Below are 72089 nucleotides of genomic sequence, written 5' to 3'. Positions count from 1 at the left end.
TATAGCATTCATTAATTTCAACTAAATTGCTTATCGTTAAAGGAGAGTATGCGCTGATCAATCGTCCCAACCACTGCAACGTAGATAAACATCCATTACGTACTCAATGGGGACGAAACCACCCGGATTCCCTCACTGGATAATAAAAATGAGGGTCAATACGGGTTATTGTATTCAGTGCTCCAAGTCACATCTGCTATCAGGTCGCGAAATGGCGACCTAGAAATATTTCTGGTCGCCATTTTCAAATTTCTAGTCGCCATGTTCAAAATTTCTACTCGCCATGGTAAAAGATTTTGTAAATAAGACCTACAAGTTTGTTTGTTTGTTTTTTAATTTGAATATCTTTCAAGTAAAAAATCTTCACCCATGAATGCGTTTTGTTTGTTTTATTTTTAAACTGAATAGAAATGTGCTGTGAAACATGCTGAAGCTAACAAGTCAAGTACAGTGTATTTATAAAATTTAAACAATCGATAAAGGTGATGTTTTTGAACCATATCGGATAGTACCCGACTCGGATGCATGGACTTTTTCATGATTAGTGAACACATGTTGTTTATTGAACACGAGTTTTACTGGCCAATACTGTTTGGAGTAAGAAGTGTAAAAGGTTTGTTTGGACACTATTCGTTTAAGGAAAACACTTTAGTTTTGACAAAATTTACCCTTCTGCCATGCCACGACTCAGCGAAAACCAATGTAATCTGCTGTTGGGATGCTTCAAGCTGGAATCGCACAAAATATCCTAGCAAGACACTTTGGAGTTCATGGGAACACCATCCAGTCATTATGGAGACGTTTCCAACAATCTGGTAACACTCGGGATCGACCTCGTTCTGGGCATCCTCTTGTGACGTCGCGTCGACAGGACAACCACAGTAGACTTGTGCACCTGAGAAAGCGTTTCCAGACAGCAAGTTTGATTGCTCGTAGCATTCCTGGACTTCGACCAATCAGTCCAAGAACTGTGCGTAATCGTCTGCGCGAGCACAACACCAGACCAAGACGTCCAGCGGTGCACCCAATACTGCTTCAACGTCATCGTATCGCTAGACTAGCGTGGTGCAGACGACATCTGCGATTCAGAATACAGGACTGGGCCAATATTCTGTTCACTGATGAATCCAGATTTCATTTGGATAGCAGTGACGGCCGTTTTAGAGTGTATCGTCGCGTTGGGGAGCGGTACCAGAATGCTTGTGTTGTGCAACGTCGACAATTCGGTGGAGGTAGCATTATGGTGTGGGGTGGAATAATAGCACGTGGAAGGACCCCTCTGCAAATTGTCAATGGAAATCTCACCGACGTACGCTATTGAGACGAAATTATTCAGCGCCATGTGATACCCTTCATACAGAGACAGCAAAATCACATCACTCTGCAGCAAGACAACGTAAGGCCACATGTTGCCGCATATTTTCTATCTTTACATAAGTAACCAATATATGCCTACTTTATTGATGCATAGTGAATTAAACACATTCTATAATTGGATTTGACCATTTGCATTAGTAAATAAATTATGATAATGTTAACATTTACATGTATTTCAAAGCACTAAAATTTAATGTACGTGTTCAGTGTATTTGCCTGTGGTTACATTGTGCATATATATGAACCCTAGAAATAAATATACAAAACTGTGTACCGTATGCACTAAAACAAATAATGAAGCACTTTATGAAACTATAAGTAAATAAATCATTAGTATCTAACATAATCATTTAAACTTCAAACATTTCATCACACTTTTACTTCTTAAAGAGGCCGGTAATTTCCATCTGTCACGATTCACGGGTTCGGCGATCTGTTAAAACAATCTTAATCGTTCAAAGTTGATATAAGAATTTCGTGATTATTATGTCAGTTGACAACATTCTTTAACCAAAATTCAATCTGTCAGAGTTTATATTTCTTATGCTATAATTATCCAAGACTGTATAAACAATAAATATAGAAACATTATACTAAATTTTATAATGCACAGTTTCTTTTTTCCACTACAAATATACTCCGTTTACCTGATCAAGATTCGGTGGGTGTGACCGGTCGACAGGGGATGCTTACTCCTCCTAGGCACCTGATCCCACCTCTGGGGTGTCCAGGATCCGTGTTTGCCCAACTCTCTATTTTGTATTGCTTATAGGACTTATGAGATTGATCACTATTCGTTATCTTCACCTTCCACAAAAGAAAACTAGTGTCCATGTTTTACTGGAGAGCGCCATGTATCCACCATTCTGTTTTATGAATGTGCCACGTGTCCACCACCCTGTTCTATGTATGCACTACGTGTCCACCACTTGGGTTATCAACCTCCACCAGGTTACCTCCGCCAGACCTTCGCTACACATCCATGTATGCACTACGTGTCCACCACTTGGATAACCAACCTCCACCAGGTTACCACCGCCAGACCTTCGCTACACATCCATGTATGCACTACGTGTCCACCACTAGGATAACCAACCTCCACCAGGTTACCTCCGCCAGACCTTCGCTACACATCCATGTATGCACTACGTGTCCACCACTAGGATAACCAACCTCCACCAGGTTACCACCGCCAGACCTTCGCTACACATCCATGTATGCACTACGTGTCCACCACTTGGGTTATCAACCTCCACCAGGTTACCTCCGCCAGACCTTCGCTACACATCCATGTATGCACTACGTGTCCACCACTTGGATAACCAACCTCCACCAGGTTACCACCGCCAGACCTTCGCTGCACATCCATGTATGCACTACGTGTCCACCACTAGGATAACCAACCTCCACCAGGTTACCTCCGCCAGACCTTCGCTACACATCCATGTATGCACTACGTGTCCACCACTAGGATAACCAACCTCCACCAGGTTACCACCGCCAGACCTTCGCTACACATCCATGTATGCACTACGTGTCCACCACTTGGGTTATCAACCTCCACCAGGTTACCTCCGCCAGACCTTCGCTACACATCCATGTATGCACTACGTGTCCACCACTTGGATAACCAACCTCCACCAGGTTACCACCGCCAGACCTTCGCTGCACATCCATGTATGCACTACGTGTCCACCACTAGGATAACCAACCTCCACCAGGTTACCTCCGCCAGACCTTCGCTACACATCCATGTATGCACTACGTGTCCACCACTAGGATAACCAACCTCCACCAGGTTACCACCGCCAGACCTTCGCTACACATCCATGCAGCCACATAGGGAAACCTTCAACAATTATGTTGAAACATAATGCAAAACACCCAACTGGGCTGCTGTAGAATACATATGTATACGAACGAACAAAAAGTAATAATACTAATGTTTAACTGTTATACGTTGTTTCATACAGTGCACGTGGCAAAACTACCGTATACAGTAGGAACATACTATTACAGAGCGGTGTTTCTAAGTGACGTGAAACAGAGCAAGCTAAATATTTACAAATTTTAAAGCTGACATGAATTAATAGATATAATAGAATTATCCGTGTCCGCCATATTTCTCTGCTTATCCGCCATATTGGATGAATGTTCTATTGTTATACGTATCGGGGTTCGCATGGTATATTAGGCGACGAGTTTTGCTACGCTTCATTTCACATCAGTGTTTTCGATTTACCTGTACGGGTAGCTTCGACAGGTAACACGTACATCTCCGATACTAATTTATAGGACATAAAAACAAATGAAATCACGGTTCAGAACACCATGCATTGCTCAAAATTATAATAAAATATCGTGCAGTAGTAAATCATTCTAAAAGCTTTGGATAGCTTTTAGAATGGCTTTTCTTTATATGCATGAACGTACAGTTGCAGTAAACATGTCAAAACTATACAAAAACGCGGAGAAATATGTTATCTATTATCTATTAATAGATTGGAATAAGCAAAGGGCATACAATGTATATAATTCACACTCACTTCAATCAAAATGCAAATACACAAATACTACAGTAACTTTATTTCTGCATATGACATGTATGGTAGCCACGAAAGCGCTTCAAATGCGGACAGCTATTTACCTAGGTCTACTCGTAATATCTGTAAAGGACCGCAGATGTACGTGTACACTTGTCGAATATATTCTATGTAGTAGTAAAATTCCCTTTATTTGCATAATCCATGAAAGAAAATTATTGATAAATGATTAATTCCGTTCGAATTCCTACAGTAAACACCGTTGTACAGACTGCGACACACTTAGCCCATGGCGATCAGCTATCTTCAATCAGGGGAAGTATCAGAGTAGAATATTTACCTTGTATTGTACATGAATCCTTATACCGTATGCTTCACTGGTCAGAGTGTTGCAGATTTGTAAATCGGGAAATCATTTAGGTACATAAATGCTATGGTCATGCATGTGTAATTTGCATATACAGCACAGTACGAGTGCATGGGATTGGAGAGAAAGAGGGGAGAGATTCAAACGGTGATCTTGTAATAGTTACGCTTTTATTATAAGACAAAGGATATCGTTAATTTAAAGAAAGAGAATAGTAACTCAATGTTGCTCTCATTAATTGATAGTGCAGATTTATTTGATTCATTTAAAGCACGCAATGATTAAAAATTGAACATATTAAATAGTGTAATCTTCGATTACTTCTTTTTATGCTAATTTGGCGCCCAATAGATCTTATACATGTATATCCACGCCATTTTGCGCTATTACATTTTGCGTTGAACTCGACCCAAATTGTACTAATTAATGCAAAATGAAATAATTGAGTTTATCATATTATGCGTTGTTATCAGGCACATAGAATCAAGGGGAGGGGACAAGGGGATCTGTCCCCCACCTTTAATAACAATATCCATTAGTTGTTATTTTGTAATGCAAATAAAAGACAAAGGCAAGGGTATATAAACATTTTCTTTTTTGATTAATAGTATCAATATCTATATAGTGACGAAAAAATTATATAATCTATATCCGGATTCATATACTGATTTAGATATCAATTATAAAAACAATTGGGGGGGGGGGGTAATGAGTCTGATGAAATTAAAAGAAAGAAACCCACATTTCTATTCAAACTAGATGTACTTCAAAATGAATTCATTTATTCTCTGACTGGAAGCACGTTTCTAAATTTTCGGGAACGAATCTTACAAACAAAATAATTAATAGGGCAACTCATAAATTCGAACTCCTTTGTGGGTTTAATGAAATGTATATATCCACCTTTCTTTCAACACGAATTGAACTTGTGTAAATGTTATATCAGGCACGTGTACAGAGGGTTGGGTTGGGCTAGTCTGCCCTCCCCACTTTTTTTAACAATTCACTTTTTACGTTATTCTAACAAGTTAGTATTTTCTACCTGCAAAGTTGAAACTAATATTATAGGGTTATTGAACTTATATCGGTGAATATTGGCACGAGTTGGCTGTGAAAATGCACGAGCTTGCGAGTGCATTTTGACAGCCAACGAGTGCCAATATTCACCTATATAAGTTCAATAACCCTTTTATTATATAGCTAAAGTATTTGGTTGTTAAGTTATATCCATTTTCACTCAAACTACTCCAAAATAGACGAGAATTCATCAATATTGCCAGTGTGCAATAACAGCATGCATTTCTTAACTGTTCAATATTTAACCCGTCATTAATGCATGAAGCAAACTGATTTTGTAAATTGGGACATCATTATTTATGTACAGTAAAACATAATGCTTAAGTAAATATCAAATACCGGCTCTGTCAAATTCGGAGGACCGTCGTCTGCCATTTTTGCTTCTTTACGTCGTTACGGTAACGTCAATATTGAACGCTCATACTCGGAATGTTTCGGGCACATACAATTTACGCAATATAAAGTTAGCGTTCAATAAATTCTCAGGATATTGAACGCTAACATTCTCTAGATTTTACGCAGATTTTATATTAGACTATTTATTAGCTATATAATAATATAGGGTTATTGAACTTATATTGGTGAATATTGGCACGAGTTTGCTGTGAAAATGCACGAGCTTGTGAGTGCATTTTGACAGCCAACCTGACTAGTGCCAATATTCACCAATATAAGTTCAATAACCCTTTTATTATATAGCTAAAGTATTTAGTTGTTGAATTATATCCCTTTTCACTCAAAATACTCCAAAATAGACGAGAATTCATCAATATTGGCATCTAAGGTGAAGGTGTGCAATATCAGCATGCATTTCTTAACTGCTCAATATTAAACCCGTCATTAATGCATAAAGCAAACTGATTTTGTGAATGGGTCATCATAATTTATGTACAGTAAAACATTTTGTTTAAATAAATGAATATGATATCAAATACCGGCTCTGTCAGATTTGGATGACCGGATGATCGTCTGTCATTTTGGCTTGTTTACGTCATTACGGTGACGTCAATATTAAACGATCTTACTCGGAATGTTTCGGGCGCACACAATTTACGCAATGCAAAGTTAGCGTTCAATAAATTCTCAGGATATTGAACGCTAACATTCTCTAGATTTTACGCAGATATTATAATAGACTATTCATTAGCTATAAAATAATTTGTTTTATTTCTCATGATGATTTCAGTTACAAGCACCAACTCCTCTAAGTTTCCAATATATTGTCAATCACAAATTTTAAAATACTTAAAAATAGCTGGAAATATCAGTGATCAATCTCCTTTCCCCTGAAATTATATTGTGCATCTCTCTCTCTCTCTCTCTCTCTCTCTCTCTCTCTCTCTCGTTCAATCAATATGTGCATGCAATGACTGTAAATAATTATGTGATTCCCAAAGAGACAATAATTTATAATAGTTTCGTTTATATATTTCCTTTTACATGTATATATGTATTCGTGTAATCAACTGTTTATATTGGGTTGTGAATATGATATCCGTATTTTCACACAGATGTATATTTCCGATCATTATTCCTTTATTTACATATCTAAGTTTGTATGTGATCATCGATAAATTTTGAATTCTGCACGCAATATATCCAACAAGATGTTCAGTGCATATGTACGTGCATGATTAGATTCTTGACTTCTATAAACTACAAAACCCCTGACCAGACAAGTATCTGATACAGGAAAAATATTCGACTCTGATATCTCCCCTGATTGGAGACATCCTGACTGGCACGCGTTGTAAAGTTCTGTCGGGATACATATGGAGTTTTATCATTTTGTTTCGTGTATTTATCAGAATAAAGAGAATCTAACATTTTCGGTAAGCGCACATTTCCTGTTGAATAGATGTCCGCATTTTATACGTTTTTCGGGGTTTTTTTTACTTTTCTTTTTTCTTTTGGCGAGTATGCCATGTGCATTACATATGCATGATTAGATTCTTGACTTCTATAAACTACAAAACCCCTGACCAGACAAGTATCTGATACAGGAAAAATTTTCGACTCTGATATCTCCCCTGATTGGAGACATCCTGACTGGCACGCGTTGTAAAGTTCTGTCGGGATACATATGGAGTTTTATCATTTTGTTTCGTGTATTTATCAGAATAAAGAGAATCTAACATTTTCGGTAGGCGCACATTTCCTGTTGAATAGATGTCCGCATTTTATACGTTTTTCGGGGTTTTTTTTAGTTTTCTTTTTTCTTTTGGCGAGTATGCCATGTGCATTACATATGCATATAGCATACACCTGTATTTTGCAAGAATTGATACGAATAATGTATATTTTATGCTCTTTGCTTATTCCATTCATTCAGTATGTAATTGGCAAGTGATTTATCCACATTTATTTCATAAGAAACTGCAAATACTTGTATAAAACTTGTCTAAAACTTTCAGAATGTTTCACTAATATACAATAAATATTTTGTAATTTTGTGCAAAACGAGATGTTTTAAAACGTGATTTTATTTATTTCTCATTCCCTATATATTACTATGGGATATATGCACTAGTCGAGTCCACCTAGAAAAATCACCCAGGCATGATGATCACATTTGGTTATATACGGGTAGAGTAAATTAGGCTACCTGAGAGAAATATGGCGGATAAGATAAGAAATGTGTACGTATTTCTTATACGTTTTATTTCATGTCACCTTAAATAAAAAAATTTATAGCAAAATATGTAATGTAGTTTCACTTACCCTGACTTGAGATTCAATTATCACGGAAACTTAATCTACTCCTTCGTATCACTGTGAAACAACACCGGGTGCAGGAAAAACGTGCGCTCCCCGAGTAAAACTGAACATTGCTTTATATAGCAACTCGCTATTAAAACCAAATCAACCCTGACCATGAAATTGAGATGCTTCATGGGATATTAAAATTAAGGTCAATATGGGTTATCGTATTGAAACAAAATAACCTCAATCAAAGTACTGATAGTACTGAAAGACGGTGGCGTGGGTTGCGAAAAGCTTAACTCAGGTGAACTTAAAACAGTACAGAGATAGCAATTGCCTAAATGAGGATTCACTAATGGTTATTCATTTACAATGTAGTAGTAATCATTCAAAAATGGTAAAACGGGGTATAAGAGTCCATAGATAGTTTATCAAATCCAAAAGAAGCATGTTCATGTGGTTTAAACATGTAGTTTCCAAAATTGAATTAGGATCATGCCTTTTAAATGAGCAAATTTGTTTTCTCAAGAGAATAGAGGAACATGAAACCCATATCCATGCACTGATTTCCTCTTGAGCTTATAGGGAATATTTCAGAACTTTGAAAATGATCACCTTGTAAAATGGAGAGTGGCATCCATTAGAGTCTGTTGTTTTTCCATTTCGAAACAGTTTTTCCCAAAATCAATGAGGGGCATCCAATCTCTGTTGAAGTGTTCCTCTTTATAAATTTTGTGGGAAATGAAGTCTCAAAGAAGTTGTTTGACTGGATAATCACATTTGATACCCTTGATTTCATATACTCAGGCACGTTAAACCAGAAAGGGGGCATTTCTAATTTTTATAAAATTGATTTTCTGTGATTTTTACTTGCAAAGTTATTTTCACATACAAACTAAGGTATATTGGATGACATCCCTCCACTACATGTACATTGTAGTAAATAATGAATTAAAGGACTAAGCCCCCACCCCCTCCCTTAGGCTGTTAGTTTAGAATAGAAAACATATTTTATGGGGGTGGGGGCCTCCCCCTTTTTTTGCTAGATTGTCAAGAATTTTATACGACTTCTCCTCTGCCTCCCCCCACCCACCCCACCCACCCCACCCCCTTTTTTCAGAAAAACCACGCTATGTGTCTGATAGTCTTTGTCATTCTTTGTGCAACAAAAATTAAATTCAGTTAAATTTCTGACAACTTCCTTACATATTGTTACATATTATAATGAAAAAACATATATACTTATTTTGATTTAATTGAAGATTGCAGCCAATGATAGTTACTTTGTCTGCCTTTTCATTATGTTATTGAATTATCTTTCAGCCCCTTGTGAAAATTGAAAACACCAAATTGTACTTAACATAAATTTATTAGGCAATGACATCATAAAAATATAACACACACAATGTTGGATGATACTGGCCGCAAAATTTAGTAGGAGTCAAGGGAGACAACTAGGATACCATAAACCAAAGGGCAAACTAGTGGCCTCGCTTAGATGTGAGTGCCATGGAACCCCATGCCTGACACGCATGGTGGCTAGGCCCACAAGCTCCACAGCTTTTACACGCTGTCTCTGGCTTGTTACTTGGTTTAGAACTTTAACACCAACCAGCCTGTAGCCTTTCCTCCTTTTATAGAGGTAGAGGGGGTCTGAGCACTGAAATGCTACAGACGCCAAACAGTTTCCAGTTATTCCAAACATTTGCTCAATGGCATTTAACTTCTATGTTAATATAAACAGCCATGAGACATCCCTCATGCTTTGATGCAGATGGACAGAGACAACAGGTTAAGCTTGTACAGGAATGATGTCTAACTCGACCCCACCACAAACATCGATATGATGTTCCCCACCAAAATTGCTTAGATAATATCTATCTACTAAATTAATGACAGGTTATAGGAACCAACCAGAAATGACAAGATCCTGCAAACTATTGAGGAGGGAAAATTTTGCCCTTTCCCCCCAAAAAATAAATTCCAAACCACCCTGTATATAATTTAAGTAGGCCTCGTTTCCATTTTCAGCTAATTGAGTTCCATCATATCTAAATAAACTGGTTTGATGAACATGAATGATATTTTGTCATGAACAATGCAAGCTAATTAACTTCAGACGTAACAAATTTTGTAATAGCCTTATTAACCTTGCCTTAGCAATATTGGGTAACAGCAGATGTGCTGCTCTCACCTGAAAATTGTTTAGTATTACGAAATGAGTTTAACTTTGAAATGAACTTTGGCCGGTCACATATAGTAGCCAAAATTCCTGACTGATAATACCCCAGGAGGATTCAGGATTGCTAGCTTTGCGGAGACGGTATTGCTCGTCGTATTTGTAACAGCCTTGGGATCTAGTGGCAGCTAATCTGATGTCTCGCATGTATTTCAAAAACTCCTGGGCCCGAGCTCTGTATTTTTCCAACATAACACTCATGTAAATCATGAAGGCATTAGTCCAATTTTCAATTGTCAGGTGTGAACCCACATTAGACCTGACAATGCAGAGTTTTCCATCCCTAATTTTAATTTCACCTTGCCCCCCCCCCCCAAACTATTGTCAATCTCTTTGCTGATTTCAACAGCAATCCTAAATCAATAAATTGCCCATCCCAAATGTTTTGCTTAAGTTTCAAAGAGATGTGTTGACCTACATTATCAAAATAGCTAACTTCTGGTACAGGAGTGAAGTCAGAAAAATCTGAATCTTTAGAAAAATCTGAGTTATCAATATTACCACAGTTGGCAGGCCCAAACTCCCCCAAATCTGGTGCAGCCTCGCTCCCCGGCACGCTCTCTGAGGATTCCTGGGCCTGGAAAGGGGGATGGTTATCTCTTGCTTCAACTCCAAGCTTTCGCTGCCTGGTGTTATGGCGAGACCATTTTTGTCCTCTGCCCCGGGCTGGAGAAACCATTCCCCCATCTCTTTTCCTCTTTGGTGGCATTGGATTGGCCTTGATTGTTAACGTGCTGTTATTGCTTCCACTTGAGTGGGATGTAAAGAGGAAGAGGAAGTTGCAATACTAGTTAACTCCTCCTGATGCTGACTTTCTTAAAATAAGTTAGCTTGTACCAAGTTGAGTCCTATTGTATAATGCTATTCACTCAATTAAATGAGATTATCTCATATCCATGTCAATAATCTATATTATTTTTTAAAATTAGACCTAGATATGATCGAAGAAAAAAATAGCATACCAATATAATGTGTAATTTCAAGTCCAGTTGTACCTTGTAAAATTTGTAATGTAATTAGATATGTAAGGTATTTTATATCTAATAGACATGACTTTATTATGTTTAATTTTTCGAATTTTTAGAATACGTTAACAATTATTCCAGAAATATATTGTTTATTTTTCAATGTCATGTACGGGTTTTCATTTTATTATTATTATTTATTTGCTTCATGCTTAATAGTTTGAATGTCGTTTTCATTTCAAAATTTCAGTGCAACAACATCACAAATGACGTCCATTTCTAGATATGAACAACAAAATATGACTTCTTTTGACGAATGTTGCTGGGGTGAACATTTTGTCATGTAATTTGATCCCCAGTAAATAAATTAGACCACATAATATTAATAGATATTTATCATAAAACACTAAAATCTGTTTTCCACAAACCATAAAGAACTTTTTTTTTTTTAAATTTCCTTGACTATTCTTTATGAAACATTGCTGAATCCAATAAACATGTACTTGTGCATGCGCAAGATACCTCCTTTGCTTTGTGTCACATGATACCCTGTAAGGTTCCAGTCCATGAATAAAGGTCGCGTCATCAAACTTCGCAATCGTAACTACTCGGCTATTTCCGCGAGCATCGGAACATCGCTCTGTCTTTTCCGTCTAGTCGAGAAGAAAAACCGTGTGATGTTCCGATTGGCTCCAGTGAAAACGAAAATGCGCATGCTGACTTTTCCCTTTAGTATCCGGTTAAACCTCTTTTAGTTCATATCTTGATAGCAGAAATCAATGTGTAAAAATTGGATCATACGTTTCCGATATCTTACCTGCCACAGCAGAAGTCCCACAAGGTTCTATTTTAGGTCCTCTTTTATTTTTATTATGCATAAATGACCTTCCGTTGCATGTACATAAATCAAATGTTTTCCGATGATGTTACTTTATACTCCGAGATGTTTAGAGAATATACTCAATTCAGATATTTGTGACATTGAGAACTGGTGCTCTCAGAATAAGTGGCGATAAATGTAAATAAAACAAAATGTATGCTTATGGGCACACAGCAAAAACAAAATCAAAATTAGAAGACCGAAATTTAAAACCTGTTGCTAGAAATAATTCAATTGAAAATGTTCAGACTGAGAAGCTTCTTGGTGTACACATTGATGATAAATTACTTTACATCAATCATATTCACTCAGTATGCAAAAACGTAAACTACAAATTATTTATACCACGCAAGATAAAAACGTATCTACCCCTACATACCAGAAAGCTCTATCACAGTGCCGTCTATCAACTACTGCTTCACTATTTGGGATAATACATCCAAATTTGGTATGGAAAGAATATTCAAGTTATATAAAGGAGCAGCAAGGATAATTCTGGATGCAAGTCCAGATTCCTCTTCTAAACCATTGTTTGAGAAACTTGGTTAACTGACTAGTTGATTTACACAAATATATTTTAATATTCAAAAAAATTTCGCGGTTTAGCTTCCGAATATCTTGGTGAGTTTTGAATTTCAATTCTCTGCTTTTTATCGTCTACGTTCTGAATCAAATCACGATCTTCGATTACCAAAGACCTCTTTACAATACCGTGGAACAAACTACCTCAACATATAAGGCTCTCTCAGTCTCAACATTTTTTAAAAGATAATGTAGAGAAATACATTATCAGCTGCCGTGCCACTATTTAAGCATGCTTTTTTCTTCTCATATATAAATTCTATGCATTTGTCTTTTAATCGCAATCTGGAATATTAAATTTTATGATTGTTTATTACTGATATTCAATTATATTAAGTGATATAGACTGAATCTTGTTACATAACCTTGTGTTCATGTTTTTGAGACTGTTTTAAGTGATTATTTTTGTATATAATTGTTTATTATACCTCAGAATGTTTTTGCTATATAAATGTTAGGTGGATAAATTTGCTATTTCTTCTGGATAACGCTAGCCGTGAAATAGTTTCTGAACTATCTGCCCTAGGGAAATAGTCTCGAAACTATTTACTATTTACTTTGGTATGTCTAACACAATTAAAGTCTACTTTGGTATAATAAAATACCTATTTACTGACTATTCGGACAATAGCATGTTTATTGTCCCCTAAGACAGCAACTATTTCCCGAGGCTGTGCCTCGGGAAATAGTTGCTGTCTTAGGGGACCATAAACTTGCTATTGTCCTCATAGCCAGTAAATAGGTGTATAATATATCAAGTGGAATGCCCTAGGGAAGAATATAGTGCGTGCAGGCCACCTTTTTGAAATAAATGAAGTATTATATAAAAACTTTTTATATACGCAAAATGGATTTTAGCAGTGAATCAGGTTTCGTTAATTTGAAAGCAATGATTATTGACTATAATTCAATTTCAGAAATTGAAATGAAGTTTACATTATCCTTTGTGGCTATTGTGTTAATGATCAGTCTTGTACTGGCTCAGCGACCGAGGACCACTTCTAGAAAGCAGAGCTCATCTGGGATGTCAGGTCTGTTGCAAAGTGCACTCTTTCAAAATCAATTAGAATGTTTGCTACCATTATACTGTTTTCTTTGCGCTCGGCAAAGCGACAATAAGGATTGATTTGGCCGTCGGTGTCTGTCCCCTATCATACCCTAGATATTTAACATGTATATTCCTTGGTCAAAGTCACAAAATATCCTCTAATTGGGCTATTAGTAATAACATCGTATAATAATAGCATCATACTATTTATTTATGTGAAATCATATTTCTTGCAGAAAACATGATGAACATGATGATGCTGAAATCATGTAAGTACATGGATACACCTTCACTTGATATTAAGAAGGTGATAATGATAACACAGTAACTTCACATTGTGCGTGTGTGTTTAATGAGCTTCCATTCTATTCGCATTCTTTATCAGCGAACAGCACAGTCAAGTTCCTAATGTTAATTTCTTTGTAAATCATTTTGAAATTCGGATGTCTTGAATTAACGTTTAAAGTAGAATATCAACCAAATTAAGTATGCATTGGTCATTCTTTTCGTACATTTCCTTAACAATACTAAATTTTGTAGAATATTTTTTTTATAAGACGAGAAATTTAAGTGAACTTTATTCATATCGTCCCCTTTTCGGTTAATTTCAATACTTCAACGTAAAGGTCCAGAGTGCCACTTCATAATCCTTACTTCCGAATAAGTCACAATGAGTAAATCTTTGGGGATTTTTTGTGACACAAGTAAACCTTGAGACTTCGTACTGAAACGCCAGTATGAAGTGATTATTTCAAGAATACGTATCGGTCGTTTTAAAATGACACATTCAATGGGATAAGAAGGTCGCAAATATGGCAGAAAAATGTTTAGCCCATGTTAGGGATGATCTTTTTGTTGTTGTTGATGAACAGATTTTTTCCTGCAATGTTTACGGCTTTCGTCTCCCGTTTAACAAACCATAAGAAAGACATTTAATTGCATGTATTTATATTTTTTCTGTATCATTTTTTTAAAAATATGAATACATAGGTACTTTCAAGTACGTATTTAAACGTAACAGCTGAAAATCACCTGACCTTGACTTGTCTCCATATTTCACCTGACCTTGACTTGTCTCCATATTTCACCTGACCTTGACTTGTCTCCATATTTCACCTGACCTTGACTTGTCTACATATTTGTTAATGATTTCCATATTTGAATAATGGTAAAGGGAAATAGTTTAAGAAGGACAAACTCTAAACTCAGAAAATAAAACATCGCATAATATCTTTATTATTCTAAATTCAAATAAAATACAAAATAAACCAGAAAAAATTCCAATAATTTCAACAATGTGAAATGAATAACGGAGTTCGTGGAATTGTGCTATCCTGTCTGAAAAAAGAATTGTGTGTGTAGTCACACATGGACAGACGTCTTTAAAACTGGATCTAATTACACTGAAACAAAGCTTGTCTTCATAATCGAAAATGACAAGTAATGGATTTCAATAGAAACTAGTTGTATTTGTAAGATGTTCCCCAAACGACCCCATTTACAAAGTGGTCGCATTTTGTTTGTTAAAGCATCATCCAATCAAAATCAACTGAATACGCATAGCGTGCACTTGCTGGTGAGTACAATGTAATTATGACCATAACAATCTGTTAAGCGTCTCAATAGATACCTACAGAATACTTTTCTGCCTCGGCCTTTATGGAGCGCCACATTAACATAAACTCAAATAATTGAAGATATCTTCAATTATTTGAAGATATCATCAATTCATTTGATGAGCGCAACAATTTAATTAAAGATCTCTTCAAATAATGAATGATATCTTCAATTCTGAATTATTGCGCGCATTGATGATAGCATTACTTCTTCAGCTGAATTGACGCGAGCTTTAATTGAATTAATGATCTCTTCAAATGAATTAATGATATCAACAATTGAATTGATGCGCGCTACAATTCAATTGAAGAGAGCAATAATTGATATAATGCGCGCATTAAATCAATTGATGAGAGCAATAATTGAATTGATGCGCGTATTAATTCATTTGATGAGAGCAACAATTGATTTAATGCGCGCATTGATTCAATTATTGCTCTCTTCAATTGAATTAATGATATCTTTAATTCATTTGAAGAGATGAATAATTCTTTTAGAGAGAGCAACTATATAATTAAAGATATCTTCAATTCAATATATCCACAATTGAATTAATGATCTCTTTAATTGAATTGTTGCTCTCTTTAAAATAATTGATGCGCGCATTAATTCATTATACAAAAGCATTGTGAATGATTAAAGATATCTTCAATAGAATTAAAGAGATCATCAAATTATTTATACCGAGCTCTAAATTAATTATTGGGAGCAATATTTCTACGAAATTGATGCTCTCATCACTTGAATTGAAGAGAGCAATAGGGCCTAATTGAATTAATGCGCACATTAAATCAATTATTGCTCTCATTAATTCAATTGATGTGCGCATTAATTCAATTGATGAGAGCAATAATTGAATTGATACGCGCATTAATTCATTTGATGAGAGCAATAATTGATTTAATGCGAGCATTTATTCAATTATTGCTCTCATCAATTGAATAGATGATATCTTCAAATAAGTGAAGATATCTTCAATTATTTGAGTTTATGTTAATTTGGCGCTCCATAGGCCTTTGTATTTCAAAACAACGTTTCTCAACCGAGATTATGTCCTGCAACATCCAAGAAAACGCGTACTTCATTTCTTAATTGAATAATGGAAGACCCCAACAGTAACCAATACAGGAATCTACTTGTATTTTCAGAAAAACAAACACAAGGTAATATCAGTAAGAAAATTCATAGGCGCTTGGGTCAAGGATATAGGGGCTGTAAGCTCTCAAACGAGATGACGCGAGATTTGAGTACTTCCGGTGACAAACAAACCTTTACGGTTTGCATAAAATTATACAAGTTGGAAATATTCTGCAGTTTGAATCCATTCAGGAATGAAAATATCGAAAGTATAATTCTGTTAATGTTATGTGTCCATTCAGAGTCCTTTATGATCCCGGATAAATCTGCAGTCAGTTGTTGTCCAAATAATCAAGTTGCAGCAGTAAAATTCTATCACTTTGCAATGTTCTTTGTCCACTAAGAGTCCTTGATGATCCGGATAATTTTGCATGCAGTCGGCTGTAGTCCAAACAATCGAAACAATAATTCATACTGCACAAAAGCTGGCCCTGTAGCAGATGATAGTAATGGTGGCTGGACTTGAGGGAGAAAATACTGTATTCTAAATGTAAGAAAAAGTTTATATATAATGTACAGTGAAGACTAGAAATAGAGAATCCACGATAAACAGGCGTTAATAATACAGAATATACACATTCTACAAATTCTCTACCACATTATTGGATTATTGAAAGGAGCAACCACTGCAATTACTCTCTCCGGCGTTTGCCTCCTGATATCTTTAGACAAAAAGTCCCCCCCCCCTTCCCGCCCTGTAATTTCTTGCTAAATATATACAAACTTAATCAAGCCATAGATAATCAAGTTATCTTAATATTACCAATTTCTCCAAATTGCTTAAATAATGATAATTTAAAAAACCCAGTGAAGTAATAACCATAACACCCCCCCCCCCCTCAATTTTAGCCACATCACAAAATTATCTAGGCCTACTTGAGTTACATAAGTCATTGTATATTTGTATGTCTAATTATTAACAATAATAGACCTAGTTGTTTGAACTAAAAGAGAAGAAGTAAGATGAAAAGTATAGATAATTCATGACGTTGAAGATGAACGTATCCTCACAGTTACCTGGTTACTTTATACAACTTGTTCTCCATGGACACTTGAACCACTGCATTGACAATGTACTTGAAGTTGTTAAACAGGGACATAATAAATGGTTGTGGTACACACCGTTCTCTGATTTACGCATAAGGGTTGGTTTTTCAGACGTGTAGTTGGCCCAATTCTATACTTGTAATACTGAATCGGATTTGTTTGTCACCGGAAACGCTTCACCGGAAGTGACGAGAAACGAGACTTACAGTCCCTATTGCACTATATGTAAACAATGGAGGAAATTCGAACCACAAATAAATATTTCTTTCCCATCTATAGTGTCTCTTTTTACACTTTTCATGTTTCGGGAAGTCTAACTACATGTGTCATTACCACGGAAGACTAATTTATCGAAGTTTTAAAATATGTCTTATCCCACTGATTCATAATATATAACAAGGCTTGCAACCAATCGGAACTCCTCGAATGTCTCGCGCACTCGACATAGATCTCAGATGTAATATGATGGCATCCACGAGTGAATTTGATGCATTTCCAACTGGCAAAATTGTCGTCCCCCTTGCTGCAACTACTTGGAAACATAATTTATGTACACAATGGCCCTGTTTGTTAACTCCTTCTCCTCTCCTCGTCTTTCTTCTTCTTCTTCTGTGGTCCAACTATGACCACAAAAGGTTTTCTGGACCTTACAAGCAAGACATTTTAATCTTCTGTTTGTTCTTTTAAAAGATTTATTATGATCACAGTATTTGTTATTGTTGTTTTGGTTGGTAGTGGTTTTGTTACTGTTGAAATAATTGCATTTGTTGTTGTTGGTGGTGGTGGTGTCATTGTTGTCTATATGATTTTTTTTTCGTCCAGACCTACAGAGAGAGAGAAAGAGAGGGGGATGTGTCCGACAATAAATCGTTTTGCCTTTTGTTGTAGGGTCATTCTGCTGATCATGGGGTTAATAGGTCTTGTGCACCGCAGATTTGTTAGTGACCTCAGATTATGTTAGATTGCGCCTGTTAGTCGCTGTTTGGACACTCTCCCGCCGTTTGGATACTCGTGAAAACCTCGAGAAACACCCACCCTTCCTCTTCTTTTTCAATATTTTTGTTTGTTTAACTCGTTGCTCTCTCTCTCTCTCTCTCTCTCTCTCTCTCTCACAAGAATAGATATGGGTTACCCCATATCCAAGAAATTCGACTTTTAATTTACTCGTAGCTAATACTGTGACCAGTCTTTCTTCACTAGCAAACAGTGCGCACACCTGTCCTTGACCTTTCAACCTTGATAAAAAATGTACAATTACATGAACAATACTAAAGAAGGATAATTTAAAATCTTGTCTTTATATTAGCCGAAAAATACATATAAAGAGTAATGTAAAAACCAAGAAGGTGAAAATCACTTTGTAGATATTTACTATGATATCCCCCTCCCCATCTAATTTTATTTCCTAGAAAATAAATTGCCCAATTGGATTATTTCTTTTTTAATTGAAAAAAAAATGCCCACCCCAGAATCAAATGTGAGTCCCCTTTCTTGATAAAAAAAAAAATAGTAGAAATATCTCATTTCCAAACCTTTAATCCATCCCTCCTATTTTTTAAAATTTTCTCTGTTTTGGTTATATTTGTATTTTCTTATCCATATGAATTCATAAATTTTGTACATGAGGATCACAACCTATGCACTTATTCAACAAGAAATGTATACATTGCCTTAATAAATTTTATTTATATATTGGGGGAAAAAAACCATGAGAATCATTTGAATTGCAGGGAATTTCGTAAACGAGAGACTTAAATAAACTTTTCTGCGTAAACTTTTTTTTCATGCAAAAGTACCACCTGCATGCCCACAAGCAAATGAAATGAATTCCATTGTTAAAAATATTGTCAAATTAAAAATAGACTTTTACTCTTTTTTGTGTTAAGATAAAAGATGTTTTAAAACTGATGTAAGATGATTTCCGGTAATTTAGAAGCATGAAATCATTGTCCTTAACTTACAAAATGATTATCATAATTCAATATACTGCAGTTGAGTCTTGTTTAACATTTTTTTTTTAAAGTGTTATATCAATTAAATAAACCAAATTAAGTTGAAGTACTAATAGTTTTTAAAGTTATATGTATTTCTGTAACGTTTTAAAAATGTTTTATCAACATTGTAAGGCAATGTTATATTTGTGTTGGCTGGCAACATTTTAATATTATGTAATTTTAAAAAAAATCATTTTCAAAAGAATATATTTAAAACACTACTTTGATTTGGGTCACTTTTTGAAAAACATAGTATATTAAGTATGTTTTTAAAATCATTATTAAAACGTTTTGAAAACGTATTTTCAAATGTTTAAAAGAAAGATGATCCTAACATTTTCAATAATGTTTTTATAATGTTTTCCGATAACATCCTTACAACAGGAATACAATGTTATGAAAACGTTTTGTGCTACCTGGGTAGTTCCTCATCTACGCAATACCGAGCTGTCTTGCAGTGAATATTGCAGATGTAATTTTTTTTACACGTGTTTCTTTACTTTGTTCACTGACAACAAGCAGAAATCACATAAATTGCAATATAAATATTGATAAGTTGAGTACCTTTAAAAAAGAAAAACAAAACCTCGTCACTCGTACATTTCTTACATGTGTTATATTTTTAGAAGTTGTAAAACCCCACATATATGTATTACTTTAATAAAATGATAGCCTTTTGTCTTTCAAAACTACCGTTACCAGTGGTAACATGTTTTCCTTTAGATATCACATTTATTCTCTTTTCTGTCCATTTGTTTTCCTCTGCTCTGATTACATATATTTAATACCAGCGTCTATGAAGCCGTGTTGACAAAGCGTCATGCTTGTTTATAACGGTCGATAACTCGTAGTCGTACGTATTGTATAAGACAAAAGCCGATGTCGAAATCATCGGCATTTACCAGAAGTGCTCTGTTATACATAGAAATTCTTATAAAAAAGAAAACACACACACACAAAAATTAATGATTAACATTCTCTTTCAGAAGAAATTGTATGATAATTAACGAACAATAATCATGAAAGGAATATAATTGTCAATCGAAGAATGACCTATATATTTTCGTGAAATACACTGAGGAGGTAGCTAGCGTAGGAATATGAATACTTCTTATTTACATTTCTGGTGAAAACGTGATTTTCTTAAAATCATTTGACGTTAATTTTGTTTTCTTCTACGTATTACATACACATCGATATTCTAAACATTTGCTGTAATGTTGTATCTGCTGATCATGAATGGAACTATATTTTTTCAGAGCAATTGTGTGAAGAGTACCTGAATCCAGTAATAAATCTTGAATAGATAGTATGCACTGATCGAATTTATTAAAAATAAGTAAATGAACAAACAAACAAACAAATAAATGGAACCTATGTGCTTAGTCCCATATAACCTACATACAGCGAACAATTTTACAAACAAAAAGGCGCTATCCGTTTATACATTTTTTTAAAACGTCGATGAATTAGTGTTCTACACATGTAATTAAGCTTCCTGAAACATGGGAAAACGTCAAAAGAGACACCATAGACCGAAAAGAAATATATATTCGTGGTTCGAATTTCCTCTATTGTTTACATATAGGTTGAACATGTAGTGCAATATCCTTGAACAAAGCGACTATGATAAAATTGACAATGATTGTTTTCTGCAGTGATGGGACCAGGAAGCGGAATGCTTGGTGGAAATAATTTACTAGGATTGATGATGTTGGGTGGTGGGGAGATGATGGCAATGGATGACTTAATGCAGATGATGATGATGAGAAAGATGTTTCAAGGCAATATGTCGCCTTCAAGAAGCGCTAATAAAGTACAAGGCTAAACTGAATCTTCAATAAGACACTAAATGTTTTGATTATATTCATCAAAATTGTGTGATTAGATACAGATACGTTTGAAATGTTGTTTTAAACATTGCTAAAACATAATTAGTATGAAATAAAATAATGATAGATTTGTTGATTTATGGTCTTTTGAGATTCATTTTCAGTACTACTCAGGATTACTTAACCTTGATTTGTACTACGTGTAGCAATGCCAAATAATTTTCATCACATCGCACAACTAGTTGCGAAGAGAATATAGCATTGCTAATGTGTGTATGTCCGTCTGTGTGTAAGTTTGTGGGGGAGGATTCAAAGAAAACTATACAACTGAAGATGATCACAGTTTGCATACTTTTTTGGTATTGAATGAGGAAGAACCTTATTGATGATGAAATATTTCTCAGAACTCATACGATAATAATTACGACTGAATTTATGTGCGAGTTAACAATACGATAATGCTGTGTTATACAGGTAATTAGTTCCTATGAAAAATAATCAAATGCGTGTCAAATAATTTAGCAAGAAATGTTATGTGTTACCTGTCTCGTCTGCCAACACCAGAAAAATGATACCCTACGCCGCATTTTCTCAATTTTTTTGTCCCTAAACAGGACTACCCTCAAATCCACGTGTTTTCCATGTACATGTAAACAACCTGTGTGTGCCTCAGTAAGTCGTTTTATCAACCAACAGCAAATAGTTCCTTTGTAAACAAGTGATTATTTCTACAAATTACATAAAATGTCCTAATCAATGGTACAAAATTTAAGAAAAACAAATAAGGAGAAATGAAAAAACATCGCGTTCGGAAAAATATTTCTTTTAAATGTATGTTCCAATGTTTTACAATTTCATTTCGATTGGTCAATTACCGGTGTGATACCTACAGGTTTTCCCTGGGTGCTCTTCTATTACTGCCATGACTTGTTGGACTTCCTGACAACAGATAGACTCGTCCACAGATGACATTGAAGGGCAATGACCGCAGGTGCACCTGGTCTAATCAAATATTGGAATTTCCATTTAGTGACAAACTGTGATGCCATTTATTTCATAAATATCAGTTTCTTTTAAAATATGTTGGAAGCTCAATTCTCTAGAATTGAGGGCTTCATAGGCATACTAGCAGGACGTCGTGATTGGGTGTCATTTGTTTAAAAAAAAAAAATCATATTTAACATGTTTATTAAGGTCTTCCGTAACAACGGAAGACCCTCTACTGATTGTGCTGGTTAAGATTATTCTTATTATTCTTTTTTTTTTTTTTCTTCTTTTTTTTCCTAGACGCTAACTTTGAAGCTTCATATCTCGCTCATTTCTGTATGGATTTTGCTCAAATTTTCAGGGTTTATAAACTTTACAGAACAATTTTAAAATCATGTACTACATTTCAGAAATTCCCTTCTGTTCACGAGTTATTCCCCTTTGAATAAAATTTTAGGGGCTTTGGTTTCCAGACAAAGGCTCCGAGACTGTATATAAGCTTGAGCAGAAAATGCATTGAAAATGAAAAGTAGGAGCATTATAGTTGTGCACATCGTTTTTTGTTTTTTTTATTACAGCGTTCGAAATGGTGGTTGACAGGGTTAAAAAAATTAGGACGCCTAAAGGAGCAAAAAATTACCCATATTTTCCTTTGTATCTTTTAAACTAAAAATATTTTGTTAAGACGTGTAGAACAAAAGTTGTGCAAAATGTTAAGAGCTTTCTTTTGATATCCCTAAAAAGGGGCTGGTCCCTTAAATTAGGGATCTGGGGATCTTCAAAGTTTTCGCTTTATAACTCAAAAACAGTAAATATTTCGATATGGCTTTCGCTGGAAAAGTTATTCTTTAACATCTTATTGATCTCATAAACATAATATTTTGCTCGAGTATTGTGTTATATATGAGTAAAAAGCTTGACCCGCAAACAGGTGACTGTATCATTAGGTAGGTGAAGGGGGAAAATATGCGTATAACTTAAATAAACTTGCTTTAATTGATAAATCTGACTTCATGAAATGCTAATATTCTTTTAAAATAAGGTTTTAACGTGATCTATGGTTCCTTTAAAAATCATCTATCGACAACTTTCTTCTTTTTTTATTATTATTATTCCAAAGAAAAAAAGGGGAAATGGTTATTTCTTCTAGGTTTGTTATTAAAACAACGATACATTTAATTGAAGAAACAAACCTTCAAGCATAGAATAACTCAGTCATTAACAACACGCATCTTACATACACCGCGGGGTTTGTTTTTGTTTACAATTACGTAAATGTCTCGAGGAACCATCGCGTGTGAACCAGGGCATGTACACAAAGTAAACATTGTCGTCCTAAATATAACACAGAATGTTATGTTTTTGATCATATTGGATTTTTCGAATAATTCAGTCTTTCCGGGGATGTATATACTTGTTTATATACGAAAGCCGGATAGGCTCATTTTTGAAAAGTAAAAAAAAAATTCTAACTCGTTATAACGAGATAGTATCTCGTTATAACGAGTTAATTATCTCGTTATAACGAGTTAGTATCTCGTTATAACGAGTTAGCTATCTCGTTATAACGAGTTAATTATCTCGTTATAACGAGTTAGTGATCTCGTTATAACGACTTAATTATCTCGTTATAACGAGTTAGTATCTCGTTATAACAAGTTAGTATCTCGTTATAACGAGTTAGTATCTCGTTATAACGAGTTAGTATCTCGTTATAACGAGTTAGTATCTCGTTATAACGAGTTAGTATCTCGTTATAACGAGTTAGTTATCTTGTTATAACGAGTTAATTATCTCGTTATAACGAGATAATTAATTCGTTATAACGACTTAAATATCTCGTTATAACGAGTTAGTATCTCGTTATAACAAGTTAATTATCTCGTTATAACGAGTTAGTATCTCATTATAACGAGATAATTAACTCGTTATAACGAGTTAGTATCTCGTTATAACGAGATAATTAACTCGTTATAACGAGATAATTAACTCGTTATAACGAGATAATCAACTCGTTATAACGAGTTAGTATCTCGTTATAACAAGATAATTAAATCGTTATATTAACGAGATAATTAACTCGTTATAACGAGATAATGAACTTGCAATAACAAGATATATTATGGAAACTTTGTAGGTCCTTCTCAAGACTGTTCCTGAAATCTAACATTAGTTTTTAAACAAGTTGTTGCAATAATACAATTACATGTACTTAAAGAAATAAAAAAGAACCATTAAGAGAATCTGAAAATGTGTTCTTAATCTAGATTTTTCAGAGTAAAAAACACATATCAACTTTGTAAATGTTGGTAAAAATGCGTGTATGCTGTAAAAGTAAATCACCACAGTATCCTGTATATTAATTTACCGATGTTTGTAAGTAAATATATTACTTATCGGTTATACCTTTTTTATGGTGATATAACATAAATAAATCCTATCTGCTGTTGGCTTGGGTCTATTAAAAGCATGAATTTAAAGTACATGTAGTATTAATTTTCTTTGCAAGACAGATATGTCCTGCTACCTGCTCTATCTTCATGAAAAGGTGAAGATAACGAACAGTGATCAATCTCATAACTCCTATAAGGAATAAAAAAAATTTAAATGGACAAACACGGACCCCTGCATATACCAGAGTTGGGATCAGGTGCCTAGGAGGAGTAAGCACCCCCTGCCGACCGGTCACATCCGCCAAGAGCACTATATCTTGATCAGGTAAACGGAGTAATCCGTAGTCAGAATCCGTGCGTCAAGAATAACCTAACAATTGGTATGAAACACGTCGCCCAGTATAAAAAGGTGTCACTCTGTGGAGTCTATAAGGGACACAGGCTCCTACAGATCGGTTGGTGTCCCTCGGATTATCCTTCGAGATATCAAAGATTTGTCGTATGTACAATCGTCAGATTGTCAGCTTTGGTACAGAAACCAAAATTCTTATACCCAAATTAAAGACTGTTATGTTCCTTTAAGAGATATATTTGATAATTCCTTTTCAGACCTCATGTGTTCAACCTCAAAATGCTCTGCAAAAAATTGCAAAACTTGTGATATACTGATCACTAAAAATTCATTTAGTAGTAATTTAACTGGACGTAGTTTCTGTACCAAAACGTTTGATAATCTGACTTGTAAATCTTCTAACGTTGTCTACGCCATTGAGTGTAACCTGTGTGGCTTAATTTATGTGGGAGAAACCAAGGGTTCACTTAATAAAAGAATATCGGGGCACAGATTTCAAATTAATAATGGTGGTAACCAACTTCTTTACAAGCATTTTAATGCACCGGACCACTCCATCTTGTCCATGAGGGTAAGGATTTTAGAAAAAATTTACCATCACACAAACAATCCTACATTAAGCACCCCTTTTCGTAGACAACGAGAAGATCACTGGATCAGGACCCTAGGCACTGCATTTCCATATGGATGCAATGATAATGTATATGATGTGGGAAATTTGACAAGTCCACAAGGAAATAACGTTAATGTGATGGGACTCTTTCCCAATACCCAAAGACAAAAACGCAGTCACGGACATCCTTCATATAAAAGACCAAGTATAAATGATGTCACGTTTGATTCACTTTTGCCTCACGTCAACAGACAATTGTGTCCACATCATATTCGTACAAAACTTTACTCTATTCCATTGAGGGTTTTACATACGTTATTTGAAGAAGCTATGGCTAGTCTATACTTGGATTTTTCAACACCTGAATATAGACTTAACTCTATGATTATGGATGTTGCCTACCATAGGCTCTATAAACCAGCACGGACCATGGATGATATTCCTTCCAAATCATGCCGTCAGTTCCTTAAGCTCAAATTTACAAACAAAGGAATAGATGCCGTCAACATAAGCAACATTCTTCGTCATAAAAGGGTTCAGTCGTGTATTTCCAACTTATTTCAAGTTCAAGTCTACACCCTGTATTTCCTACAGCTATACTTCTACTATTGCATCCAAACTTTTTAATTATAAACAAACTTTGCAGTGCTTAGATATAGACCATCTTATACGTAATCCACCAACATGTTCTTGTTCTTCATCTTTCAACTACAGTCCAGCTGGACATGTCATTACTGGTGATGTTGATATAGTTGAAAATGAGGACCTCAAATCACTTATTCTTAAAGATCCTAAATACAGAGAACCTCGGTCTTTTAATTGGCGACAGAACTTCATCTCTATTATGAGTTCTGTCGAAGATTATGCCAGACGATGGGCTAAATATGAAAAAGAAGAACTTGATACATTGTCAGAATGGGTTAAAAGCAAAAGAGGGATATTAAAATCCCGCATTAGACACATGAAAACAAAAGTACGTACCATCTATCCTTCTGTGTTTAGTAAACCAGAAGTGATAAAAGAATTAGATAGGTTACATGAGGAATATGTTTTGGTTCCAGCTGACAAAGCCAGTAACAACATTGTCTTTGTTTGTAAGGTTCATTATTACAACTGTATTTTAAACGAACTTGGCAATAATTCCACTTTTGGTAATCATACTTATACTCCAACTGCCCTTTCAAAAGACGAAATTCTTCAAAACCATGCTTCAGTTTTAGACACATTTAATATTCCAGTCAATGGGTCGAATGAATATGAGTTACCGTACCTATACTGGATTCCTAAACTACATAAAAACCCTTACAAACAAAGATACATTGCTGGATCCAGTAAGTGCTCTACCAAGCCCCTATCTTTGCTCCTCACGAAAATGTTAACAGCTGTGAAGGAGAAACTTCAAACTTACTGTGCGACTACATATGCCAGAAGTGGTGTTAATCAAATGTGGATTCTAAAAAATTCTAAAGAACTTTCAGTAAACTTGAAATCATAGAATTTTTCCCAAATCAATAGCATTAAAACCTATGACTTTTCAACACTATACACGACCATTCCTCACGATAAATTAAAGACTAGACTTTTTGACATCATAGACAGTTGCTTCTTCAACAAAAACGGAAAACGGAAATATTCATATCTAGTGATCAGTCATTCAAAAACTTACTTTGTTAAACACCACTCTGATTCCACGCACAAGTACTCTGAAGTTGAAATAAAAAATATGCTAGAGTTCCTCATTGACAATATCTTTGTGGTCTTTGGTGATCAGGTCTTCCAACAGTCTGTTGGAATTCCCATGGGCACGAATTGTGCTCCTTTGTTAGCTGACCTGTTTTTATATTCATATGAAGCAGAATTTATTCAAAAACTTCTACGTGAGAAGAAAAAATCTCTCGCTGTGACCATCAATTCGACTTTTAGATATATCGATGACGTTTTGTCTATTAACAATGATAGCTTTCATTCATATGTCGATTTGATATATCCCTGTGAGCTCGAAATAAAGGACACCACAGAGTCGTCCACTTCTGCTTCATACCTAGATATTTTATTGAAAGTAGACATTAACGGCAAACTAACAACTCAACTGTATGACAAACGGGATGATTTCAGCTTCTCCATCGTCAACTTCCCACATTTATGTAGCAATATTCCATTATCACCTGCATATGGTGTTTATATATCTCAACTGATTCGATATGCAAGAGCTTGTTCTGGGTATAGTAAGTTTTTAAATCGAGGTAAGCTACTGACAAACAAGTTGATGGTAAAGGGATTTCAACAGTCTCGATTGAAGTCAGCATTTCGCAAATTCTATGGTCGTTATAACGATCTAGTTCGTCAATACAACCTCGCATTGGGTCAAATGCTGTCTGACGTGTTTCATACCGATTGTTAAGCCGTTCTTGGCACACTGATTTTGACTGCGGATAACTCCGTTTACCTGATCAGGATATGGGGCTCACGGCGGGTGTGACCGGTCAACAGGGGATGCTTACTCCTCCTAGGCACCTGATCCCACCTCTGGTGTGTCCAGGGGTCCGTGTTTGCCCAACTATCTATTTTGTATTGCTTGTAGGAGTTATGAGATTGATCACTGTTCGTTATCTTCACCTTGCATCAGACAGCATTTGACCCATGAATGATTCTATTATTTATTGGTGGATTGATAATTCAAGCACGTAGAACTTTTTTCAAAGTGAGAGAAGTGGTAGGGGTAATCTTCTGAGAAGTTGACGTCACAATTGTCTATACATGTAATTCTTGACAAGCAAAATCAAATAAAAAAGAATGAAAATCCAAACTTTAAAATCCGGGATGGGGTGGGGGCAAGTGAAAGCACACCCGCAATATTGTAATCAGAGGGGGTGGGGGCGGGGTTTAGCGAGTATTCGTCCTTTTCTACATGAGTTCAATTCATTATATCAATTGGTAGGACGTTCTTTACAGAGTAATTTCAACCACGGATTACTTGTTTACCTGATCATTAAAACATTGTTGTGACGTTAGTTCTTTGTCTTGACAGTACTTTATTTTTCATACTGTACTGAACATAGTCCAATATTATTAAGAGCAGGCCAATATTATGAGAAGTACTGTTTTAGACAGAACAATATTTTAAGATACAAGACTCCGATGGTCTATTATGTCAGATACGGGACTGATCACTCGCCGCTACGCGGATCGTACCAGTCCCGTATCTGACATGATAGACCATCGGAGTCTTGTATCTCTTACAGATATAGGGTTCACGGCTGTGTGAACGTCAACGTTCGTTACCTCTACTTGTTCAAGCCTACATCCTTAACACTCGATATACTTTGAAAAAAGGAAATGAAAGGGAGAATAACCCAAACTATCTTACTTTGGATTGCAAAGAAAGTTTTTAATGTAGAAAATAACGGTAAATCAACGCTGTTAAAAGGGGAGAAGGGGACTTTAGTTCTTGTACTAACAAGCTTGCATAATATTTATAAATATATCTATATACTCAAAAGAATCATCAGCATCTAGGCTGGCTGATTTTTGCTCAAATATGAAATTAGCTCAAACATTTTGCCAAAGCATTGTTGTATTTACTCGACTTGTTATCAAAACAACACAATTTACATTTATTCTTGACAAGGGAAAGTAGGTATTTTTGTTGAGTAGGATAAAAATGAATCATCACATGTTAATTTGTTTGAAGCAATAACTAACATTTTCTTGTCATCTTTACGACAAATAAAATCTTGCACAATAGTCATTATGAAATAATCATATGCAATTCAAATAATTTCTAATCAGTTTGTCGAAATTTTGGAAAGTACAGGCCCTCCATATATACTAATTCGTTATAACGAGATACTTAACTCGTTATAACGAGATACTTAACTCGTTATAATGAGATAACTCGTTATAACGAGATAACTAACTCGTTATAACGAGATAACTAACTCGTTATAACGAGATAATTAATTCGTTATAACGAGATAATAACTCGTTATAATGAGATAATTCACTCGTTATAACGAGATAATTAACTCGTTATTACGAGATACTAACTCGTCATAACGAGATACTTAACTCATTATAACGAGATACTAACTCGTTATAAAGAGATACTTAACTCGTTATAACGAGATACTAACTCGTTATAACAAGACAATTAACTCGTTATAACGAGATATTAAATCGTTATTTACAAGATACTAACTCGTTATAACGAGTTAAATTTTTTTTTTACTTTTTCAAATATGAGACTATCCGGCTTTCGTATTTATACGTCCCTGGCCTTACGTTTGATTTGTTTTAAATTCAAAACTTAAGAGCATTGAGTCAGGCATCAATTTTAAAATCTGCAATTTAATAAACAGTTCGTTTCTCAATCATGTCTAATGTGTGTTTAATATCGGAGATTCATCGCTGCTGGACTAGCGATCTGTGATTTCACACTACTTTAACTGAACTCACAAGCTTTACTCAAATTCTTCGTTTTGAAAAAGAAAATGGATACATTTTACAAACATAACGAATTATTTCTGAACATGTTTTAAAATCAATAGTTTATAATCATGATTAAACCAAATCTAAACATGCGTATAGAATATTCAGAAACCTATGGCCGACCAGTCTCATTTCAAATGATTTGTTGTTTTATTGTTTAAAAACAATGACTTTGATTAAACATTGATTCAGAACTCCTGGTCCAAATTATGTAACTTCGGCACATGCCCCTGGCGTGAAATTCATACGCGACTTCTGTGAGCACTGTGTACATAATATACCTACATGTATTTACGCATAGATATTAAAGTTTAATAAAATATTCAAGATTTGAGAGCAATTTATTTGATTTGTATGTATAAATAATTCAAACTCGATGAATTATTCTCTTCAGTCTGAATATTATGCTATCATAATTTTGTTGTATGATAAAATATTGGTAACAGCTATAAACCTTTATTGTATGTCCTGAGCCATAAATTTCATAAATCTAAATGGTAATTTTTTCTTCATTATTGGGATACTGATAAAAAGTTTCCATGTGATCAAAGAATATGTCCTGGCCTTGACCCATGGTCACATTGTCAAGTTCACTTTTTAGAAAATACAAACCCTGTCCTGGCCATATCAAGTAATGAAGAAACATTTAGATTTCATACTTACAACAGATTTTCATGTTAACTGAGGCTGCATTAGGACCTGACCCAAGGATATATAGTCAAGTTCAAGGTTTTTATGTCACACAGCTCCGACGGAAGACCTCTCGTTGCTTTGCAACGAGCTTTGCTCTAGTTTATTTATCTATTTTGATTCATCATACAAGCTATTTCTTTGGTTGATAGCAAAAACAAAATCATGTCAAAAGATCAATAGGAGGAGTAAGCATCCCCTGTCGACCAGTCGCACCCGCCATGAGCCCTACATCTTGATCAGGTAAACGGAGTAATCAGAAGCACAGGGACTAAGCCCGTTTTGGGCCCGAACTCTGTGATACCATAAATATAGAAAGGGGTCTAACTCTGACCCAGATTTAAAAAGAATAACCACTCGCTTCAAATGCCTAAAAAATCTTAAACTAGGTCAGCTATGCGTAATTTGTCGTTTTCCTTGCATAGATGAATGTTTGAACTACTTGCATGCTAAATTTCAAGTCACGGGCTCTAAAAATAACAGAGATACACGTCATCGTTCTCTCGATTCACTTGTTTATTTTTACTAGGACATTTACCGGTCCAGGTCACGGAGTCGTTTCTCGCCTATGACATTAGCGAAATTCAGACTAGTGTGGAATATTTCGGACCTGTCAATCAAAATTTCACATCAATTATACGCTTCTTACTTCCCGTTACATACACGCTGAACAAGTTTTAGGGGTTTCCTTTGTAGTATTATCGATGCTGAAGAAACGTCAGTGAAATTATGTGCTTTTTTTGGAGTGTGGATATCTCCTTGGCAGAGTTGCGGTTACGAGAGGTGTTGGCATCCTTATGAAGCCTAGACTGGAAGGGGTATTGTTGGTATCCCCTTGTACCTAGCGCCTGTAAGAGGTGGTGATATCGTCTGCATAAGTACTAGGTTTCAGTAAGGCTCTGTGAACCTGGTGAATCGTAAGTCTTGTGACTGGAGAGAAGGTAACCAAACAGTCTGCATCCATAGTGAAGGTCAGACAGAGCATTTATATACATCCATAGTGAAGGTCAGACAGAGCAGTTATATACATCCATAGTGAAGGTGAGCAGTTATAGACATCCATAGTGAAGGTCAGACAGAGCAGTTATATACATCCATAGTGAAGGTGAGCAGTTATAGACATCCATAGTGAAGGTCAGACAGAGCAGTTATATACATCCATAGTGAAGGTCAGACAGAGCATTTAAACACATCCATAGTGAAGGTCAGACAGAGCAGTTATAGACATCCATAGTGAAGGTCAGACAGAGCAGTTATAGACATCCATAGTGAAGGTCAGACAGAGCATTTAAACATACATCCATAGTGAAGGTCAGACAGAGCAGTTATATACATCCATAGTGAAGGTCAGACAGAGCAGTTATATACATCCATAGTGAAGGTCAGACAGAGCAGTTATATACATCCATAGTGAAGGTCAGACAGAGCATTTATATACATTCATAGTGAAGGTCAGACAGAGCATTTATATACATCCATAGTGAAGGTCAGACAGAGCAGTTATATACATCCATAGTGAAGGTCAGACAGAGCATTTAAACACATCCATAGTGAAGGTCAGACAGAGCAGTTATAGACATCCATAGTGAAGGTCAGACAGAGCAGTTATAGACATCCATAGTGAAGGTCAGACAGAGCATTTAAACATACATCCATAGTGAAGGTCAGACAGAGCAGTTATATACATCCATAGTGAAGGTCAGACAGAGTAGTTATATACATCCATAGTGAAGGTCAGACAGAGCATTTAGATACATCCATAGTGAAGGTCAGACAGAGCATTTATATACATCCATAGTGAAGGTCAGACAGAGCAGTTATATACATCCATAGTGAAGGTGAGCAGTTATAGACATCCATAGTGAAGGTCAGACAGAGCAGTTATATACATCCATAGTGAAGGTGAGCAGTTATAGACATCCATAGTGAAGGTCAGACAGAGCAGTTATATACATCCATAGTGAAGGTCAGACAGAGCATTTAAACACATCCATAGTGAAGGTCAGACAGAGCAGTTATAGACATCCATAGTGAAGGTCAGACAGAGCAGTTATAGACATCCATAGTGAAGGTCAGACAGAGCATTTAAACATACATCCATAGTGAAGGTCAGACAGAGCAGTTATATACATCCATAGTGAAGGTCAGACAGAGCAGTTATATACATCCATAGTGAAGGTCAGACAGAGCAGTTATATACATCCATAGTGAAGGTCAGACAGAGCATTTATATACATTCATAGTGAAGGTCAGACAGAGCATTTATATACATCCATAGTGAAGGTCAGACAGAGCAGTTATAGACATCCATAGTGAAGGTCAGACAGAGCATTTAAACACATCCATAGTGAAGGTCAGACAGAGCAGTTATAGACATCCATAGTGAAGGTCAGACAGAGCAGTTATAGACATCCATAGTGAAGGTCAGACAGAGCATTTAAACATACATCCATAGTGAAGGTCAGACAGAGCAGTTATATACATCCATAGTGAAGGTCAGACAGAGTAGTTATATACATCCATAGTGAAGGTCAGACAGAGCATTTAGATACATCCATAGTGAAGGTCAGACAGAGCATTTATATACATCCATAGTGAAGGTCAGACAGAGCAGTTATATACATCCATAGTGAAGGTGAGCAGTTATAGACATCCATAGTGAAGGTCAGACAGAGCAGTTATATACATCCATAGTGAAGGTGAGCAGTTATAGACATCCATAGTGAAGGTCAGACAGAGCAGTTATATACATCCATAGTGAAGGTCAGACAGAGCATTTAAACACATCCATAGTGAAGGTCAGACAGAGCAGTTATAGACATCCATAGTGAAGGTCAGACAGAGCAGTTATAGACATCCATAGTGAAGGTCAGACAGAGCATTTAAACATACATCCATAGTGAAGGTCAGACAGAGCAGTTATATACATCCATAGTGAAGGTCAGACAGAGCAGTTATATACATCCATAGTGAAGGTCAGACAGAGCAGTTATATACATCCATAGTGAAGGTCAGACAGAGCATTTATATACATTCATAGTGAAGGTCAGACAGAGCATTTATATACATCCATAGTGAAGGTCAGACAGAGCAGTTATATACATCCATAGTGAAGGTCAGACAGAGCATTTAAACACATCCATAGTGAAGGTCAGACAGAGCAGTTATAGACATCCATAGTGAAGGTCAGACAGAGCAGTTATAGACATCCATAGTGAAGGTCAGACAGAGCATTTAAACATACATCCATAGTGAAGGTCAGACAGAGCAGTTATATACATCCATAGTGAAGGTCAGACAGAGTAGTTATATACATCCATAGTGAAGGTCAGACAGAGCATTTAGATACATCCATAGTGAAGGTCAGACAGAGCAGTTATATACATCCATAGTGAAGGTGAGCAGTTATAGACATCCATAGTGAAGGTCAGACAGAGCAGTTATATACATCCATAGTGAAGGTGAGCAGTTATAGACATCCATAGTGAAGGTCAGACAGAGCAGTTATATACATCCATAGTGAAGGTCAGACAGAGCATTTAAACACATCCATAGTGAAGGTCAGACAGAGCAGTTATAGACATCCATAGTGAAGGTCAGACAGAGCAGTTATAGACATCCATAGTGAAGGTCAGACAGAGCATTTAAACATACATCCATAGTGAAGGTCAGACAGAGCAGTTATATACATCCATAGTGAAGGTCAGACAGAGCAGTTATATACATCCATAGTGAAGGTCAGACAGAGCAGTTATATACATCCATAGTGAAGGTCAGACAGAGCATTTATATACATTCATAGTGAAGGTCAGACAGAGCATTTATATACATCCATAGTGAAGGTCAGACAGAGCAGTTATATACATCCATAGTGAAGGTCAGACAGAGCATTTAAACACATCCATAGTGAAGGTCAGACAGAGCAGTTATAGACATCCATAGTGAAGGTCAGACAGAGCAGTTATAGACATCCATAGTGAAGGTCAGACAGAGCATTTAAACATACATCCATAGTGAAGGTCAGACAGAGCAGTTATATACATCCATAGTGAAGGTCAGACAGAGTAGTTATATACATCCATAGTGAAGGTCAGACAGAGCATTTATATACATCCATAGTGAAGGTCAGACAGAGCATTTATATACATCCATAGTGAAGGTCAGACAGAGCAGTTATATACATCCATAGTGAAGGTCAGACAGAGCATTTAAACACATCCATAGTGAAGGTCAGACAGAGCAGTTATATACATCCATAGTGAAGGTCAGACAGAGCAGTTATATACATCCATAGTGAAGGTCAGACAGAGCAGTTATATACATCCATAGTGAAGGTCAGACAGAGCAGTTATATACATCCATAGTGAAGGTCAGACAGAGCAGTTATATACATCCATAGTGAAGGTCAGACAGAGCATTTATATACATTCATAGTGAAGGTCAGACAGAGCATTTATATACATCCATAGTGAAGGTCAGACAGAGCAGTTATATACATCCATAGTGAAGGTCAGACAGAGCATTTAAACACATCCATAGTGAAGGTCAGACAGAGCAGTTATAGACATCCATAGTGAAGGTCAGACAGAGCAGTTATAGACATCCATAGTGAAGGTCAGACAGAGCATTTAAACATACATCCATAGTGAAGGTCAGACAGAGCAGTTATAGACATCCATAGTGAAGGTCAGACAGAGTAGTTATATACATCCATAGTGAAGGTCAGACAGAGCATTTATATACATCCATAGTGAAGGTCAGACAGAGCATTTATATACATCCATAGTGAAGGTCAGACAGAGCAGTTATATACATCCATAGTGAAGGTCAGACAGAGCATTTAAACACATCCATAGTGAAGGTCAGACAGAGCATTTATATACATCCATAGTGAAGGTCAGACAGAGCAGTTATATACATCCATAGTGAAGGTCAGACAGAGCAGTTATATACATCCATAGTGAAGGTCAGACAGAGCAGTTATAGACATCCATAGTGAAGGTCAGACAGAGCAGTTATATACATCCATAGTGAAGGTCAGACAGAGCAGTTATATACATCCATAGTGAAGGTCAGACAGAGCATTTAAACACATCCATAGTGAAGGTCAGACAGAGCAGTTATATACATCCATAGTGAAGGTCAGACAGAGTAGTTATATACATCCATAGTGAAGGTCAGACAGAGCAGTTATAGACATCCATAGTGAAGGTCAGACAGAGCATTTAAACACATCCATAGTGAAGGTCAGACAGAGCAGTTATATACATCCATAGTGAAGGTCAGACAGAGCAGTTATATACATCCATAGTGAAGGTCAGACAGAGCAGTTATATACATCCATAGTGAAGGTCAGACAGAGTAGTTATATACATCCATAGTGAAGGTCAGACAGAGCAGTTATAGACATCCATAGTGAAGGTCAGACAGAGCATTTAAACACATCCATAGTGAAGGTCAGACAGAGCAGTTATATACATCCATAGTGAAGGTCAGACAGAGCAGTTATATACATCCATAGTGAAGGTCAGACAGAGCAGTTATATACATCCATAGTGAAGGTCAGACAGAGTAGTTATATACATCCATAGTGAAGGTCAGACAGAGCAGTTATATACATCCATAGTGAAGGTCAGACAGAGCAGTTATATACATCCATAGTGAAGGTCAGACAGAGCAGTTATATACGTTGCGCATATCTGAATATTTTGAAGTGCACCAAGCTCTCTTAGGTCTACTACTACGCAGACCCGCTCCCATGATATAAGGCAGACAGATAGTCTGACCCTCTACACGTTACATAAAAATTTGGTAACCGCGTTGGGATACAGAGAGTAGTGAGACACAAGCCAATAACAGATTTTGCGTTAACACCATGGATGATTTTGAGAGAGAAATTACTATAGTTGATACGAAACTCAAGGAACTGCAACAAAGTTAAGTGGGGAATGCGACAGACTACTACAAAGCTTTCATCCTTTTATGATTCAGGGATGAAAACCAGACGCCCGTCCATGTTTCACAGACAAAGCGCATCACCAGTCCAAGTTCATATCCAATGCCACAAGGCAGTATGCTAAGTAACAGTGATGACAGAGGCGCCAGACCTAAAGAAACTATATTAAAAAGACAAAGTTTAAGGTATATTGACGATGATGACGACGATTTGATGCCAGGAGTAACGACACGGAGACTATCAAATGTGAATTTTTATTCTCCCAAACGAGAATATATTGACGGACAGAGAAATGATGGTCTGCCAAAGCAAGTGGAATACCGATGAAACCAGCCACTTATGATGGAACCATTGCTTGGCAGGACTATCACAGGCACTTTGAAGCATGTGCCGATTTGAATGGTTGGACAGAGAAAATGCAGTATCACTGATAATTTGCCAAGAGGAAAGACACCCTAATATAAGGATCTTGTTAAAGTACTGGAGGAGAGGCTCGCACCTCCTTTTCAGACAGAGCTCTATAGGGTGCAAATAAAAGAGCAACGGCAGAAACCAGGGGAGACGCTCCCAGAGCTCGGACAGGCCATCTGCAGGCTTGTAAACCTGGCTTACCCTACAGCCAGCTCATATATTAGAGAGACAATCTAAAAAGACCAGTTTGTGGATGCCCTTATTGATTCCGAGATGCGAATTCATATAAAGCAATCAAGACTTACCAATCTCAACGAGGAGATCAAGTTGGCCGTTACAATAGAGCTGAGCGTAAGAGTCACATTAGAGCTACTCTGGCTGAACCAATCGATACTAGAAACACAAACTGTCAGCTATGTTAGCAAAGCTCGCAGAGAAGTTTAACAAATTACAAAAATACGAAATGAAACAACCCAAGACCTCGTCATCGTCTCCCATGTTCAACCGAGATTCGCATGTCAGTGAGCGCAACAAAAAGATTGATTGGTTGTATATTGTTTAACGTCCCACTCGAGAATTTTTAAGTCATATGGAGACATCACCATTGCCGGTGAAGGGCTGCAAAATTTAGGCCTATGCTCGGTGCTTACCGCCTTTGAACAGGGAAGGATCTTTATCGTGCCACACCTGCTGTGAAATGGGGCCTCGGGTTTTGTGGTCTCATCCGAAGGACCACTCCCATTTAGTCGCCTCTTGGCAAGCAAGGGGTACTGATGACCTACTCTAACCCAGATCCCCACGGGACTGCAACAAAATGAGAGAAAGAAAATATTTATACTGCCATAAGGTTGGTCATGTACGTAGAGACTGTCTTCTATTGAATAAAGTCAATAGTAGTAAAACAGACCAAGGAAACGACATCAAGGCAATATTCCTTATAGAAACACATGATTTTGTGGGTGCCAATGGTATAGGAGTAGAAGCTGGAATATTTCCGAGAGCTAGTTTCTAAGGCATTGATGTTAGATTACGTGTTTATACAGGGGCAAATCTAACTCTTGTGTCAACTGCAGTGGTTGAGAGAATAACGGAAAAGTATATGCCTATCCTCGATCCAATGCTAAAAAATGTCTCCGATGCAGGCGGCAAAGAACTCAATGTGTCTGGTAAAGGGACATTCGTATTAAAGGTTGGTAGCTTCTCTTGCACAGTATACGCAGCTGTGGCAGATCTAACGGTAGACTGTATCATAGGTCTGGACTTTTTGACAGAGTACAATTATGCTGTAGACATGCGAAAGTAAGCTAAGAAATTATTATTGGGGACCATAATAAATTCCAGATGGTAAAGAAAGGCCATTTTGGATGTTTCATATTAGTGACCCTGATTACTGTCACGATACCTGCGAACCAGTCATAATTTCAAGAAAAGTTTAAATCCCTGAAGGTGAACAGCTCTATTGATGAGACAGCATCATAAGGCATGTAGAGTGGAGCACCGATGACGTATCTGCTGTCGTTGCTAGATCGTTAGTTACTAGTACTAGTATTAGGTACCACACCAGTACGCACGCTAAATACCATAGATGATCCATTCATAATACGAAAGGGTACTCACTTAGTTCAGATTTTGTTTGAGTGTTCTGTGAACAGTGTGAAAGGTGAAGATAACGAACAGTGATCCTACAAGGAATACAAAATAAATAGTTGGGCAAAGACGGACCCCTGGACACACCAGAGGTGGGATCAGGTGCCTAGAAAGAGTAAGCATCCCCTGTCGACCGATCACACCCGCCGTGTGCAGTGTGCAGAGTGAAAACTTATCTAATACAAAACAGTTGAATGAACAATTAGAAGATCTTGCTCCCCATGAGCTTATGGATGGTTCGACTTTTCCATCTCCAAGCATCTCTTCAATGTGTTTGTCATCGGTCTCCGTCGTATGAAATGCCAGACGGTGCAATGGCTCCTTAATTGACCTGGCATTTCCAACATTTAGTTCATGCTAAACTACGTTAGTAGACCAAAGGTCAGAGTTATCCTTTGCAAAGAGATTGCTTTAGCTTTTCAGTAGAGTTTGCATTACGTCTCTGTTGTCTTGACAATTCGTCACTGCAGCGACCAAGAAGGAATAATGCTTGTGCGTAAGAAAAATGGATCAACACGCTTTTGTGTTGATTATAGGAAACTAGATAAGTTGAGTATCCACTAACTTGCATTGACGAGTCGTCAGATAACCTGTCTGGTAATACGTGGTTCTCAACCCTAGATTGGAATTAAATAGGGGTATTCGAAAAGCTTTCTCAGTCAGTTTAACACATTGTGCATACATTATACATGTCTTAAATTTGTTGTGAATAATATAAATTTTATGGTCTTTGCTTATTCCATTTTAACAGTATGTAATTGGCAAATGATTTCTCTGCATTTACTTCAAAAGAAACTGCAAATACTTTCATGCACTGACTTGCAAGTATGCAAGAAAAGCTTTTTTCGCATTTTTATCTAAATCATCTAAAATTTAGAATGTTTCACTAGCATACAATAAATATTTTGTAATTTTGAGCAAAACTTGATGTTTTAAAACGTGATTTTATATATTTCTCATTCCCTTTATATTACTATCGGAGATGTGCACTGGTCGAGTCCACCTAGAAAAATCACTCAGGTGTGACAATCACCGTTGGGGTATATACGGGTGGCGTAAATTAGGGTATCAACCTTGCTCCCTATAAAATGAATACCAAACACTATAATATTTCCTGACAGCCAGCCGTACATGCCGAACGCCTCCATCTATTTTATATATTTTATATAATTACAGACCACACATACAACCGATTGCTTTGCTTTTACATATGACAAACTAGGAAAATTGTGCATGAAATGTTTAACTTGACAACATACATGCAATATTCTCCAGCAAAAACAAACATCAGGACCGGCCAGGAAAAAGCTAGAGATAAAATGATATTTACCGATGAAAAACTCTAGTGTGTCCGTTGCCAAATGCCGCTAGATGTTGGGAGTTTGTGAACGAACCTAAAAAAAAATACCAAGAATATAAACAATATAGGCTACATTAAGTTATGAAAGTTTGTTTAACCCATGCAGAACGGCGGCTAGAATACTTTAACAAAACCAGCTCTTAGAAACCCCTTCCTAAGCATTTCTATTGGTCAGAACCTGAATAACATTCATGGATCATGCCACTGTACAGGCTATACCATTTTAAGTACACATAGTGAATACTGCATTTCCCCGCTATACTATCGAAATGCGGGAAAATATAAGTATCAGAGAGAAATATGGCAGATAAGATGAGAAATGTGTACACGTATTATTAATTTATGTCAGCTTTAAGAAAAATAATATACTACTCATTGCACAAGTGTGTAGGCATTGAACAAAGTAAATAATGAAAAGGTCGACATCATGTTTGTACATTTAAGTGTGTAAATTTGAAAGAAAAAAGTAAAAGTATATTACGACTTATCATGTTTCAGTACTTTGTTCATTTAGAGAGAACAACAATCTAATTATTGATTCAGATAATTTGAGATTTTTCTCAGCATCACGTCGGTATGGAATTGTAACTTCTAAACTTAATCCGATATCAAAAATAAATATAATACATGTATACAATTTTGTAAAACATTTGAGTAAATTATTCACATAAAATTTCACGAGTCGAAAGAGATGTGCGTGTGAGACGTGTCCTCATCATCATCCTGTGTGTAAACATAATTGTCATGTGAGACGTGTCCTCATCATCATCCTGTGTGTAAACATAATTGTCATGTGAGACGTGTCCTCATCATCATCCTGTGTGTAAACATAATTGTCATGTGAGACGTGTCCTCATCATCATCCTGTGTGTAAACATAATTGTCATGTGAGACGTGTCCTCATCATCATCCTGTGTGTAAACATAATTGTCATGTGAGACGTGTCCTCATCATCATCCTGTGTGTAAACATAATTGTCATGTGAGACGTGTCCTCATCATCATCCTGTGTGTAAACATAATTGTCATGTGAGACGTGTCCTCATCATCATCCTGTGTGTAAACATAATTGTCATGTGAGACGTGTCCTCATCATCATCCTGTGTGTAAACATAATTGTCATGTGAGACGTGTCCTCATCATCATCCTGTGTGTAAACATAATTGTCATGTGAGACGTGTCCTCATCATCATCCTGTGTGTAAACATAATTGCCATGTGAGACGTGTCCTCATCATCATCCTGTGTGTAAACATAATTGTCTTGTGAGACGTGTCCTCATCATCATCATCATCCTGTGTGTAACCATAATTGTCATATGAAAAGGAGAATAAGAGAAAAAATCATATCATAGTGAAACAACTTGATAAGTCATCACTTTATCACATCATGGATATATTTTGCAAGGCCAACCATAGTAAATGTGAAGTCTATAACTTAATCACTATTGTCGCCCCCCTTTGTTCTGCGTATCAATTGCCTGACATATTGGAAATTATCCATTCTTAAGCAAAACATGTCACTTGTTTTCAAACTTCTTGGACATTCTTTATAGAATTGGACAGTTAAACGTAATAAAAGAATGAATGGTGAAGAACAACAGAACAAAACCTTCTCTTCTAAAAGTGGACAGACACAGTTAACATTTCAAATTCATACACTGAACTTTGTTACACATGTTTTTGACTACTACACCAATCCATTTCATAAGAAATTCCAAAGCAAATCCAAGTTTACCAGAAATTTCAAAGCAAATCCAAGTTTACCTGGAATTTCAAAGCAAATCCAAGTTTACCTGGAATTTCAAAGCAAATTCAAGTTTACCAGAAATTTCAAAGCAAATCCAAATTTACCAGAATTGATGCCCACAATTAAGAATGACTAAAAGTACTTTCAGAAGGTTAATCGGATTGAATATATCTATATATACTTGGTAATGATAATGCAGAGTATGCGATTATGCACTGCGTGATACAGTTGACGTCACAATAGCAATATCAACGACCGGTCCGAAAATCCATATCACATATGATTACCGTCAAGCAAAAACCACCCTTAAGTGAAAAATATCACTTTTTCACTTTTTAAATGTATTAGATAGAGGAATTTCTCCTCTTTCTGTTGATATGTACCATTCCATTACAATCCAATGATAATGACATCAAAAATCCCCATCAAACTTCGTAAAAACTTGCACCGAGTCGTTTGACGTAATGATTTTTGGAAATTTACGTTGTATTTCGTTACGTTTTTTTTACTGTTTTAAATGTAATCAGAATACATGAGTCTAGATTTTTTTTATCATCTGATATATAGGTATACATATATCAACATTCACACAACTATTTAAATTATGACAGATTCAAAATAGGCTAGTTTTTAGAGTTTTTTATTCTTCCTGGGCGTTGGGTGAGGGGGCGACTACATTGTACGTCCTTATACGGGGTCCTGAAAAAAGGGTTAATATGACTCTTGGATGCTGGATGAAATATCTATCCACGCCTGCTTTCAGCAGTTTTAGTTGTGTTCCCGGTGAGTCGGGTACTTCTTTAGCTACAGCAATACCTGTAGAACAAAGTGCACAATATATCGGAGAAATGTAAATCATATATGAGAGTTTAAAATTCAGAAAGAGAAAATTTAGAAATGGACCAGTACCTTGTTTGGGTATGATTAAGGTATGCTTTTTTGTTGTTGAGATGGCCAGTCAGCGAATTAAAGTCGCCGCACCCCTATCCCCTTCACCCCCCCCCCCCACACACACACACACACACACACACATCACCTACATATAATGTATCCCCTCTCAGGATTTGTTTTAACAGCCGAAAAAAAATTTTCGATAACGTCATAATGCACTTAAGGGTGGTTTTCGCTTGACGGTAATCAATTATCAGACCGGCGTGCAAATATGCAAATCAAGTCGGAAATTACGTTTTCGCTAGTAATAAACAGTGTATCAAGGTATTTACTGTAGTAAAACAATATATCAAAGTTTTTACCATACACGTAGTTATAACCAATGCATGTATCAGATTAAGTTTTTTACTGTTGTCAATCAAGTTTTTACCATTATAGTAAATCAAAGTTTTTACCATAGTAAGTTAAGGTAGACAATGTATCAAATATTTTTTTTATATATCTTTAAAGTGTAATAAATGAACCCGCATGTGACAAAAATAGTACCATCATGTAAAATCAGACCTCGAACCCTATATCAGATTATCCCCTCCCCTCCTTCAAAAACACTATACAGTATGTATGTAAAACTTATACGGTACCAATTTTGATGCACCAGATGTACAGTATGTATATAAGATTTATCAATATTTATTTTTAAAAAGTGCAGTACATGATAAATAGAATATTACATGCTAAAATCCATATCATATGTCATATCAGCCCTCGGTCCCCATATCAACCCTCGGGATGACATGGGACCACTCGGGCTGAGATGACATACGATATGGATTTTAGCATGTAATATTCTCTATATATCAAATTTTCGATCACATAATCAAATACCACACCACGAAAAAACGACAAATATTAATAATCTACATTGTTAACAATAATGATGCACTGTTGTACTGAATTGAGAAAAATGGTTTCGTTGTAAGCGTGTTTACAGACGATGGTGTAGAGAATTTGTACCTTGGTCGGGTCGGGAATGAAAAAAAGAATTATTTTTCAAAATCATAGAAATCAGACTTTAGAGAGAAAACTTTCCAAAACAATGTGATTGTGAAATGAAATGGTTGGGAAGATAATGATTTGGAGTAATTAAATATATATATATGATTGATTGATTGATTGGGGTTTTACGCCATTTTGGCAATATTTCAGCCATTTTACGGCGTATATATAATATATATATAAAAAGTTGGGTTTTTTTAAATCACAATGTCCGGTATAAGATATTTTAAGAGAGAAATAAAATGATATAATAAAATAAACAGTACACAAAGTTGAAATTTTAACGCAAGCGCTTTTATTTCATAATCCTCGGGCGTTACATTTTTAAAAAAAAAATTATTTATAACTATCTTAGAATGTAACGCCTGAGGATTAGGAAATGAAAGCGCTTACGTTAATATTTTAACTTTGTGAACTGTTTATTTTATTTATTTATTTATATATATCAAGTGGATATCTACCTAATTCCACAAAAAAACATATAATTACTTGCATAGAGTCTTACACCTAAAACATTTTTTTTTACAGAAAGATGAATGTAAAGGTTCAATTTCAGATGATTTATGAAATTCCCAAACATTTCCATGAAATGTAATACTTCCTTCATTTATCGAAGAGTTGACAACGTCTAAACTTCTAGATATGATTTAAACCAAATATTGTTTGTCAGCTTTTCTCATCTGATTAACGTTAAACTTGCCCTTGATATTCAAACACATTTGTCTATTAACCATATTCTTGGTGAAATAAAATATGAATAAAAAAGAGGCTGTAAAGACTATGAGACGCCTACCTTTTTCTGTGTTTGTCACATTTATGACCGTTTCCAATGCAAGCGTTAGAGTATATAGAATGTTAGAGAGAGAGAGAGAGAGAGAGAGAGAGAGAGAAACTTGTGGGAATGTTTCAATGTTTTTGACAGAGTTGTTGATTTCTCGTTGAAAATCCATCACTTTTAATCCATGCGTTAATCCATTTTCATTGAAGTAGTAGACTAACAACATAAGCTGCTGTTCCACGCACAATGACTTGATTTTGTTACCATTGTACATAGAACGTCAGCTGATATTAAAGTCTAAGTAAATGTATCGAAACACAGAAACAGTTCACTAAATGAACATCACACTCAGCAACTTTCAAACGTTTTGAACTAGATGCGGGGGATTTCCTTTTATTTATAACATACATTCATTACGTATCCACTACTAGGAAGATGCTCGGTTATTTTTAACATTCGACGTACATCATAGCAAAACTGCGCACTCCCCCGAGTAAGTGCGAAGTTTAACGATTATTAACTTCTACACACAAACTTGATACATATGATTAGGGAAGGCGTACCGAACATTATCAATTCTTTCTAGTTCAGTAAAGAAAAAATTGGAGTGACGTTATATTTTGCTTGGTATAGACCATATGGAGTAGATTTGTGTGGGCGATATTCACTACGTAGTACAGGCGTAATCGTTCTAGGACAAATATAGCGGAATCTAATCGATAAGTACAAGCTCTGTTGTATGAATGAAGTCGGTGGGAGTTGTACATTTTCAAATGGTTGTTAAATAAACTGTGTTGTTACGATGTGTTAAAGGAGTGTCTCGTCATTGTTTAAGGAGTGTCTCATCATGTTTTTGGGTTAGTTAACGCCTTTTTGTTCCATTAAATGTGATACGTAATTTCATAGTTTAGTTTCCATTTCAATCCTTAACGTATTTTGTCCTTAAAATTCTGAATGACATACAAGGAATCTGCTGTAGTGATTCTGAATGACATACAATTTTAGGAATCTGTTGTAATGATTCTGAATGACATACAATTTTAGGAATCTGCTGTAGTGATTCTGAATGACATACAATTTTAGGAATCTGCTGTAGTGATTTCCTACAACGCATCTAAACATTATTCAGTTTACATTCAACGAAAGACCAGGTAGTCTTTCTCCCTCGCCATTCCTCCCCCGTAAAACAGGGGCACGGAAAGATAACGGTATAGTGAGACCCCTATCATAGTCAAATTACCCTCACAGAAATCTGCTTTATAGAAGATTTTATCCCGGTTAAGTTTATAGAGGACCATTTTGGTGAAGAAGAAAAAATTAGTATTATTTGAAATGATTGATTGATTGTTTTATGTCCCGTAGAGAATTTTTCACTCATGAATATTGAGGCGTTATTTGAAAAGACATCGTAACTTCTTACGATTGTGAAATCAACCATTACTGTTTCTGGTTATTCCGTTCAATGAGAGAGAGAGAGAGAGAGAGAGAGATGTAATTTTTCCGTAAGCGATTCCAATCTTGTTATTTATGTAATTCAACGCAAGGTTCTATATTGATTTTGCTTCTTACTTTTTACCTCTATAATCAAGGAACTGCATCTTTTGAAACTGTTTAGTTGAAAACAAGACAGTCCAGTCCTGCTATTCACAATTAAACAAGTCATTTTGTAGTCAAATTAAAACCGAAATTCATGGCATAAATTCGGTTGTATATCACAGCATGCATACATACTGTTTTCTCAGTAATCCAATGAAAGAAATCAAACAAGATAATTCAGAGAATTTACCCCCCCCCCCCCCCCCCCCAACTTGAGGACAGAAAAAGAAGGGAAATACCCATTTGTGACATTCACCCTTGATCAAATCACGATTGATTGATTAAATATTCTTTAACGTCCCTCTCGAGAAATGTCTTCTTTATAGAGAATCATTATCTAAATTAAATTTCATTGCAAATGCTCAAATGAGACTAAAGTATTTCATGCAATACATTAATTGATGACCTTAATATTCAACCTTTTTAAATTCAAACTATTTTTTATATATGGTAATATGAGGCGGTACGCAGATATCTTAATAGAAATAAAGTTATGAGAAATAAACCGTTGTCGTTGATCAGAGGGAGAATAACATTGTCATAACACACACACACACACACATATATATATATATATATATATATATATATATATATATATATATATATATATCAGGGTTCGACACTAACGCTTAAACGTTTGCCCGAGCGTAGTAAATTTTGCCCTGGATTACCATTTGTAATAATTGCTAAAAAAATCAATAACCCTGTACGATAAAATTATTTTCAAAGTTCCTTTTTACTTTCATGCAAATTTTCTCTCTACTTTAATTTTTGTAAATACAATACACTGCCGTATTTTGTCGAATATAATACGCATTAGTATTTAATACGCTCCTACAAACTACGTACATGAAAACTGAGGGAAATCGCAGTTTGTGTGAATAATACGCAGAAAAATTCTAACCAAGATATTTTCTTGACTTTATTCTTCGCAGTTAATATTTATAGGTTATAGACTTTGTATGGGAAAATATGACGACTGAGTTTTTTGGCGCGTAAACGGACCGAGCTTGCGAGGTCCGTCCGCTACAAAAAACGAGGTATATAATAACACAGTATTTAATTGGTATATCAATACTTAATTTTAGATTATTTTAAGTTTAAAAACACTTCTAAATAACACATTATCACAGAAAGACCGCGATAATCCGTGTATCTCCGTGAAACAACCGTGGATGTACCGGCAGAAACCGTGATCTTCCGTACGGTCCGTGATCATGTCGGCACCGACCAGGATTTTCCCTAGGGACATACGGGTAGCTACCGTGCTTATTCGTAGAGAAACCGGCGTTCTCCGAGTCTGCATCGTGATGAGACCGTGTTGACAACCGTGTTGGCGTCGGTGGCCGATTGGTTAGGCCGTCAGACTCTTGACGGAAAGGTCGTGGGTTCGAGTCCTGGCCGCGGCAGGGCTGACGTTGTGTCCTTGGGAAAGGCACTTTACATGAATTTCCTCACTCCACCCAAGTGTAAAAGGGGTACCTGGCTATAGACAGTGAAAGATATTGTTAGAATGTTAGTGCTCTAGCGCTTGTAATGGCAGCTTGCACTGTATGCTTCCTAGGAGGCTGAGAAAGTTCTAGATTGATATAAGGTCTGCCGGGGTAATAATGTACATTGATAATTGTAAAGCGCTTTGAGCAGCATACGCTGGATAAGGCGCTATATAAAACCAATCATTATTATTCATTATTATTATTACGACGTCACATAACCCAAAGACGTCGGATCACCCCGGATGACTAGAATTCCGTGAATGTGTGAAAGGGGCTTAATCTCCTAAGGGAGAAAATAAAGAATGAATGAAAGTAAATTCGAACCCAAGCGATAAAATTGCCTGTGATCTGGGAATATGCGATTTTCTTTTGCAGTAAACGACGCGCGACTGACCTAATTTACTTATCGGAGAGTTATGTGTGAAGACATGAAGATATTTCACTGCCATCTCCAAATAATGGTATCGTAGGAAAATCTCGTGCTTTGCTGAAATTAACATTATTCCAAGATTACCGTTAATAAAAAGAAATACTGCGCTGTGTCCAAATTGTTGTGCTTTGTTGAGAACTTGCATTATTTCCACAAATATTTCTAGTGTTATTATATACTTTCAATTTCATCTCTTCTCTGTTCTTTAAAAGTTTGCGGGCATATATCACACGATATATGCCCGGAAACATTCCGGCCCGCAAACATTACGTCACAATCAATACACAAGCAAATTACTACGTATTGATATACCAATTAAATACTTGTAAATAAGTAATACAAACTAAATACTCATATAAAATACATGTACATATTACTAACCAGTACTGCACGTTTTCTATTACTGAAGTATAACCAGAGTTATCTTTCTTTAGAATAAGAGTTGTCTTTAGTGTTTTATTCATTCAAGACAAGTATAGGCAGAGGACTAGTGTAAAGGTCAGTAGTCTTTGATTGGTCACTGTAAGTATTCCTGGAATTTTATTGGAAGGTCTTGAAGGTCAAAGTTCTGGCGAGTTTTATTCTGTAAATTTAACTCACTTTGAAGTTAGCAGTCAGAGAGATGATTTGCTATTTATATCTAAGAATTGAAGGAAATTGGACAATCTGTTGAAGACCTTGAAAGTAAGTTCTTTCTTTGATAATTTCCATTTACAATTCTAGAGTATTGTAGTAGTCACGTTTGGTGCCGTTGACCACCCCTGAATTTGCAGGTTGTCCTGCCAGGGGCGAAATGAACCTGGGTTGATATTGAAAGACAATCATAAAATTATAATTGATCTTAAGGAGGGAGGAATGTAGTAATTAGGGCTATACAGACCGTTGATATCGGCCTGGATAGCACAGTGGTTCGAGCACCTGACTAGTAATGCAGGGGTCCCGGGTTCGATTCCCGGTCCAGCCAAACATTTTCTCCTCTCTTCTTATACTACAGTATGAATGGAAGTATGAAAATGATGAGTTATAGTTATACATGTATAGCTCTTATCCTTAGACGAATTTGACTCCAATTTTTTTGGTACGCTATTTTTCCCTATAATAGCTCTAAAACTTCATTGTTGTTTCGGATTTCAAACATTTCGGTTGAGCATCACTGAAGAGACATTATTTGTCGAAATGCGCATCTGGTGCATCAAAATTGGTACCGTATAAGTTTTACATGTATACAAGAGAAAGAGAGTAATGATCAAATATAAATGTATCAATAGTTTTTAAAATAAATTACACTGATATGAAATGAATGCTATGTATCAGTAGATATGATAATATCAGCCTTGATGTAAGACATTATTATATATGTTTACATAAAGTGTGAATGTGTGTATTATTATACACAGGTCTGATGTGTTGTAAATACACCATGGACATGGTTCCAATTCTTTCTTTTGCCTGAATCCACAATTCGGTAACAATTGTAATTATTGCTTATGATATTGTATATTAGCATTGTATATATACTCATAATTGAGATTTATTACATTCAATCTATTTTGCTTGAGTAAAATAAAAGTTATTTCTATTACATAGTACAGATTAATTCAGTGTAATGGAATTATTTTATTACCTATGATAAATGTAAGATATCTAGATTTTATCATAACAATGTGATAATTTATTTATGTTAATACTGTAATTGATAGGCTGTTATATGTTTTGTAGGGTGTATATATATTATATTCATCTTCAAGATCACAAATATAGAACCTAACGAAAAAATCAACTGTGTTGTATCTGCATTAATACCACACGGTTACACAAGTACATGAAAGTATTTGCAGTTTCTTATGAAATAAATGTAGAGAAATCATTTGCCAGAATGGAATAAGCAAAGACCATAAAATTCATATTATTCACATCAATTCTTGCAAAATACAGTTGGATATGCATAATATGTAATGCACATAGCATACTTGCCAAAAACAAAAACAAAAATCAAATGCGGACATCTATTCAACAGACCTGAGATGTGTACTTACCGAAAATGTTTGATTTTCTTTATTCTGATAAATCCACGAAACAAAATGGTGCACTCCATTTGAATCTCGACAGAACTTTACAACACGCTGTCATTCCATTAATATACCGACTGCGATACACTTCATCCGTACCAATCAGGATGTCTTCAATCAGGGGAGATATGAGAGTCGAATATTTTTCCTGAATCGAATGCTTGATTGGTCAGGGGCTTTGCAGTTTATATGAATCAAGAATCTGATCATGCACGTACATATACACTGAGCATCTGGTTGGATATATCGCTTGCACAATTCAAAATTTATCGATAATTCAGGGTTTGACACTAAGGCACGTCCGACCGACCGAGTCTACTAAATGATGGGTCCGGTCGGGTAAAATGTCGATTTACTAGTCCGACTGGTCGTGTTGAAAAAATAAACAAGAAACTTTAAAACAATAAGATTGTAAAGAGTTTGTGAGCAATTTTGAACCGCGTGATGGCATAATCTTTATTTTTATTTCTAATACATAAGTCGCGATCGGAAGTGATGTTTTAAGACATCTGCTCGATGATGGGTGTAAAGTTATGTTTCGGATAAATAGATATAAATTGAATTCATTTTAAAAAAAAAACCAACGTTTATTTGAATTAAATGTAAGAAAGTGTTTATCAAATTAATAAATTACGTTGTAAAGAGCCATTTTTCGGTGTTGACAGATGTGCGGGAATGTCTCTATATTCAAATACGACGTCTCGTCCTCAAGGAAAGATGTCCCAAGAAAGAAAAGGAAAAGGTTGGGAAGAAACAAAGCAGGGCTTATGAAATAGAAATTTTAAAAAAACCGGTTGAGATCATTTTATTCTAAATGGACTAAAGAATTCCCGTGTCGAGTAGAATTTAACGAAACAGAAAATGTGTTTGAAAATTAAAGCATATTAAATTGATTGACGAGACTGATGTTTTTGAGACAATCAAATAAGGATTAGTTCAAACTTAACGTTTGTCATTAGAAGTAAGTAATTAAATATGGAGAAACTATCACTTTTTCTGTACAGCTGGTCAGGGCTAGTGGATGTAAGGTCAGGTCTAGTAAAATTCATTTGAAGTAGCCCGACTGGTCTAGTGCTCAAAAAAGTATATGTCAAACCCTGGATAATTACATACAAACTTAGATATATAAATCAGAGATCATTCTGCCCTTTGCTTAGTTAACCAACACTAACACCAACGGAACACAACTCTTAAGTACGACCCAGCTTTATTCCTCCAAAATACAGTGAGAGTGTGTGTACATACATGTGCGTGCGAGTGAGAGTGCGGTAAGAAGCTACAAATTAACAAATAGCTTGTATACATATGTAAATACAATGTTACACATTTCATAGGCCTATGAATGGTGAAGATACCAAACAGTGATCAATCTCATAACTCCTATAAGCAATACAAAATAGATAGTTGAGCAAACATGGACCCCTGGATACACCAGAGGTGGGATCAGGTACTTAGGAGTAAGCATCCCCTGTCGACCGGTCACACCCACCGTTAGCCCTATATCCTGATCAGGTAAACGGAGTTATCCGTAGTTAAACTACAGAAATTACCCCAACTCTATAAAACAGGTTTACGAATTCTCAAAAGTATCACAATGTTTACACTTTCTCAAAAATGAAAAATTTCAAAGGTGAGCTTTTACATGTATATGCAACTTACAACATTATGATTATGTATAAATTCAATCAATTAATATAACCAATTATATAGAAACAAGTATTAACTTACATGGTGGCTTGGTTAGATGTACATGCGTACATATGTATATCCGAGTGACATTGTCTAAGTGGCAGTAAACTTTGCACGAACTGAATCTCCCGTCGTAGGAGGTAATGAATAAAAGAATTTCGAATCCGATCAAATTAAACAACAATTTGGTTACAGCACACTCCCCGTATAATATATTAAAAACTATTACTATACAAATGTTTAAAATAACAGACAATGTGCAGCGGAACGCTATCACAATTACAATATATTTGACCAAAATATCGGGTCACTTGATGAAACATCGAATTCGATTGAACCTAGTTTTATCATCATGGAACATGGAATGTTAAGATATAACAGAACATACTGTTCAAACACAATGGAACACTAAAAGTTGACACGTATAATCTAAATAATTGAATATATGCTGTACGCTTTAGAAAACCTTACACTTGATGGACCATCAAATCATTTTTAATATCTTGGACCATGATGAGTAATTATATGTATATAGAAAATACTATGGAACATAGAATTTATGGAACACGACTAAAAATTACAATGGATCACTGTAATAAATCTAGAACATGTGACATTCACTTTCATTTTAATAACTTAATATTGTATCATAAGTATGATATTATTGATTATAGAAAGTAACACAGTTACAGAACCATGGAACACGGATTTCACACACAATCCTGGAACACAAATAATAATCATAGAACACGATTTCACAAATCAGCTGACATGGAACACGATATCACAAATTATCATGGAACACGATCTGGTGTTCAACACCATTTTACAACACGGTCAATGCGGGATTCACAGCGAGCTCGTTTGTAGAACCATCTCGCTGATCGGACGCGTGTAGGTCACATTTTGTCCATCTTTACATATATACGGACGCGAGCTTTACGGACTTGCCATCGCTGCTCTAAAGGTTTATATCATCACACCAAGGGGACAATTTGAGCGATTCTTTGTTGCATTGTTTAGTACAATCACGTCACCAGTTTTCAAATTTGGACGATCATCTCTCCGTTTGCGTCGTTTTTGAAAGTTCTGTGAATCTCCAGTGTTTCCAGAATTTGTCGGAAAGGACTTGTACATGTTTCCACTGTGCTCGATTTATATCTTCTATGTCTAAACTTTCTGGTAGGACAGGTAAGTAGTTAACTTTTCCAGTTAACAACATTGCAGGACTTAGAATGAACGTCGATTCCGGATCGGAGGAAATCTGCACCAAAGGTCTTGAGTTTAAAATTGAGCACACTTCTGCCATGAAGTCATGATGAAGGTCGTCAAAGTTTCATGTGTTAACTGTTTAGCTTTTGAATCAAGTAGCATAAAATCGAGAACCCTTCATATGAGATCGATCATGCGCTCTTATGAACCTTCCATGTGGGAAGAATGTGGGGCATTAAATATCCACACAGCTCCAGTTTCATTCAAATGTTTGCTGATTGGTCAATCCTCTACATTTTCAGTTTGCAAACCAAGTTCTTCTGTTGCACTGAAGAAATTTGTACCTCTGTCGGATAACTCCACCACGTGTTTTTCTAGTTACCACTTTCCATGAGCCGAATGTATCCACACTCCGATTGATGCAAAAGGAGTGACTATTGTAAATCTATCGCTTGGTAAATCGGCCAACTTTTGATGTTAAAGTTTGCCGCGAAGTTTTTTGCAGGTATAACAGTTGTGAATGAACGAGGATACCATTCTTTTTGCAACAATCAGCCAGAATATATTGCCTCGTAGTGCTCCTTCGGTAATATATCTTTCTTGATGTCTTACAGATTCATGGAAGTGTCTGATAAGAAGTACTGCAATGTGGTAATTTTTTGGAACTATGATTGGATTGATTTCTCCTGTAGGCAACACATCTTTCTTATTGTTGAGTCGTCCGCTGACTCTCAGTAAATCGGTTAGACTGTCTAACATAGGACAAAGTTCTAAAATAGAATTGCTCTTTGGTAAAGTCCTTTTTTCTTCAAGACACTGAATTTCATCATAGAAACTTCACGCAACACAAATTTTTCTGTTTCTTGACACGACTGGACACTCACTCTCTCTGCAGAAATGCCATCCAGAAAATGTGTTGTTTACGTTTATGAACTTATCAGAGTTTTCCATTTTGAAAATTTTTCATAACGGTCAGTCAAAGGCTTCTTTGACGTATTTACTGATGTTTTTATGACCTTGACATCTGGACAAATCTCTTTGTCGTTTTCTGGGTCAACTAGGGGGTAGTGAGAAACTGAGGTTGTCTCATTATCTGTATGTTGTTTGAAAAGCCAATGAGGTCCTTATAACCATTCACTTTGTGATAACATGTTCACATGATAAATTTCCTCATGTTGCACAGTCAGCTGGATTTTCACTAGAGGGGCCATAATTCCACTGATCATCAGAAGTTGTTTTCAGAATTTTATACACATGATTTGACACATATTTGTAATAACGTTTGGTTTGGTTATGGAGATATCCAAGGACAACTTAACTGTTTGTATAGTATTTCACAACATTTGGTTTGACGTCTAACTGTTCCAAAACATTGTGTCCAATTTCTGCAGCAAGAACTGCTCCACATTATTCTAATCTTGGAATAGTATGTCCTTTAGTTGGTGCTAATTTTGTTTTTCAAAGAATAAATCCAAGGTGACATCTGTCGACATCTGTGACTTTTAGATATGCGGTCGCTTGTTCTGATGCATCCGAAAAAACATGCAGTTCTACATTGCTGACACAACTCAAAGATACAGGTGAATACATCCGTGGAATTCTTAGTTCATGTAAATACTCCAAGGGTGTTTTCTACTCTTTCCACTTGGAGTCAAAAGAGAAAGGTAACGGCTGATCCCAGTCGATACCGGCTGATCCCAGTCGATACCAGTTGTTTCTCGGAGAAGGATTTTTCCAGCAACAGTGACAGGTGAAAGAAATCCAAGTTGGTCAAAAATGCTATTTAGAAACGAAAGCATTCCTCTTCGTGTGCTTGGTTTTTCACCTTGTTGAATTTGGAACAGAAACGTATCGGTATTTAAGTCCCATGAAAAACCAAGGCTATGTTGAACGGGTAACACGGAGTTATTTTCCCCGAACTTGAATGTCCTTAAGATTCTTATTCAGGTCATCTTCACAAAGGCTGTTCAAAATTTCTGTCATTTGAAGCAATCTTGTGTAGACGAATTTTGCCAGTGTCTCGTAGAGCTGTTTAAGTTCGAATGATCAAGTCCAAGACTTTTTCACGAGATGATAATGACACTAATCCGTCGTCAACATAAAAGTCTTTGTGCACAAAATAGTTGACATCAGAACCATAAAGATTTTCACATTCTTCTGCAATTTTCCTAAGGCCGTAAGTGGCAATAGCAGGAGACGGTGCATTACCAAAGATGTGTACGCACATGCGATACTCAATGAGGGAAAGTTTTGGATTATTGTCTTTATGCCAGAAAAACTTAAGAAAGTCTCTGTGTTCTTAACATAAAACTGGTTAGAACATGTGTTCAATGTTTGCAGTAACTGCATAATGGTCCTTACGGAAGCCAATAAGGATTCCAAGGAGACTGTTTCCAAGATTCCTTCGTATATGGCGGACAAGATGAAAACTCCTCTGACTTAATTAGGTTTCTTTGGGTGATACACGCCAAAAATAGGTAAGTACCATACTCCCTTAGTTGTATCTGGGCTGAGAGTAGGAGCAACTTCAGCAGCACCACTGTCAAACACTTTCCTCATGAATTCAATGAAATGAGACGTTTTCACTTTGTCCTTCTGTAAACTAGTATCTAGAATTTGGACTTTTCCCCATGCTTGAGAACGGTTATTTGGCATAACAGGCCTTGGCGAACAAAATGAAATGGAGCAATCCATTTACCATTTTCATCTCTGTGGAATTCTTCATCCTTCAGGGTAAGAAGCGGTTTTCCGTAGATAATCCAATCTTATCGTCGTCAAATTAAACAACAATATGGTTACGTCACAGGGATAGTGATCGGAAATATACATCTAGGTGAAAATACGGGTATTACATTCGCAATCCAAAATAAACAATTAGTTACACAAATGATATATAAAAGGAAAAAATTCGTTGTCTCTTTGGGAATCACATAATTATTTACGGTCACCTTGCATGTAGATATTTATTGATTGAACAGGAGAGAGAGAGAGAGAGAGAGAGAGAGAGTGTGTGTGTGTGTGTGTGTGTGTGTGTGTGTGTGTGTGTGTGTGTGTGTGTGTGTGTGTGTGTGTGTGTGTGTGTGTTAAAATATTACCCTTGGGTCATATCAGGCGACCATTTCTGTATCAATTAATCTTTCAGTCCTTGTTTAACTGAATTTGTAATCCATTTCACCATGAGGATACCCTTTTCATTCTAAACATTAGAAAATCCACAAGAATCAAAAATGTTTAAGGTACTTGTTGTGACCTTCGGGTAATGACTGAGGTGGTTTACGGAAAACTAGACAACGTTGTTAAGCCCCTTCTATGTGCAATGATGAATGTGGATCGGCCAATGTTAAAGGTTGTACAGAGACTCTACTGTGAATATCTTATATACTGTGTAAGTGGTATCATGGCTGAAAGTGTGGACTCCAACGTGAACAATGTCAAAAATACAAATGACACCAAAACAATTTGACGGGGGTACCTTTTGAAGTCAATCAATCTTTGGGTCAAATGTTATCTGACGTGTTTCATACCGATTGTTGGGCCATTCTTGGCACGCTGATTTTCGCTGTGGATTGTTCCGTTTGCCTGATCAAAATATAGGCCCCACGGCGGGTGTGACCGGTCGACAGGGGGTGTTTATTCCTCCTAGGCACCTGATCCTACCTCTGGTATATCCAGGGGTCCGTGTTTGCCCAACTATCTATTTTGTATTGCTTATACGAGTTATGAGATCGATCACTGTTGGTTATCTTTACCTTTCAACTGGCCTTACGTTTGGAAAAGATTTTAAAAAGAATGTCGTGTTTTTAGAATAATTGTAATTGACTGCCACGAATAGCTGAGCTAATGGCGGTTTACGTGGAGACAACCTAAAGAGAACAAGAATTTTGTAACACTTTACATATTTAATGAAATTAATAATCAAGTTACAAGTATAAAAATAAGATGCTGATTGGTATGGTTTGTCACTACTGGTTTGCCCTTCATACACTCCGTCCCTGTGACGTGTTCTACAAGAAACGGTCCCTGGTTTGTCACTACTGTTTTGTCCTTTACACACTCCGTCCCTGCTACAAGACGTGTTCTACGAAGAAACTATCCCTTCAAACACACACACGTCTTACGGTCCACAGGTAGGACACCACACATAAACGAGCTCCTCGGGATAGCAGGTTGTTGGGAAATCACAAGAAGGAATACACAGGCGGACAGGACCTATTCCAACATACACCAACAAATACATTATACAACATGAAACAAGCATTGAGGCTTTACACGTACATATGGTACTACTCATTATCACATTTTAGATAATGATACTGTCTTGGTAAGACATACAAAATACACTAACACTTAGTTACTCATAAGACTTAATACACAAATTTCATACATAATGGCCTCGTTGCGCATTACCACAAAGAAGGACAAACTTGTAAGTTTATGACCGTATATGCACACCATACTTACAACATTCAAACACGTTTCTAAACATAGAAAGTAACTTAATATATCAAAATAGACATGCTTAAACTAATGAGAAATGCCATAACTGGGTGTTTTAGGACAAATGAATGAAATTAAGAGAAAACTAGTTCTAAATGTAACGGGGACCGTTACATATGTTCCCCAAACCTCCCCCAATTAAAAAGTGATGTCTTTGTGAATCTATAGCAAAAAATCATTTTATTTTAGCCTATAATTACATGTAGTACGTTCAATACGGTCATTTCAGTACCAAGAAATGAAATAAAGCGTTGCACGTGCATACACGCGCACACGTGTATGATTCCGAATTTTTGTTGATGTCGTTCAACAGGCATTTGTATCATATATCTACAGTATGAATTTCATAACGTTTCCACCACATATAAGAAAGTTATAGCGATTTTAAAATCGTCCAATCAGAATTCCGCACACGTGCATGCACGTGCTGAGCAATAATTCTAACACAGCAATTTGTAAGGAGTACCAAGATACATCTAAACCCCTAATATCAATAGAATTTGGTGAAAAACAAAAACGTTATCGTCCTTTAAAAAATAAACATTTGAAAAACGTTGCACGCGCATGCGCGTGTGCGTTGGCATTTTTTGTTATACCAATATATAGATACACATATTGTCTACGTATGCTGTAAATATCAACTCATTCGCTTCATAAATAAGATAGTTACAAACGTTTTAGTACTATCCAATCAAAATAAAGTGCACGTGCATGCGCGTGGAAATTGGTAATTTTGACCATGCAAATCAGTTAAGGGTCTCAATATCTACCTATGATATGAATATCAAGCCATTTTAATGAACAACAAAAAAGTTTGACTGATTCCAAAGTTAGTGTACAAAGTTTGTAATGCACGTGCACGCCCATGTATGCGCGTGTAGACAAAATAACTATTATTTTTCATATCTACAAATGATATACTACCATCCTATTTAGGTTTCATATCGATCCCTTTAAAATTCTGATTTTCCATTTTTTGTACCAAAATTGCAGTGCACGTGCGCGCGCGTGCATGCACGTGCAGACAAAATGACTATCACTGTGCACATCTACAAACACTATACTATCACTATAGTTTCATATCGATCCCTTTTGTAGTTTCTGAGAACACTACCGGACAAAAAAGTACCGGAGAAAAAGAATAATAACTAGATACTCATTACTAGTAATGAGTAGGTCTTCCGTTTGAACACTTCCGTTACACAGCTTTCTGTTCTTACGAGAATCATTCAAATATATCAGAGAATGCCTTTTTAAGACATAAGAGGTGTGTTTATGAAGTTGTCACCCATTTCTCGTAACTTCCGGTGACGGCCGGAAGTAATATTCAGATGTGTCTTCCCATAAACCACAGCGACTCTCTATTGTCTATATTCCCTGAAAGTTTCACGTCTCTATTTGAAAGAGTTCTCAAGAAAAAGAAGCAAATAAAAGAAAGGAAAAGTAGTGGCTTACTACCGACCGGAAGTGAATTTTGAAAAATAAAATTGTCTTAACTTTAGATCTTGATACTGTTCTTAAGATATTTGAAAATCATATCAAACACTTGAAATGTAAACGAGATTTATGGGGGGGGGGGCACAAAGACGAAAGGTATAAGAGTATTTTATCGAGAAACCGGAAGTAGGCGTTTTGACAACCGACGGGGTCAACATTCTTTGAATACTCTGAAAGAGTGTAGCGTAGTGTAGGTTTCAATTTAAAAGAAAAAGTTTGAAATTAGTGATTCTTTCAATCACTTCCGGTTATGACCGGAAGTGTTAACAAAAACAAATCAATGTGTATGCACTATGCAATCGAGAGATCTATAATACCTAAAAGTTTCATTTGTTCCTCTTTAGTCGTTTTTGAGATTACCTCCGGACAAGATGATTTTTTGAAAAATGGAAATTGGACATATCTTACGAACGAAAGTAGATTTTGTATAAATGAAAGATCGTGTCTGAGGGTACTACAATTCTCTATCATCTCCATAATTTGCAAGAAAATCCATTTAGACATCTTTCAAAAATCGTGTTGAAAAAATTTGAATATAGTAAATTTTTCAACCACTTCCTGTTGAAACCGGAAGTGACGTACACTCATATACAAAATATGTTTAAGATGGACTATCGCTAATCTATAATCCCTGCAAGTTTCAAGTGTATATCTATCCTCGTTCCGGAGATATCAGGGAAATAAAGTCTGAATTTGTCCACACCATATCTAACGACCGGAAGTGAATTTTACAAAAATATTGTACGTTACTCTAGACATTTATAGTGACTATAATATATGTAAAACTCAACTCATTAACTTGTTTCATGACCGAGATTTATGGCACTGAAAAATGAGAGAATGATTGGTCTTTCTTTGATATAACCGGAAGTTGGAGATTCAACTTCCGGTGGGGTCAACACTTTTTAAGAATTAGAACGAGATCTAGTAAACTGATATAGGTTTCAATTTGAAAGAAAAAAGTTTGAAATTCGTGATTCATTTAATCACTTCCGGTGACGACCGGAAATGACGGCGACAAAAAATAATACGTGCATGCACCATAAAAAAATAGATCTATCATACCTGAAAGTTTCATTTGATTATCTTTAGTGGTTTTCAAGTTTACCCCCCGGACAAAGTTGCTTTTAAAAACCGGAAAATCGGACGTATCTCACGAACGGAAGTGAATTTTGAAAAAATGAAAACAGTGCGTGGAGGTACCATCGTTTTCTATAATCTGTAAAACTTTCAGGAAAATCCATACAACGGTCTCAGAGACGAAAGGGGAAAAAATAATAATAACTAGACACTCATTACTGGTAATGAGTAGGTCTTCCGTTTGAACACTTCCGGTACACAGCTTTCTGTTCTTACGAGAACCATTCAAATATATCAGAGAATGTGCCTTTTCAAGACATGAGAGGTGTGTTAATGAAGTTTTCACCCATTTCTCGTAACTTCCGGTGACGGCCGGAAGTAATATTCAGATATGTTTTCCCATAAACCACAGCGACTCTCTATTGTCTATATTCCCTGAAAGTTTCACGTCTCTATTTGAAAGAGTTCTCAAGAAAAAGAAGCAGACTAAATAAAGAAAAAGTAGTGGCTTACTACCGACCGGAAGTGAATTTTGAAAAATAAAATTCTCTTAAGTCTAGATGTTGATACTGTTCTTAAGATATATGAAAATCATATCAAACACTTGAAATATAAACGAGATTTATGGGGGACACAAAGACGAAAGGTATCAGAGTGTTTTTTCGAGAATCCGGAAGTAGGCGTTTTGACTACCGACGGGGTCAACATTCTTTGAATACTTTGAAAGAGACTTAATAAACTGGTGTAGGTTTCAATTTAAAAGAAAAAGTTTGAAATTAGTGATTCTTTCAATCACTTCCGGTTACGACCGGAAGTGATAACGAAAAACAAGTTAATGTACATGCACTATACAATCGAGAGATCTATAATACATGAAAGTTTCATTTATTCCTCTTCAGTCGTTTTTGATATTACCCCCGGACAAGATGATTTTTTGAAAAATGGAAATCGGACATATCTTACGAACGGAAGTAGATTTATAAAAATGATATATCGTGTCTAAGGGTACTACAATTCTCTATCATCTTCATAATTGGCAAGAAAATCCATTGAACCATCTCTGAGAAACCGTGTTGAAAAAATTTGAATGTAGTAAATTTTTCAACCACTTCCTGTTGAAACCGAAAGTGACGTACACTCATATACAAAATATTTTTGTTGTGTTCACGAATTGGTTGAAGTACGACTTGTTTAATATGTAGCCTGATATTTGCGGGTTTACGGTTTTGGTTTATTTAGTACAATTATTATCCATGCTGGCGCAGGATGCCGCGCTCATTTGCAGCAACAGTTTTTCCATGATTGTCCATTATCCGGCCGAGAGCACACTGTAAGCATTTATAAATGATTTATTTGAATTTGTATAATGATTTTGTAGCATGTGTCATTCGCTTTTTTGTGCATTTAGGTTGTGTATGTCAACTCGTTTCTATAAATAGAAGATTCTAGTTCACTGTGTATAATTTCACATTGGTACGTGTGTGTAGTTTACTATATGTGATCTCCTTACTATTAATTCAACATTACAAGTATCCTACATGTGTTTGCTTGGAATTCAGATGTTTGTTAAGTCAAATAGTTGGCAATATTGTTTTAAATGTAAATTTGATGCATGTATGTAGAATTCATTGTCTAGTATCAGTTGATTTTATGTACATGTTTGTTTGTTTGTATCTTGTAGCTTTTCACCACATTCCTCAATAAACTTGGAAACATATATCTGAGTTTGATTGTGTGGTTAGCTGCAACGCAGTGACAGTGAAAAGAGTGTGAGTACTGCAGCCCACTGGTAGTCGGACCAATACTCGAAGTCATGGCATCCAAGTACTCAGATCCAGAGGATTTATACTTCCTAACAGACCCTGATTCCATGTTGTCCAGCCTGGATGTTCGTCCCAAAAGACAGTTAAAACTTACGGAAAAGGGTTCAAGCCTGTTTCATGAATATTGTGATGTTTATATAAATAAACTGTTGTCGTTGGGTAGAAACTTAGAAACTCTGTTGCAGTATGACATATCAGTGTGTAAAAGAAGTGAATTGAGTGAATTGGGGCTAAAGTTAGACTCTAGTTTTAATGACTATAAACATCTTAGTGATGAATATCTGGAGTTCTTATCAAGAAATAACACCCATGAAAGTTCCCTTGAGCAGACAAGCCATATGGTTGTGAGACGTACCTACATGGAGAGAGTTGAGATTCTGGCACGCTCTATATCCAAAAAGCTTTCCAGTATGCAGTCACCCACACCATCTGCGAAATCTTCCTCATCATCTAGCTCTCAATCTCACCATACAGTTTTACAAAAAAGACTCAGTTTAGAAGCTGCTAAGGCTCGTCTGGACTTTGTGAAGAAAGAAAATACCCTTAAACAACATGCCCTCAATATTCAAGCAGAATTAGAAGAGTTGGCTGCTAAGAAGGAGATCGCAGTGCTTAGGCAGAACTTTCTGTGGTGGAGGAGGATTGCAGGTCAGATATATCCGACTTGGATCAACTGAGTGTTGTGGATGATTTTATTCGTGGTCTCGAGCCGCCATCCTTGAATGTGAACGCTCCAGAATTTGAACCACAAAATCAGAGAGAGAACATGTTACCATCTTACTTACCGACTTCTTTTACTAATTGTGTTCCAACATACAGTCCGTCTCACTTCACAGATATTCCACTTTCTGTGAATCACAACCTTGGACCCTCTGTATCCACAATGAGAAAACCACTTACACCCCTCACTGAGACTGGACCCTTGAACACAGTTGAACCTCCCAAAACAGAAGCCCATATGTTCACAGACTTTGCGAGGTTCTGGTTTAAAAAAGATCTGGTAACCAAAATCGATTACTTTGATGACAAGCCTGAGCACTACTTGTCATGGAAGACTAGCTTTTTGCGAGTCATGGCTGGACTCCAACAGAAGAACTTGATCTGCTTGTCAAGTACTTGGGACCGAAATCAAGTGTTGAGGCCAGAAACATTAAAGCATGTCATGCCAATGATTCTGTGGCAGGTCGGTTGAATGTTTGGCGTCGCCTGGAAGAGCGATATGGTGCACCCTCACTTGTAGAGGCTTCAATCAGGAAAAAGCTGGAGAACTTTAAGACTCTAGACAGTCAGGATGAGAAAGAACTATACCAACTGTGTGATATTCTGAATGAGATCCAGTCTTTGAAAGGAAATGACATTTTTACTAATTTGTTAGCACAGTTCAACACATCTGTTGGTATTACACCTATAGTAGCCAAGCTACCAAAGAAGTTTCAAGACAAATGGACAACCATAGCCTTCAGGTACAAACAGCAGAACAATTCACAGTACCCTCCATTTGAACACTTCTTAAAATTCATCAGTGAAATGGCAACTATGTGCAATGATCCAGGATTTGTTTATAATCCACCGCGTAAAGATACTTACCGTTATCCTAAACCTGTAGAACGCAGGAAGACGATATCTGCGCACAAGACAAGTGTTTCTAGAGACAATCGGATAGAAATAGATACAAATGACACATGGAGTCAGAATAACACCAATGATGTAACTACTCGTTGCCCAGTACACAAGTCCAAACATTCATTGAACGAATGTGAGGCATTTCGGAAGTGGAGGCTGGATAGGCGTCGTGCATTCTTAAGGCAACACTCTATCTGCTTCAAATGTTGTGCATCAACTCAACATCAGCAGTCATCTTGTACCGCATCTTCTCCATGTTCTGTCTGCAGGAGTACACTTCACCCTACAGCCATGCACTGGTATAGGAGGGACTTGTGTGATGAAGACACTAAAGCAAAGGTACTCACCTCGGATCATGGCGGGGAGGGAACAGAGGTATCGTCAAAGTGCACTACACTTTGCGGCTCAGTTGATGGCGGACGTTCTTGTGCCAAGGTTGTTCTAGCTAAGGTATTTCCCAGTGATCGTCCACAAGCTGCTGTGACTGTATACGTGCTGCTCGATGATCAGAGCAACCACACCCTAGGTCGCTCTGAACTTTTGAACCAACTTGGAGTCACATCTGATCCCATTCCTTACAGACTCAAATCTTGTACTGGAGTGACCGAGGCCTCTGGGAGAAGAGCCGTGGGATTCTGTATTCAGTCTATGGATGGACTTAACTGTCATAAGCTTCCACCTATCATAGAGTGTAATGATATTCCAGACAACATGATGGAAATCCCCACTCCAGATGTCGCTTGTGCTCATCCTCACTTACGGCACATTGCAAAGGAACTTGCCCCACTACGCAGAGATGTTGGTATACAGCTGCTAATTGGAAGAGACTTGGTGGATGTACATCAGGTGCAAGGCCAAGTGACTGGGCCCCCAGCATCTCCCTTTTCCCAGAAGCTTAGCCTTGGATGGGTCATAATTGGAGAGGTGTGTTTAGATGGTCGTCACAAGCCAAGTGATCTCAGTGTCCTGAAGACCAATATTCAGAATGATGGTAGAGGGACAATCTTTACCCCATGCCAGAACAGTATCCATCTTAAGGTCCAAGGCCCCCCTAGCCATGTAACCTTTCAAGCTCGGGACTTCAAGGGTGATAATGTGTTTTACACTGACAGACATGACAATAAGGTGGGAAATTCAGTAGAAGATCGTGAATTCCTGTCACTTATGGACCAGACTTTCCAGAAGAACTTTAATGGAAATTGGACGTCTCCTCTTCCTTTCAAGAACGTGCGCCCACATCTAGTGAACAATAAAACTCAAGTTTTCAAACGGGCCATCAACCTTGACCACAGTTTGAGGAAAAATCCTGAAAAGTTAAAGCAGATGTGTGAATTTATGGAAAACATATTCCAAACAGGAGCAGCAGAGAGAGCACCAGAGATACCCAAGGGGCAAGAGTGTTGGTACATCCCCATATTTGCTGTTGCGCACCCAAAAAAGCCTGGCAAGGTTCGTGCTGTGTTTGATTCTTCAATAGTTTATCAGGGGTGTTCACTCAATGACACTCTTTTGTCTGGACCCAACTTGACAAACAACTTGCTAGGAATCTTGTTGCGGTTTCGGAAAGATTTGTGTGCTATCGCAGGTGACATCCAGCAGATGTTCTACCGTTTCTTTGTGAATGAGAGAGACAGAGACTACTTGCGGTTTTACTGGTATGAGAACAACGATCCACTCCGTCAGATGATAGAGTATCGAATGACCGTCCATGTGTTTGGGAACCGGCCTTCCCACGCAGTGGCAACATATGGACTCAGACAAGCGGTACGACATGCAGATCTTGACGTTGTCAATTTTGTACACCAGGATTTTTATGTTGATGATGCATTGATGTCTCGACCTACTCCTGCTGAAGTAATTGATTTGATGAGGCGTACTCAGAAGGTACTGAATGATGAGGGTAAAATTCGGTTACACAAGATTGTGTCAAACGTACAAGATGTGGTAGATGCATTCCCTGCAGCTGACTTGGGAAAGGATGTACAGGATTTTTCGATTGGTGAAGATGATGATTTGGTTCAGCACAGCCTTGGATTGGCCTGGAATCTGAGATCTGACTGTTTCATCTTCCAGAAGCCAGATGGGGGCGTCTCTTTCACTCGCCGTGGAATCCTCTCCAGGGTCAACAGTATCTTTGACCCCATTGGTTTTCTGTCTCCACTGACAATCTGTGGAAAGACGATTCTTCGTGAGATGTGTACGATAAGTTCAAGCTGGGATGATCCCTTACCAGAAGAGTACCGAGAGCGATGGGAGAGTTGGAGTAGGTCACTGGACCAGTTAAGCAGTCTACAGATTCCCCGAATGTTTGTTCCACAATCGCTGAGCATAGCACCTGACCCACAAGTACTGATATTCTCTGATGCATCTGAAGCAGCAATTGCAGCAGCAGCTTACCTGAAGGTCAAGCACCACATTGGCTTTATCAAAACTCGCTCCTCTGGCAGGACATAGTATTCCTAGTCTGGAACTATGTGGAGCTGTATTGGCAACAGAGATAGGAGAGTTTGTCTCAGACCATCTTAATATCCCGACGTCCTCTATTAGATATTTCACAGATAGCAAGGTCGTACTGGGATACATCAGGAACAGAACCAGACGTTTGTACACGTATGTGAGCAATAGAATTGCTTGTATTCATGCCGTATCAACCCCTAGCCAGTGGAGTTATGTACCCACTCACCTGAATTCAGCAGATGCAGCAACTAGGGGATCAGTTTCTGACGTAGGGAATTCTTTGGATACTTGGCTCGTTGGACCAGTGCAGTTATGTTTAGGGGACCTAGCGGAATGTGAACCAGATATGGACTATCCACTCATCAACCCTGATGATGACAAGGATATTCGACCAGAAGTGAGTGTCTTTAAGGCAGATCTATTAAGCAACCCAACTCCTATTGAGGATCGTTTCACAAAATTCTCAACATGGGACAGTCTTGTGTCTGCATTGTCTATTCTCCGCCATGTGTCTGCCTCCTACAGAGGTTCGATTGATTGCACTAGTTGGCACTTGTGTAACAAGACTAAATGTGAATCTGCACTCAAAGACACTGAAGACTTCATCCTTAGATGTGTACAAGCTCAGGCTTTTAGGGGTGAACTTGAAGCAATCAAGGGGAAATGTGACCTACCTAAGGACAGTCGTATTCAGCACCTATCCCCATACATTGATAATGTAGGCTTGCTGAGGATTGGAGGCCGTCTGAACAACCTGAAGAGTACTGGACTTGCATCACTTAATCCAGTTATAGTTCCTAGGGGACATGTGGCAACTCTACTTGTACGTTTCTTCCATAACAAGGTTTTCCACCAGGGTAGAACAATCACTGAAGGTGCCGTACGTTCTCATGGCTTCTGGATCCTTGGAGGAAAGAGACTTATTTCTTCCATCATTTACGCATGTGTTGTTTGTCGGAAACTGCGTAGAAGGCCCCAGGAACAGAAGATGGCAGATCTTCCGGTGGATCGGCTCACCCCAGGACCCCCCTTTTCGTCTGTGGGACTTGATGTATTTGGCCCATGGCCAGTACTTACCAGGAAGACACGTGGTGGGTCTGCTCAGAGCAAGAGATGGGCTGTCCTAGTTACTTGTTTAACTACACGTGCAGTCCACATTGAAGTGATAGAGGACATGTCCAGCTCATGTTTCATTAATGCCCTACGACGCTTTGTAGCATTGCATGGACCAGTGAAGCTCATCCGATCAGATAAGGGCACTAATTTCATTGGAGCTGTGAATGACCTTCATGTGAATGCAATTAACGTTGAAGATAATGAAGTTCAGACCTATCTTAAGAACAACAGAGCAACATGGTTGTTTAATGCCCCCCATGCATCACATATGGGAGGTGTTTGGGAGCGGGCTATAGGAAGTGCTCGGAGGATCCTAGACTCGATGTTACTGCAAGAAGTACCTAAAGAACTTACACACGAGGTGTTGGTTACACTTATGGCCGAGGTATGCGCCATCCTCAATTCTCGTCCAATAACAGCACTTGATGCGGACCCATCATCTCCTATGGTATTGAGCCCAAACATTTTACTGACCCAGAAGCAGGGGGAAATTGGAACATTTTCAGACCATTTGAGCATCAAGGATATGTACTCTGCAAGTTGGAAGCATGTACAGGTGTTATCCGACATGTTTTGAAAAAAGTGGCGCACCACCTACTTGGACAGTTTACAGAAGAGACATAAATGGTGTACAAGTAAGCAGAATCTGAAGACAGGGGATGTTGTCCTGTTACGTGAGAAAAATGTTCATAGGAATCTGTGGCCATTGGGGATAGTGGAGCGCCCAATTGAGAGCAATGACAAAATGGTTCGTAAAGCTGTCATTCGTGTCGCCAAGGATGGAAAGGTGACAACTTATACTCGACCCATTTCGGAGATGATTCTTCTGTTAGACCAATGATTGTCTGTGTTGTGAGTCAGTTTCATTATAGTTAGACTACAAATTGTCATTGTAAATAAGTTATTAGTTATATCTATGATATAAGACGGGGAGTGTTGTGTTCACGAATTGGTTGAAGTACGACTTGTTTAATATGTAGCTTGATATTTGCGGGTTTACGGTTTTGGTTTATTTAGTACAATTATTATCCATGCTGGCGCAGGATGCCGCGCTCATTTGCAGCAACAGTTTTTCCATGATTGTCCATTATCCGGCCGAGAGCACACTGTAAGCATTTATAAATGATTTATTTGAATTTGTATAATGATTTTGTAGCATGTGTCATTCGCTTTTTTGTGCATTTAGGTTGTGTATGTCAACTCGTTTCTATAAATAGAAGATTCTAGTTCACTGTGTATAATTTCACATTGGTACGTGTGTGTAGTTTACTATATGTGATCTCCTTACTATTAATTCAACATTACAAGTATCCTACATGTGTTTGCTTGGAATTCAGATGTTTGTTAAGTCAAATAGTTGGCAATATTGTTTTAAATGTAAATTTGATGCATGTATGTAGAATTCATTGTCTAGTATCAGTTGATTTTATGTACATGTTTGTTTGTGTGTATCTTGTAGCTTTTCACCACATTCCTCAATAAACTTGGAAACATATATCTGAGTTTGATTGTGTGGTTAGCTGCAACGCAGTGACAATTTTTAAGATGAACTATTCCTAATCTATAATCCCTGCAAGTTTCCAATGTATATCTATACTCGTTCCGAAGATATCAGGGAAACAAAGTCTGAATTTGTCCACACCATATCTAACGACCGGAAGTGAATTTTACAAAAATATTGGACGTTACTTTAGACATTTATAGTGACTATAATATATGTAAAACTCAACTCATTAACTTGTTTCATGACCGAGATTTATGGCACTCAAAAATGAGAGAATGAATAGACTTTCTTTGATATAACCGGAAGTTGGAGATTCAACTTCCGGTGGGGTCAACATTTTTTGAGAATTAGAAAGAGACCCAGTAAAGCGATATAGGTTTCAATTTGAAAGAAAAAAGTTTAAAATTTACGATTCATTTAATCACTTCCGGTGACGACCGGAAGTGACGGCGACAAAAAATATTACGAGTATGCACCATAGAGAAAACAGATCTATCATACCTGAAAGTTTCATTTGATTATCTTTAGTGGTTTTTAAGTTTACCCCCGGACAAAGTTGCTTTTAAAAACCGGAAAATCGGACGTATCTCACGAACGGAAGTGAATTTTGAAAAAATGAAAACAGTGCCTCGAGGTACCATTGTTCTCTATAATCTATGAAAGTTTCAGGAAAATCCATCCAACCGTCTCGGAGACGAAAGGGGGAAAAAATAACAACTAGAAACTTGTTGCCATGGCAACAAGAAGGTCTTCCGTTCTTTCCGTGACCAGTAGATAACCTTAAATTCTTCATTTGTTATAAAGTGGGGAAAAAATATTCGAGTAATCTGGGGATTGAACCCGGGTCGCCCGCATGAAAATCCACTACTCTAACCATTAGGCTAGAGTGGACCGTTGCTTCAAGAAGAAAATGACAGTATTAATACTAACGATATTAATTTGAATGCATGTAGAAGTACATATGTATGTGCCACTTATAAAGTATATAGATAAAAAAAAATAGGGGGGTGGGATTGTATTGATAGCACAATATATATAACCGTTATACAATCTCAGTTATTCCTTTGTCCCGAGGAAATAAAATATGAGAAAATTAATGGTTTGTAGTATTAAACAGATTGAATGTGAACGGTAGATCAATGTTTTCGAAATACCAAGTTCTTCTCTGTTATCAGAAAAGTTTTTTCTTCACTCATAACAAATGTACATGTATTACATGTACGTTGTGCATTCCCTGTACATACTTCTGCAAACATGAAGCTAGAATTATAAAATGTTGATATTGAGAAAATATCGAAATAACGCACGGAACAAATACAAGACATCATTTGAAGAATGAAATCTCATTTTTAAGCTGGAAAAAGTGGGAAAAAAATATTCGAGTAATCTGGGGATTGAACCCGGGTCGCCCGCATGAAAATCCACTACGCTAACCATTAGGCTAGCGAGGACCTCGCTTCAAAATGAAAATTACGAATATCTAGAGTTTGGTTTGATCAATTTAAAAACAAATATCTTATTCAGCATTCTATAAAGAGTCTCTATTTATCTTACCTTTATCAAAGAAAAACATTAAAAAACAAAAAAGTTGAAAAAATCCATGTTTTAAATTCGCTTCCGGTAGCGACCGGAAGTTATGACGACGTACGAAATAGTGCTTACGCAAATCTATAAGTCATGTTCTATCATCTCTAATAAGTCTCCAGTTCATATCTTTAGCCCTTCCTGTAGATCACCCGCGGACAAAGTTCCATTTGAAAATCAGTAAATTGTTCATAACTTGGAACCGAAATGGAATTTTACCAATTTTTTTTTTTTTTTTTTGTGATAAACAAATTTCAAAATATAATGCATTTTTCCTGAAAGTTTCACTGAAAACTAATGTATAGTTTTCGAGAAAAATTTGGTCAAAAAAATAATAATAACTAGAAACTTGTTGTCATGGCAACAAGAAAGTCTTCCGTTCTTTTCGTGACCAGTAGATAACCTTAAATTCTTCATTTGTTATGAAGTGGGGAAAAAATATTCGAGTAATCTGGGGGCGACCCGTCCGCATGAAAATCCACTACGCTAACCATTAGGCTAGCGAGGACCGTTGCTTCAAGAAGAAAATGACAGTATTAATACTATAGATATTAATTTGAATGCATGTAGAAGTACATATGTATGTGCCACTTATAAAGTATATAGATAAAGAAATAGGGGGAAAAATTGTATTGATATCACAATATATATAACCGTTATACAATCTCAGTTATTCCTTTGTCCCGAGGAAATAAAATATGAGAAAATTAATGGTTTTGTAGTATTAAACAGATTGAATGTGAACGGTAGATCAATGTTTTCGAAATACCAAGTTCTTCTCTGTTATCAGAAGAGTTTTTTCTTCACTCATAACAAATGTACATGTATTACATGTACGTTGTGCATTCCCTGTACATACTTCTGCATACATGAAGAATTATAAAATGTTGATATTGAGAAAATATCGAAATAACGCACGGAACAAATACAAGACATCATTTGAAGAATGAAATCTCATTTTTAAGCTGGAAAAAGTGGGAAAAAAATATTCGAGTAATCTGGGGATTGAACCCGGGTCGCCCGCATGAAAATCCACTACGCTAACCATTAGGCTAGCGAGGACCTCGCTTCAAAATGAAAATTACGAATATCTAGAGTTTGGTTTGATCAATTTAAAAACAAATATCTTATTCAGCATTCTATAAAGAGTCTCTATTTATCTTACCTTTATCAAAGAAAAACATTAAAAAACAAAAAAGTTGAAAAAATCAATTTTTTAAATTCGCTTCCGGTAGCGACCGGAAGTTATGACGACGTACGAAATAGTGCTTACGCAAATCTATAAGTCATGTTCTATCATCTCTAATAAGTCTCCAGTTCATATCTTTAGCCCTTCCTGTAGATCACTCGCGGACAAAGTTCCATTTGAAAATCAGGAAATTGTCCATAACTTGGAACCGAAATGGAATTTTACCAATTTTTCTGGTGATAAACAAAGTTCATAATATAATGCATTTTTCCTGAAAGTTTCACTGAAAACCACTGTATAGTTTTTGAGAAAACTCCTGCACAAAATTTGGTCAAAAAAATAAGAAGAAACAGTAGAATCACTATAAGGTCTTCCGTGAAGAACGGAAGACCTTAATAAGAAACAGTAGAATCACTAAAAGGTCTTCCGTGAAGAACGGAAGATCTT

At 36.6% G+C, this 72089-nt stretch overlaps 3 protein-coding genes and 1 long non-coding RNA gene across 4 annotated transcripts in view; 3 read left to right on the top strand and 1 right to left on the bottom strand.

The window, feature by feature from the left end:
* LOC125646051 (uncharacterized) overlaps positions 1-21541 on the top strand; it is a 29830-nt gene extending 8289 nt beyond the window's left edge. Inside the window, exons 2-4 of the mRNA XM_048872177.2 lie at positions 13651-13764; positions 14018-14050; positions 21235-21541. Coding sequence (XP_048728134.1) covers positions 13659-13764; positions 14018-14050; positions 21235-21404 — 309 coding nt within the window. The 5' untranslated portion in view covers positions 13651-13658 and the 3' untranslated portion in view covers positions 21405-21541. The remainder of the gene's footprint in view (positions 1-13650; positions 13765-14017; positions 14051-21234) is intronic.
* An 18511-nt stretch (positions 21542-40052) lies between these two features.
* Positions 40053-45041, bottom strand: LOC130046753 (uncharacterized). Its single transcript, XR_008795753.1, has 2 exons — positions 44793-45041; positions 40053-41598 (listed from the first exon to the last, which is right to left on the bottom strand). It is a non-coding gene; the product is annotated as an uncharacterized LOC130046753 (long non-coding RNA).
* Positions 45042-62159: 17118 nt separating this feature from the next.
* On the top strand, positions 62160-66246 carry LOC125646037 (uncharacterized). The gene is made up of 2 exons (XM_056141893.1): positions 62160-62817; positions 63353-66246. Exons 1-2 carry the CDS (start codon positions 62160-62162, stop codon positions 66244-66246), a joined length of 3552 nt encoding a protein of 1183 aa, XP_055997868.1.
* Positions 66247-66595: 349 nt separating this feature from the next.
* LOC130047266 (uncharacterized) lies at positions 66596-67942 on the top strand. The gene has a single exon (XM_056141892.1). It carries the CDS (start codon positions 66596-66598, stop codon positions 67940-67942), a length of 1347 nt encoding a protein of 448 aa, XP_055997867.1.
* The last annotated feature ends 4147 nt before the right edge of the window (positions 67943-72089 follow it).

Source organism: Ostrea edulis, chromosome 6, assembly GCF_947568905.1.
Source record: "Ostrea edulis chromosome 6, xbOstEdul1.1, whole genome shotgun sequence".
Lineage (NCBI taxonomy): Eukaryota > Metazoa > Mollusca > Bivalvia > Ostreida > Ostreidae > Ostrea > Ostrea edulis.
The sequence above is the reverse complement of the archived record's forward strand: the minus strand, read 5'-3'. Positions and strand labels throughout refer to the sequence as shown.

Excerpts from the sequence above, each read along its gene's own strand:
- LOC125646037 (XM_056141893.1), top strand. The coding sequence starts at position 62,160 with ATGGCATCCAAGTACTCAGATCCAGAGGATTTATACTTCCTAACAGAC. Across the intron at positions 62,818-63,352 it reads GTGGTGGAGGAGGATTGCAG|GTCGGTTGAATGTTTGGCGT; the intron begins GTCAGATATATC and ends ATTCTGTGGCAG.
- LOC130047266 (XM_056141892.1), top strand. The coding sequence starts at position 66,596 with ATGGACTATCCACTCATCAACCCTGATGATGACAAGGATATTCGACCA.